The 71,762-nt window shown below is 44.8% G+C and overlaps 3 protein-coding genes across 5 annotated transcripts in view; 2 read left to right on the top strand and 1 right to left on the bottom strand.

Moving 5' to 3' along the window:
- Positions 1 to 13,436, top strand: part of METTL3 (methyltransferase like 3) — a 15,653-nt gene extending 2,217 nt beyond the window's left edge. The window contains exons 4-11 of the mRNA XM_040416831.1: positions 426 to 601; positions 1,794 to 2,010; positions 6,094 to 6,281; positions 9,933 to 9,971; positions 10,060 to 10,168; positions 10,264 to 10,329; positions 11,685 to 11,797; positions 13,155 to 13,436. Of these exons, the coding sequence (XP_040272765.1) occupies positions 426 to 601; positions 1,794 to 2,010; positions 6,094 to 6,281; positions 9,933 to 9,971; positions 10,060 to 10,168; positions 10,264 to 10,329; positions 11,685 to 11,797; positions 13,155 to 13,266 (1,020 nt within the window). The 3' untranslated portion in view covers positions 13,267 to 13,436. The remainder of the gene's footprint in view (positions 1 to 425; positions 602 to 1,793; positions 2,011 to 6,093; positions 6,282 to 9,932; positions 9,972 to 10,059; positions 10,169 to 10,263; positions 10,330 to 11,684; positions 11,798 to 13,154) is intronic.
- A 4,894-nt stretch (positions 13,437 to 18,330) lies between these two features.
- Positions 18,331 to 56,170, bottom strand: TOX4 (TOX high mobility group box family member 4). Of its 3 annotated transcripts, XM_040416828.1 has the most exons (10): positions 56,049 to 56,170; positions 53,800 to 53,883; positions 28,443 to 28,511; positions 26,585 to 26,827; positions 26,217 to 26,477; positions 25,356 to 25,583; positions 25,078 to 25,158; positions 22,940 to 23,644; positions 19,423 to 19,589; positions 18,331 to 19,233 (listed from the first exon to the last, which is right to left on the bottom strand). In XM_040416828.1, the coding sequence occupies exons 2-10, from the start codon at positions 53,809 to 53,811 to the stop codon at positions 19,173 to 19,175; spliced, it is 1,827 nt and encodes a 608-aa protein (XP_040272762.1). In that variant the 5' UTR covers positions 53,812 to 53,883; positions 56,049 to 56,170; the 3' UTR covers positions 18,331 to 19,172. The 3 variants fall into 3 exon arrangements, with proteins under 3 accessions (XP_040272762.1, XP_040272763.1, XP_040272761.1); XM_040416829.1 differs by lacking the exons at positions 53,800 to 53,883; positions 56,049 to 56,170 and adding an exon at positions 51,259 to 51,363; XM_040416827.1 differs by lacking the exons at positions 53,800 to 53,883; positions 56,049 to 56,170 and adding an exon at positions 35,011 to 35,367.
- Positions 51,359 to 70,113, top strand: RAB2B (RAB2B, member RAS oncogene family). The gene is made up of 8 exons (XM_040416833.1): positions 51,359 to 51,654; positions 65,131 to 65,202; positions 66,326 to 66,393; positions 66,675 to 66,757; positions 67,385 to 67,477; positions 69,417 to 69,528; positions 69,600 to 69,668; positions 69,760 to 70,113. Exons 1-8 carry the CDS (start codon positions 51,609 to 51,611, stop codon positions 69,859 to 69,861), a joined length of 645 nt encoding a protein of 214 aa, XP_040272767.1. The 5' UTR covers positions 51,359 to 51,608; the 3' UTR covers positions 69,862 to 70,113.
- The last annotated feature ends 1,649 nt before the right edge of the window (positions 70,114 to 71,762 follow it).

Here is a 71,762-nt window from a genome sequence, read left to right as displayed (position 1 = left end):
CTACTGGGACTATGGAGCCTATACGTCGCACATATTATAAATCACTCCCTACTACTTTGATGGTCTGACCACCTACATCTCAGTAAGTGGGGCTTATGTATCCATGATCTCATTACTATGATCTTTGCTGGAAATAACTAGCTCTAGGATTTAAACACCAATGTAATAATTCAGTTTTCTAGCTGTAAAAATGTAACTTTGCTGTGATGTATGGCAATAATATTGTGTTGGGGCACAGTTAATGTTCAGGTCAAGTGGCTCCAAGTTTTATTCCTGGCGTTAGTGGCATACTATAGTATTAGTCCTGTCCGCATCTGGGGAACCAAGGCACTGGATGAAAGACAGCAGAGTCTGGTAAAACATTGCGGTTATAAGGTCTATTCTTTACTTTAGATTTTAATACCGTTCTTATTGTGAAATCTTAGGTTAGTCGGGAGATCCTTGAACTTCTGAACACCAGCACAGCAAAAGAACAGTCTATTGTGGAGAAGTTCCGCTCTCGTGGGAGGGCTCAGGTCCAGGAGTTTTGCGACTATGGAACTAAGGAAGAGTGCATGAAGGCGTCTGGGGTGGACACTCCTTGTAAGAAGCTGCACTTCAGGTAATAGATTTTAGCAGTGTACCCCTGGTGCTCTGTTTGTCTTCTTGTAATGAAGAATTTCTGATTGCATTTTTGTTACATGTAGTCAGTTTGCTACTTTTCTAAAGGGGTATTCCCATATCATAATGAGCCATTCCCGACCACCTCCCATCAGGATGAGGTGGTCAGGACTATGGAAAAGGCAGGATTTGCTACACTGTTTGAGTAACTCTCATCCACTTGTATAAGAGCTATGTAAACAGTGGAACATGGCCACCTTGTCTGGGCTGCAGGGGCTCGGCGGTATGGCTTTCTAGAGATAGGTGCAGGACCATTTGCTATAAATGTTTGAGATTAGAATACCTCTTTAGGTGAAAAACAGTCCTTTTAATAGATCCCCATGCTAGTGAGCTAAAGGATGATGGTCCAGTGCAACTTGTGGCTGGTCCTAATAGTTAATTAATCTTCTCCAATGTCTATGCAGCCTATAGAGTTTTATAGCATGGAGATCTAGGCCCCGAAGTGTGGTACATAGTGGGGAGCTTTAATTGTCAGGGATATGTTATACATCACTGAACAGCTTCTCGCCAGTAGACCCTTCAAGGACACGCAGAACTCCGTTGGTGTCTGTAAGATTTATGATACAGATGAGCCTTGTCTTAGGCTACTTTCACACTAGCGTTTTTTGCGGATCCTTCATGGATCTGCAAAAAACCGCTTCCGTTACAATAATGCAACCGCATTCATCAGTCATGAACGGAGCCGGTTGTATTAGGTCTTCTATAGCCATGACGGATCTGTCATGAACACCATTGAAAGTCAATGGGGGACGGATCCGTTTTCTATTGTCAGAGAAAACCGATCCGTCCCCATTGACTTACAGTGTGTGCCAGGATGGATCTGTCTTGCTCCGCACCACAGCGCGGACAGAAAAACGCTGCATTCAGCGTTTTGGTGTCCGCCTCCAGAGCGGAATGGTGACTGAACGGAGGCAAACTGATGCAGTCTAAACGGATCCTTTTCCATTCAGAATGCATTAGGACAAAACTGATCCGTTTTGGACCGCTTGTGAGAGCCCTGAACGAATCTCAGAAACGGAAAGCCGAAACGCCAGTGTGAATGTAGCTTTATTTATATGCAGTTTTTCAGCAATGACAGAACCTAGAAATTATTTAAATTTTTTTTATTTTTTTTTTATTTTTGTTTACTACAGGCGTATCATAAACATTCACACAGATGAATCACTTGGTGACTGCTCTTTTCTCAATACCTGCTTTCACATGGACACTTGTAAATATGTTCACTATGAGATTGATGCATACGTGGAGCCTGCAGGAACCACACCAGGATCTGAGTCTGTTCCAAACCAAGATATGCCTTTGGCTAAAGGAGTGGGAGACTCAAGCGTAGGAAGCCTGTTTCCTTCACAGGTAAGATCAGCATTCTAGGCCACAGGGAAGAGATGAAAATGGGGAATTATCCAAGATCTAGCTGGTAATTGTGATTCCTCTCTGTTTAGCGCTTACACAAGGTCGTTGAGTCTCCGAGAATGTCTCGCTTATTTGTTTGGTGTGGTTTGATGTTTCTGCAGAGTTACAAGTGTAATGGCTTCAGAGTGTAGAACTAATGTTATATTGTTCAGCCCCTGGTAAATCTAATTTGAAAGGGAGTTTTCTAAAGACTATAATTATAAGATGATAGCCATGCTCCTCCTTTAATGGCCTGGACTGGGAGAGGTGATGGTCCAGGCTGTTTAACCTCTTTGATGCTGCTGGCAATAGCGACCGCAGCATCTAAACAGTTCAGAGGGAGGGGGTTCTCTCTGTCAGGCATCGACACCCTCGCTAATGAGATTGTGCGGTGCCGATGTCTTAGCAAACAGTCTTCACAAGTGATGACATAAACGGCATACTCCGTGTTACAATTCACGTATTGTCGTATCCTAGAACTGCTGCCATTTGCGGTAGAGGGAACAGTCTGGCAGACGTTCATGTAATTACAGCATCTATTGCTGCCACATTTCAAACTTCCCTTGTAAGTCAGCCCCGGGGGTTTATTCTCCATCCGATTATGGACTAAACTAGGGCTGACTCTCTGGCCTGTGGTAGGGGCCTCTTCGCAACAAATTTCCCTTCCCGCTGAAAGAATATTGGCCCATTCTTTGTCATAGTTGAGCACAGGTAAATGTCGCCGAATAATGTTACAGACCTGTGTATATTCCCTGCTATAACCTGTAACACAAGTAATGGGTGTGTTCTTTTCATTATTCGCTTTATTGGATTTACTTCTCCTTTTGCCACCCATCTTTTCTCCATCCGCATATGGAAATAATAGAGCCTTTCTATCCCGCACGGGCGCCCATTGTTTTGCATGTGTGATACTCTGCTCCGTGTACTGTCTCGTCGATAATCTCCTGGCCACCTTGTCTGCTTCAAGTTCAAAAATGTTAATAGTTGAACAATTCCGCCTAGTCCTAATCATTTCCTCTTTCGGAATATTTTTGATAACTTGTGGTAGATGACAAGACGTGGCCAAGAGACTAGTATTCCCTGCAGTGTGTTTTCTGAACGTACATGTTGTCACTTGTCATGGTCGTGTCCACTTGAAGACACAGATCCGAAAACACAATGTGTGATGGATCACTGTGTATGTCAAGTTTAACTGAGGGAGTACATGGATTCAGATATTCCACAAAAGGTGGAATGTCACATGTCTCCCCCTGCCACACTAGTAACATATCATCTATATAATGGCCATGCCATTTTATACCTTGAAAAAAAGGATTAACGTCAAAACAAAAAAATTCTTCACCCACCGCGCCCCGGGGCTGACTTACAAGGGAAGTTTGAAATGTGGCAGCAATAGATGCTGTAATTACATGAACGTCTGCCAGACTGTTCCCTCTACCGCAAATGGCAGCAGTTCTAGGATACGACAATACGTGAATTGTAATACGGAGTATGCCGTTTATGTCATCACTTGTGAAGACTGTTTGCTGCAGTATGTGGGTTGCACGACTGAACAGAATTAGGAAACGCTTGTCGGACATCCCACATTACAAGACACGGAATGTTTCAGCGGCCGCCGTTCACAAGGGCAGTATTACTGCGTTTGTAGTGCAGGGGGTGGAAGTGTTTCTTTACCTGTTAGAGGAGGCAACCGCAGGCAGACGCTCCTGAGCAGGGAAGTTAGGGACTTGTGTTCCAGGCGGTCTGAATAGAAAACATGATCCAGTTCTTCAGTACAAATGAAAGTTTTTATGAAATTTGGAACCTTCCTGGATCATCACAATCCTCTTCCTTGCTTTATTCCACCCCTGGTTGCTTGAGGAACAAATGATGGAAATTATTTGATTGTATGTGATCACACCCTGGTCTATAAGGAGCGGATTCATTTTAGTTTTTATATGTCACAATAAAGGACCGACATGTCTAAGGTCTGAAACGTGTAGACTGCATTGATGCTTGGATGTTATCTGTTATGAATAAATAGCTTCTTTTTATGGGAAGCTTTGATTTGCTGCTTTTTGGGATTTGTTTGACCCCGTCCAGGTCTTTCGTCCGTCCCTCCCACAGGTGAGCCCTGCAGTATTTTGCTTTTGTTCTTGAAGTAAGTTATGTGTACACCAAAATGGGGCCATTAAAAACCAGAACTTGGCTTCATCAATGGCAAAATAAATGAAGAATGATTGAAAAAAATGCTTGGTCGCTAAAGCCCAAAATTGGCTTGTTACTAAGGGGTTAAGTTCATGAGATTCCTTACAAAAAAAAAAACATTCTGCAGTGTAAAGTTTCCAAGCAGGCACATCTGTTCACATTGTACTGCCTTATTTTGTATGAGCTGGCATGTGTGTGTGCCCTCTCCTGCGGGGCAATGCCTACGGTGAGGGTGCTGTCACCTGCAGGTCTGGGGCAGTTTTTGAAGCTAAAACCACGTGTGGATTATAAAAGGAGATTAAGTATAAGACAAAGATGCTGCTGCTCCTCCTTCTTTCTTTTCTTTTTTTTTATTTTTTTTTCTAAATCCCACCAAAAACCACAATGAAAAGCCTGAACAAAACCTGCATGTGTGACCGCATCCTCAGTGTGTATGGGCTCATAGGAGACAATGGATAGTCTGAAGACATGCACACAGTGCCACCATAATGCTGGAAGATATGCCAGCTACTAGAAATAAATCTGCCTGTTTGGAAAGTGGATCTAAAGTACCTTGTGGTATATTGATTAACGAACAGAGGCTTGGTGAGGCTCCGCAGAAAATAGTGTGTCCTGTCCGTGGATACAGATTGGGAATGTCTAATGGGAGCGGCACACATTGAAATTTAAGAGATGAAAACCTTTTATATGTCTGTGATGGTTCTCATTTATCCAGGTCATGGTATATCTGTAAAGAATAAATCAAGGCAACTGGACTTACTGTAGATTTCTTGGAAACGTTTCACTAGTTCTTCCAACGAGCTTTCTCAATTCTGAGTGACTGTACAAGAATTCTCTGGGAATAAATATGTAACTGAATCAACATCTGGTAATTATACCCAGCATGGGGTCAGAGGTCATTATACCCAGCATGGGGTCAAAGGTGTTGATTCCATTATCCTAATTGGAGTCAGTAGGTGATAATGACCTCCCAGAAAAAGGTGTCAAAACAGCATTGTATGTGGCAGACAATAGATGTCTAACCCCCGATGCTGAGCCATACGCTGATGTAGTTGTTTTGTTTCGCCTATATACAGTTCTGAGCATTCCTCGTTGCACTGGACTGCGTACACAATGTTGTCCATCTTGTGTTTAGGCGTTGGGTCTTTTGGGTGAACCAGTTGTTGCCTCAGGTTTTAAAGCAGACAGGGATGTGATGTTTATTAAAAATCCTTTGAGTTTCTCAGAACAACTACATCAGCGTATGGCTCAGCATAGAAGAGCCAAAACCTCTGGTCAAGTTTCAGCCATGTACTTACATTTAAAAGAAACAGGTCACACCTTTTGAAGACAGTCAAGTACGTGTTTTGGATAAGGAGGCCGATTGGTACAAACGAGGTGTGAAGGAGGCCATTTACGTAAAAAATGGAGAAGCCAAGCTTGAATAGAGGGGGTTGGACATCTATTGTCTGCCACATACAATGCTGTCTTGACACCTTTTTCTGGGAGGTCATTATCACCTACTGACTCCAATTAGGATAATGGAATCAACACCTTTGACTCCATGCTGGGTATAATGACCTCTGACCCCATGCTGGGTATAATTACCAGATGTTGATTCAGTTACATATTTATTCCCAGAGAATTCTTGTACAGTCACTAAGAATTGAGAAAGCTCGTTGGAAGAACGAGTGAAACGTTTTCAAGAAATCTACAGTAAGTCCAGTTGCCTTGATTTATTGCCTGATGAGTGCAGATAATACAAAGCCACACGTGGCTGCAGTTTGGGTAGACAGCTGGTTTCAAAGATGTCCAGTCTAACGTGTTCATTGTACTACACTCATGCTAAGAGTAACGTCTGCCTCTCTTATGAATCAGTGGATCCGCTGTGACATTCGGTACTTGGACATGAGCATCTTGGGAAAATTCTCTGTGGTAATGGCTGACCCACCATGGGATATTCATATGGAGTTGCCTTATGGAACCTTGACTGATGATGAGATGAGGAAACTCCAGATCCCAGTACTGCAGGATGATGGATTCCTCTTCCTCTGGGTCACTGGCAGGTAAAGTCACTCTGCATTTGCAATGTATGTTAAGAGGCTTACCCAATGTATACTTCCGTCAGATAGCACTGTATAAGTAGCGTTCTTCCTTCCCATTTTTTTTATTTATTTAAAAAGGTATATTTAGCATTTCATTTTCCATTAAAGTAGGGGGATGCCTATTCCATACTGCTGGAACTTGGAGTCCATCAGGTGAACGGGGGCCTATGGATGTGTATTAGACACCCCAAGGCCGCAGACGACTTTCGGAAAGCAAGTGTTCCCTCCCTGTAGTCGTCACATAGCTATCGGACGTCACCGCTGCTGTTACATGCAGCAATGCCCTCTGTGGCATAGGGAGGAGAGATTGCTATGCCAACGCTCGTCCTCTTGCAGGACAGCAGTGTGCCGGCAGCAGATTGCTACTACACTGCACAATCTGCAGCCGGCACTATTGTTTTGTTTTGTTTTTTAAGCATGCTTATTGTGTACATCGGGCATTTGGAGGCAGTATTACACTGGCAGATAATCGATGAGCGTTCATCTGCCAGAAAAACTGCCAATCTAATACACCCTTTAGAATGAAGAGACCTCATGGACAGTTACCAACTAATAGTAACAGAACCGATATTTAGATTTCACTTATTGCATAATGTACTATAATTCATACAGTAATGTCTATAATAGAGTTGATACCAAAATTTTTATTCGGTTTCGATGCCATAAAAAAAGTATTGCGATACTCGATACCACGCAAAAAAAAAAAAAAACGCAGAAAAAAGCTGCGTGCAGTCCGCATTTTTTGGCACGTCCGGCCCATAATCGAATAGTCCTATCTTAATTTTGGGGGGGGGACAAGGTGACTAAAATAAATTGCGAATCGCGCAGTTTTTATTTATTTTTCTGTTAAGGCATTCACCACATAGGAGATTTTTATATTTTAATAGTTTGGACTTTGCAGATGTGGCGATATGTAATATGTTTATTTATTGTTTATATAGTATATATGTAAAATTGGGAAAGGAGGCGATTTATACTTAATTTTTATTTATTTTTTTATTTAATAACCATTTCCCCCTTAGGGGTAGAACCTGGATCTTTTAATCCCTTGTCCTATTCACCCTAATAGAAATCTATTAGGGTGAATAGGAGCTCACACTGTCCCTGTGCATAGTGCACACAGCAGCAGGGAGCTGACCATGGCAGCCAGGGCTTCAGTAGTGTCCTGGCTGCCATGGTAACCGATAGGAGCTCCAGGATTACACTGCTGGGGTTCCAATCACAACTACCACTGTACCACCAATGAGGAGGGGAGGGGACCCTGTGGCCACTGCCACCAATGTTTTTAATACTGGGGGGCGGGGGGTGCACTGCGCCACCAATGATTAACCTTTAATACAGATACAGGAGGCGGGTGCTGGCCTCTGACAGGGCGCTGCCATCAGCGGCAATTAACCCCCCTCAGGTGCCGGCTATGTGATTCTGCCACCGGGATCCGCCTCCTGTATCTGTATTAAAGGTTAATTATCGTTGGTGACCAGGCCGGGTACCTGCTATGCTGGCGGCTTGACTCTGGGGCTCGGGCTGATGTTGGGGAGGACACAAAACACTCAGGAGAAGGAGGCTGCCGCTGCCGTTTGCCGAGCTCACTAGCTCAGACGGCGCAGCAGTTTACCTCCCCATCCCGCCTCCTGCTTTGATTAGCCACACATTAATTGGTGGCAGTGTTGTGGGCAGCTTCAGAGCCCGTTCACTTCATTGGGCTCAGCGGCGGCCGCGTCCATAGTAGGGAGAGATTCCCTACCTCCGTCCGTCCCTCCCTTCCTTCTTCACTACGTCCGTCCCTCCTTCTCCACTGTCTGGCCTGAGAGAACATAGAGCGCGCCGAGCGCCATGTTCTCTCGTAAGAGGAGATACTAGACTGAATCGATACTGGCATAAGTATCGATTGGGTATCGAAATTTCGATACCCGAAACAACCCTAGTCTAAGTGTTTGAAACTTAAACCTGAAAATTGTAATGTATTGGCTAGGGTTGTTGCGGGTATCGAAATTTCGATACCCAATCGATACTTTTGTCCTGGTTTCGATACGATACCGGGATTTCCATTTTTTTCGATACTGGGCTGTGCTGCTACACAGTCTAGTATCTCAGAACATGATTGTGCTGCTGTCAGCGTGCTTATGTTCCCTCAGCAGCACAGGGGAGAAGGAAGCAGTCTCTCCCTCTCCCTGTGCTGCGCTGCCAATGAGGAGAGACGGGAGGAGGGGCGGGCGCACTGTGCCACCAATGATAGGAGGAGCTTTCATGGGTCCGGACTTTAAGTAGCAGGCTACATAGAGCGGCGCCCAGGGATCGCCCTGCACTTACTATTATTCCTGGGTGCCGTTACCATGTCCTGCTCCGTATGCTAGATACTACTATTGGAGCAATGGGGAGGAGACATCAGCTTCTCTCCTGGGCGTTCCTTCTCCCTGGCTGTAGCGCTGTCCAATCGCAGCGCCGAACGTCCCAATATTAAAAACATTGGTTGCAGTGGCCACAGTGTCCCCTCACCTCCTCTCATTGGCGGCAGTGACAGCTTCTGATCGGGGCCCCAGCAGTGTAATCCTGGGGCTCCGATCGATTACCATGGCAGCCAGAATGCTACTGAAGCCCTGGCTTCCATGGTAATCTCCCCGCTGCTGTGTGTACTATGCACAGAGCAGCAGGGAGAGTGTGAAGTACTAGTCACCCTGATAGAGCTCTATTAGGGTGAATAGGACAAGGGATGAAAGATCCCAGGTTCTGGCCCCTAAGGGGGGAAATAGTTATTAAATAAAAAGTAAAAAAAAAAACACCAAATTATTAAGTATAAATCACCCCCTTTCCCAATTTTACATATAAAATATATAAACCATAAATAAATAACATATTACATATCGCCACATCCGAAAAGTCCAAACTATTAAAATATTTAAAAAAATCTATGCGGTGAATGCCGGAACTGAATAAAAATAAAAACTGCGCAATTCGCCATTTTTTTTAAATGCGGAACGCACGCCCACATACAGTTATAATGTCTCCTTGTGTTTTTATTCTTTTTAACTGGTATTTATCGCGATAAATTTCTTTATCGTTATCGCCTGATTATTTTTGATATCGCCCAACCCTAGGATGTTGTCAAGATAGTCTGGTGGAGGGGGAATGATTTATCAAAGCTGGTGTATAGTAGAACTGGCTTAGTTGCCCATAGCAACCAATCAGATTCCACCTTTCATTTTCCAAAGGAGCTGTGAAAGGTGTAATCTTATTGGTCGCTATAGGAAACAGAGAGAGTTTTTATAAATCTCCCCCAAAGTCTATGGGACTGAGTACAGCCGTCGGCTATCTCCAGCAGTCCCATAGAGTCTGAATAAAGCCGCAGTGCGCATGTTTGACCATCACTCCATTGAAACGGGGGACACAGGGCTCCTGTTTTCCTGATCCGCTGTGGTCCCAGCAGTCTGACCACCACTGATCAGACACTTATCACCTATCCTTTTGATAGGTGACATGCGGTCATTGGGGAACAACCCCTTTAATTAACCATCTCCTGTTGGCCTGGTCACTTTCTGATCCAACCAGGAACTCTGTATGCCCCTTGTGTTACGGTTGTTCATAGATTTGCTGAAATTCTATCTCTGATTGCAGGGCTATGGAACTAGGTCGGGAATGCTTGAAGTTGTGGGGGTGAGTGACGTCTGTTTCTTTAATAATTAAATATTGGTTATTGACTGTATTAACTAATGCATTTCTTTCTGAATTGCACATTACACAGATATGAGCGAGTGGATGAAATAATTTGGGTGAAAACCAACCAGTTACAGCGAATTATTCGAACTGGAAGAACTGGCCATTGGCTTAATCATGGCAAGGAGCACTGTCTGGTAATGATCGTCAGCAGTATCACTGGTCATAGAAATGTGCATTCTGCTAATCTGTGTGGCATCTGCCTGATACATGCACACTGTTCATTTTGTAGGTTGGTGTGAAGGGGAACCCTCAAGGATTTAACCGAGGTCTAGACTGTGATGTTATTGTGGCTGAGGTGAGATGTTTATCACAATCTATCTTCTTTACAAAAATAATTGCTCAGACAATGGGGGCATAGCCCATATGCTCCCATTGTCCAATAGGTGCGGGTTCCACCTCTGGGACCAGCATCTACACCGAGAATGGAGCCCTGAAAGTGGTGGAGAGCGCACTGTGCATGCGCAGCCACCCTCCGGTTCTATGAGGTCGCCGAAAATAGCGCTGGCTCAACTATTTCCATTGGGCCCGTAGAAGTGAATGGGAGCAGTGGCTGCGCATGCGCAGTGAGCACCCATTCACTTCTATGGGGAGAGCGCTTGGTAGAGGCCGGGGAAACCCAGGATCCTCCAGCCACCACTTTCCCTGCTCCCTTCTCCGTGTAGGTGAGGGTCCCAGAGGTGGGACCCGCACCATCAGATCATGGGGATATATCCTAGCGTTATGCCCCCATTGTCTCAGATGGGAATACCTCTTTTTAAAAGGGTAGTCCCACTGTAGACAAATATGGAATATTCGTAGTATCTGCCATAAATTATAGGGTCCCACACCTATGTCCAGAACCTGTCGGTGAGAGGGCCACTGCATGCAGACAGAGAATGAATGCCTCTTTGACCTTGCTGACTGAAGCATGACTTACCAGTATTTAATGAAGAATATTTCTTGTACAAGTTATTCTAATTCCATTTAGATGACTTGCAAAACATCTTCAAGGAAAAATACAAGCCCATTTGCTTTATTTTATTTATTTATTTATTTATTTTTTACTACGGCTATACCATGAGATGGATGAATGGGCACCTTTACAAACACCCCTTTGAGAATACCTCTTTAAAGCTTGCCTCCAGTTTCAGTAAACTTCTAGTGTCAGAGACATACCTCAAGTTTTATGAAACTGGAAGTTATGCTGAGACAAATCACTGTATACTGTGGTTCCGTCATACTAACCCGCACAAGTGTCAGATACTTATTCCCTATCCTGTGGATATGAAATACGTACTGTTAGAGGCATAATGGAGGGGGCGACATATAAGACAAGTTTCACATCTCTGGCAGAGGCTACGAGATGCAACCGAAATGCCTGCTGCCCCCATGAACTCTAATGGGGTCCGGCAGAGATTTGGCCGCTATCCAGAGAATCAGCCAGACAGAAATGGCTGCGATTGTGTTGGGCTGATGCCCAGCATTCTCTGCCGGATCACCGTGCTGGAGACTTGAAACTAGCCTAAGCATTCTTGGTCTGGTGGATTTTAAATATGAAAAAAAAAATGCAATTTGGTTACTTTCTTTTACCATTTGCTCCCTTGTCTCCTGCATGATGTGAAGATGGCATTTGCTTCTTTTCTTACCTTGTAAGTGTGCTCTTTCGTCTAGGTCCGTTCTACCAGTCACAAGCCTGATGAGATCTATGGAATGATTGAACGTCTTTCTCCGGGCACTCGTAAGATTGAGCTGTTTGGACGTCCACATAATGTGCAGCCAAACTGGTGAGTGCTTTGGGTTCTTGTCATACTTGCTCACCAGTACGGAGCGACTTAGTTTTTCTGTGATATTTCCACAAGATAAAATACGAGTAATATCATTCCCGGGTGTTCTTCACACTGCAGTATTTCAGCAAAGTCTGTGTCGGTAACCACTGATGCTTTCTGTGCTTTCATGTTCAGGCAGAGAGGCTCAGTCATTATCAATCTAATGATTGAATTCTTTTTGTTTTTTTTTGTTTTTTTTCTGCCAAAATGAGATATGAAGAACATGCAGCAATTTGGACGCCACAAGAAAAAAACACAAGGCAACCATTTGGGCCTACACTGCACAATCGTCAGACCGCTTATCAGTATGAATGCTCGTTCTTGATAATTGGCCCATGGAACGTTGTGCTCCTGACCACCCAATGAATGAGCAAAACACTTGCTCGTTGGGTGAAATCATCACATTAAATCATTGTTTCTGGGCAGCAGAACCTGGCAGTAGTCGTCACTTGTCCCCATACAGTGGAGGGGATTGCAGCAGGTAAATGCAGTTCTTGCCTCCACTGACAAGTAGGCAGTTATCAGGAAGGAATGGTTCAGACATCATATAGTACATGACAGTATCCTTCCAACATGGATAGAACCAGCCTTGTACCTCACATGGATCCAGAGATCTCCAATTGCTCTGACAGATTATCTCCAGTGTGTCCTTTCTGCTGCAGCTTCTAACAGAACATATGGCTGGTGGCAGTTGAAGATTTAAACGGAGCACGTTCAACCAGTTCAGTGAGACGGACAACAAAGAAGAAAAAAAATAAACAGCAGGTGGCGCTATGCGGATACATTTTATTGAATAACTCACTGGCTGTACAAAATGTTTAATTACATACAATTACAAAAGTATTCAGATCCAGGTGCTGGTTTGAATGTATAATAGTTTGTAATAAAACCCCTTTAAGATATTAAAAGGGCTGGCCATTTTACTATGGCTATTTCAAACTGCCATAAACGGTCAGTATTGTATGTACTGGGGCCCCAGCTGCCCTGAGTAAACATGTTCCCCACTCATACGCCCATGGGCTGCAAGATGGTGGCAGTCACATGACTTGTTCACGTGACCGTTTCCTCAGGCTGTTCCCGGGTACCAGTACTTCTGCAAGGCGCTGAACAGCCAAGGGCCACATGTGTAAATACAGGGGATTCTGCATTTGCCAATATATAGGATGAAATCAGTGGCAAATCACAGCTTTTCTGCAAATTGTGACATTTTTATTATCTTTTTCCTATTTTTGCTACATTTTCTTAATTGCATTTGTCCCCCCAGAGAGGTGTGCGTGTTAATTTATCTCGCTATTTCTTCTTCTTCCTTTTGTAGGATCACTTTAGGAAATCAGCTGGATGGAATCCACTTGTTAGATCCAGATGTGGTAGCTCGATTTAAGCAACAATATCCAGATGGAGTGATTTCCAAACCCAAAAATATGTGAACACGCCGGCTCTACTAGGATGAGCGATGAATAAGAACTGTTTTTTATACTGTTTAGGCCTCGTGGCTGACATTGGATTTTGTATAAATAGGGGTTTATGTTATTATTCCTCTTCAGCAATGCATTGACAAAATAAACCAGAAATCTGTGATGTCATCCTCGCTTACTTGATAAAGAAAACCTTCAATCTTTTAGCCCGGGAGATGCAATGAAATATTCCTTACAAACCACTACGGGTACATTCGCAACTGCGGCTTGCCTAATCGGGCACGAATGCGGCCGTCAGTTGGGCAAAATTTTTTTTGTTTTTAGTTTTTTGTTGTCTGTCTGACTGAAACCTGGCATTTATGCTGAACAGTGGTCGGATCACCGCCAGACCCAATTATAGTCAATGGGGATCCGATGATGAGTCCAGCAGGCTTTCCTCTTTCAGAACAGCCTGCCGGATCTTCTGTTGCCGATGCAAACATACCGTAAGTGCAGGTTCACATCATGTTTTTGCCATCCGTTTAACATCTACGTTGGGGGAGGGGATACAAAAGTGTGGTGTGCAGAGTCCAGTAAAAAAGGTATGTGTTAACATATACGTTGTTTTATTTTTTACAATGGAAGACTATGGTGAACGGATGCCACCGTATGGCTTCAGTCTGTGCAAAATCATGATGTAGATCCCTAACAAACACTCACAGATAAAAACATTGGGGCAGATTTCCTGAGCTGAATGCACCATAATTCTGGCTTTATTTGTGTAAAAAAAAAAAACAGCTGTACATTAGAGATGAGCGAATTCCTTTGTCTATGAGGGGCTGATCCCGCAGGTGAAGTGCCCGCCTGCTTCAAGATTGACAAGGACGGACATTTAGCCCGCCTGTGACAATTTCCTGCCTGCAGCGCTGCTCTGATTAGCCGATGGGGCTTCAATGTACCTCGCTGCTCCAACACTTAGGCCCCTTTCACACGGGCGTGACGGATTTGGGCCGGATGCGTTCAGGGAAAATGATGCGATTTTGACACTAAAACAAGTCAGTTTTCAATGCGATTGCGTTACATGTTTGTGTTTTTTCCACGTGGGTGCAGAACATTGTAATGCGTGAGAAAAATCGTCATGTCTGGTACCCAGACCCGAACCCGGACTTCTTCACTGAAGTTCAGGTTTGGGTTCGGTGTTGTGTAGATTGTATTATTTTCCCTTATAACATGGTTATAAAGGAAAATAATAGCATTCTGAATACAGAATGCTTAGTAAAATAGGGCTGGAGGGGTTAAAAAAAAAAAACAACAAATAATATAACTCTCCTTAATTCACTTGATCGCGCAGCCCGGCTTCTCTTCTGTCTTCTTTGCTGTGCACAGGAATAGGACCTTTGATGTCACTGCGCTCATCACATGGTCCATCACATGATTTTTTTACCATGGTGATGGATCATGTGATGAAAGCAGTGACGTCATCAAAGGTCCTATTCCTGTGCACAGCAAAGACAGAAGAGAAGCCGGGCTGCGCGATCAAGTGGATTAAGGTAAATTATATTATTTTTTTTAACCCCTCCAGCCCTATTGTACTATGCATTCTGTATTAAGAATGCTATTTTCCCTTATAACCATGTTATAAGGGAAAATAATAATGATCGGGGCTCCATCCCGGGCGTGAAAATCGCTCCGCATCCGCACTTGCTTGCGATTTTCACGCAACCCCATTCACTTCTATGAGGCCTGCGTTGCGTGAAAAAAGCAGAATATAGAACATGCTGCGATTTTCACGCAACGCACAAGTGATGCGTGAAAATCACTGCTCGTGTGCACAGCCCCATAGAAATGAATGAATAGGTGCGGGTGCATTGCGTTCACGTCACGCATTGCACCCGCGTGGAAAAATCGCTCGTATGAAAGGGGCCTTAGGGGAAACAAGTGGTCTGAGGTGACAGCGGCTCTAAAAGGTGCACTAGATTTATCATGCAGCATGAACCGTGGTACATTTGGGCCCCTTTCACACGAGCGAGCTCATTCATTTCAATGGGTCTGTGTACATGAGCGTTTTTTTTCACTCATCAGTTCTTCGTTGTGTGAAAAAGCAGCATGTTCTATATTCTGCGTTTTTCACGCAGCCCTGGCCCCATAGAAGTGAATGGGGCTTCAGTGAAAAACGCATCGCATCCGGAAGCAGGTGCAGATACAATACGTTTTTCACTGATGGTTGTTAGGAGATGTTTGTAAACCTTCAGTTTTTTTTAATCACGCGTATGAAAAACAGAATCAGACAAAACTGACTTAATTTGCTTGCAAAACGGTGGGAGTTTTACTGAACGCATCCGGACCTAATCCGTCACGCTCCTGTGAAAGAGGCCTTAGTGTATTCCATCTACCTGAAAGGTGGCTATATGCAAGACTGTATTAATAAAGCTGCCACATTGCCTTTAAGAATAGAAAGCAGTTTTCCACAAGCCAATGGTACAGTTGCAAGAAACGGTAAGTGAACAGTTCCTAATAGAACTTGATAGAAAACCCCAGTCTAACTAGACGTCAAACATATAGTTGTACCTTTTCATGTTTTTATTGAGCACATCGAGTAAAATCCACAGAGCATTAAAAAAGTGAACCCTTGAATTTTAAAGGGAACCTGTCCCCTGGATTTTGGGTATAGAGCTGAGGACATGGGTTGCTAGATGGCCGCTAGCACATCCAGTCCCCATAGCTCTGTGTGCTTTTATTGTGTCCAAAAAGATCTATTATATATATATATATATATATATATGTAAATGAGGCTACTAATGTTTCTAGAGCCCAGCACTGCCCCGCATCCTCCGAATCTTCTTGCTCCCAGACGTCACAAAGCTAGAGCGCTGTAATCTCACGAGCTAGCGCATGCGCAGTTCGTTCCCTTATGGAACATCTAAAATACTGTATACGCCATGAATGTCTAATAGGTGGAGAATAGGCTTTCCCTTGCACTTTATAAAGGAAGATACCATGCATGAGACCCTCCAGTCCTTACGGTGGATAAGGCGACCTCCTTCATTGTAGTACAATGAAGATGGCTGCACACATGCAATGCCACCACAGCTGCTGCTTTCTGAAGTGCCACACAGAAGGTTCAGGAGACCCCCATTTTGCCAATATCCTTTGTGTGACACTCCTATCTCTGACGTGAGCACCACCAGACATGCATGCCCATAATCAGATGGCTGTGTCCTAGATAAGTGTCACATAAACAAGAAGTTTGTTTTACCTAAAATACAGAACTGATCCCTCTGTCAATGTAAAATGAACACCCATGAATGTCTGTACAGATGCACTGAGTTAGGGCTCATGCACACAACCATCATTTCTGTCCGCATCGGATCCACATTTTTTTGCTGGTCGGATGTGGACCCGTTCACTTCAAAGGGGCTGCAAAAGATGACAGCACACCGTGTGCTTTTCGCATCCATGTGTCCGTTCTGCGGCACCCACCAAAGCTCCGTGGTTTTTCCGCCTTGGGGATGGAAAGTGTGCTGCAGTGTCCCCATGACGGCTCTTCTTTTGTTCCGGCAGTTTTGTACCATCCCATGGACACTTACCTACTTCCTTTAATATTTTTATTAAAGTAAAAAACACTTACCATACAGAAAGAAATGTTTTCCAAAATAATTTATTATAGCCCAAACATTGGATGGCTGGTTTGTCCCTCTAATACCCCATAAACCAAGAAGAGCTCTCCATCTCTACAAGGCAGACCAGCTCCGTGCTGCAGGTAGAACATAGTAGCAACTACACAGAGCCTTATGTATGGAATCAGATCTCAAAATCCAAAATGGCTTGTTAATTGAGAAAAAGAGATGAATATTTACCAGGGAGAATTTTTGAAGTCAGTTTTCCCTTGCGTTGCAGTCATTTACCAAATGTCACACAGTTTTGGATAGAGGATAACTGTTAGATTGTTGAGACCCCCACCAATCACAAGAACAGGTACACCGTACCCCTCAGAGCCCCCTGAAAGCAATGCAAGCTGCCTCTCAATCTCTATGCAGGTTCCAGAAATAGGCGAGCACTGTACATGGTGGTCTCCAGAACTGCCAGAGAGATGAATGAAGCAGGGAGAGGAGGCGCTCCAAGGGGGGGGGGGGTCCCAGCTTTATGTAGAGCTTTGTTACCATGGTTACAAACTCCAAACAAGCCTTGCATAGTCTGATTCTGCAATCATAAGCCCTTCCATCTTTACCCCGGTGAATGTAAATGACTGAGCGTTAGCTGACAGATAGAGGGACGCATGACTGTAGGATCAGGGTTTATCATCTGTAACTATGGAAACACACAAATCTGCATGGACACAAAACACTCAAACTGGGGTCATTTACAAATGTATTTAGTGTACGGTTTGTCCATAACTGCATGAACCAAGTTATTTCTTGCTGATCGCTTCTGATAGGGACATCTTATGGTTACCGAACATCTTCCAGTCAATTCAGAAGGCATACAAAAACAGTTTATACTGGTGGTAATGGTTGGAAAAATTACATACTTACATACTTGATACTGGCAAAGCATCTGTGTGCTTCCTGTTTCCACCACTAGAGGGCAACGTGTGTGTATTCAGTATTGTGGCCTTATGGTGACAAACCATGTATGCTTCTCATTTCTGAAGCACTTTCAGCTATAAAATTATTCTATAACAAAGGCTATTAACAAATATACATTTTTCTTCTCACTATAAAACCGGACATGACCACTACAAAGATGTGTGAGCTCAGTAATAAAAGCTGCCTTGTAGAGATGTGAAAAGCTCCCTGCCCCTTTAATACACAGTATTGTCATCAGCACTCCCGTGATGGCTGGATGTGCCAGTGACAGAACGTCTACCTGTGGAAATGATGCAGTCTCACATTAAACCACACTCCATAATACTGAGCCCCTCACCCATACCCCAATGTACATATCAACAGAAAAGTATGACGCTCACCAGGCTTCTTGTGAATCGGGCAGTAAGAAGGCTAAAGACGTGAGGACAACAATGCCACGTCTCCAGAAGATCGGAAACAAACATTCAATACTATACAAAGGCTATGGACGCCTTCAGGGGCAATTTTTTTTAAATTTCATTTTACTCAATTTGGGCTAAAAAATATATTTTTTTTCAATTGGTCTTTATTGAAAATGTTCAACTGTTTTTGCCCCTAAGTTTCAGCCTATCTGCAGAGTGTCTTACTTTCAGTTTCACACTGACGGCCGGATGTGTAGCCCTCATCTCTGAACTACTGGCAGCTCATAAACAAGCACTTATAGCTCAATTCTTATCAAACTGACAAGGCTATGGCTTAAATGAGAGTGTAGGAGCTGTCAGGAGTTCAGAGATGAGGGCTACACATCCGGCCGTCAGTGTGAAACTGAAAGTAAGACACTCTGCAGACAGCCTGAAACTTAACCCTGTAGGACAAAAACTGTTAAAATTAAAAGAATGATTATCATCCCAAAATGAGTCAAATGCAATCATTAAAAAAAACTGCCCCCAAGGTGTTTGTAAACTGTTTAGTCTGAGACTGCATTATATACCAAAGCGAGACAACACTAAAGATCGGTGGGGTACATCCTCTTCTCATGATTCCTGCACTGATGTCTTGAAGTCATAAAACAATTTACATGCTTCCTCACAGAGAGGCAACACAATGTTTAGGCAGTTGTACATATCCATAGAACTGAGGGGTGACAACTGAATTTGTATCCAACGAGTAAGAAGCACAGGGACCCATCTGTTTTGTTGTCTAGTTGCCCCATGGCACAGTTTCCTCCGCACAATGAAGTCCTTGCCTTGCTCAGATCATATATACACAACAGTCACTAAAAAAGCTGTTTTTTCAGGTTGGCATTATTCTTCAGAGTTTGGAACATCTTTCCTCAGGCTCCCACATAATAATCCTACCAAGGGGTAACCAGTGTTATTTCACAGAAGCAAGTGTCCCTTGATTTCGGGCTGCAATCCAAGCCGTAAAGGTGTCTCTGTAAGACATAAAAAAACATTAATGGCATATACATAAACTAAAAACAAGAATGCCAAAATGAATCTAGCCCAGAGGTAAAAGCTTACAAGGCTAGACTAAAAATTCCATATATTCTGTACTGGCTGGTAAATCCAGGCACATTTAGTTGTCTTCGAATCCAGTGGTACACAGCCTGTGCCTTACTCACCTACAATGTTTCACCACGCACTCGTTGCTGCAGTACTCATTATCCCAATCCTTACTCTCTATAGGGGGATTCTCACATCCAGAACGTATGCACCGTGGCTGGGGAGATGGGCTGTGAGGGGGAGAACCCCTGACTATTTCAACATCCATCTGCGAAGGGGGAGACTCCTACAGAAAGCAATTAGAAATCACAGACAATTAGAAAACACATCACCAAAATCTTTGAAGGGATTGTCTGGGAATACATCTTTTCACCGATGTCGGCAGCCTGGCTCCGCTATGTAAAGATTCATACATACCTGCCCTGGTCCCTGCATGTCCATCTTCCGGACTGCCTCCGCTGAAGATAGTCGCTGGCTGCAGCTCAGCAAGTAGCTATGCCCATGCCCAGGAGGAAGTAAACAAGTTGCGGACCAGAAGATGGAGATGCTGGAACCAGTGTGCAGGACCACAGAGCTAGGGAGCAGACGAGTACAAATCTTTCAATAGCGGAGGAAGGCTGTGGGCATCAGTTAAAAGTTAGGTGTTTCCGGACAAACTCTTTAAAGGAACACTACATTTTCTATGTGTATTGCATTTCTACAAAATGTTCATTAAGAGTGATCTAATTAGAAAAAAAGAATAAGCACTAAATACAGAAAATGCACAAAACATTAAAAAAAATACCCCAGCAATCCTCCTCCATCATCTCCTATATTCCCATTTTGTCTCATATTACAATTTACGCTGAGATATATAAAAAGAAATCTGTGTCTCCCAGGAAATCAGCAATGTCCCCCTCTTCTCCTGTGACAAGTGGCTGGTCCCTTTCTGCTGTGTCTTGCCTGGGGGCTACATGGCAATCTTGGCCACGACACCTGGTGTGCAACCAAGGATCGCTGTGTAGTCCTGCAGCCATTAAAGGGTTTCTGTCACCCCACAAAACTCTTTTTTTTTTTTTTGGATAGTTAGATTCCTTATAGGGCGATATAGGAGAATATAATAGTCTTACTTACTTTCATGTGGCCGATTCTTTATAAAACGAAGTTTTATAATATGTAAATGAGGGCTCTACCAGCAAGTAGGGCTGGTAGCCGCAGCAGCAATCCACCCCCTCGCCGTGTTGATTGACAGGGCCAGCCGGGATCTCCTCCTCCGGCCGGCCCTGTCAGTAATTCAAAAATCGCGCGCCTCTGGTCATTCGGCGCAGGCGCTCTGAGATGAGGAGGCTCGTCTCCTCAGCACTCCCTCAGTGCGCCTGCGCCGATGACGTCTTCTCTTTCGGTGATGTCATCGGCGCAGGCGCACTGAGGAGACGAGCCTCCTCATCTCAGAGCGCCTGCGCCAAATGACCAGAGGCGCGCGATTTTTGAATTACTGACAGGGCCGGCCGGAGGAGGAGATCATGGCTGGCCCTGTCAATCAACACGGCGAGGGGGCGGATTGCTGCTGCGGCTACCAGCAAGTAGACACCCTACTTGCTGGTAGAGCCCTCATTTACATATTATAAAACTTCGTTTTATAAAGAATCGGCCGCATGAAAGTAAGTAAGACTATTATATTCTCCTGTATCGCCCTATAAGGAATCTAACTATCCCAAAAAAAAAAAATTCGTTTTGTGGGGTGACAGAAACCCTTTAAACTGAGTGTGACTCGCACGCTGCCGAGATGGTGACCCCAGAATCATAAAACATCCTGCGATTCTGGGATTTGTGATGCGCAGTCAGCGCCTGGAGCAATCGGTGTACCTTGTGGGTAGTAGCCAGCCCTGGATCACGTGCACAATGCATGACAAGTGATCCAGAAAGTGGTAGAAGCCTAATTACACTGGGGAGTGCGGCGCTGGCCTGGTAGGGACATTGTCATTATCATCAATGTGGTGTATCACTAGCAGTAAGCCACATGAAGGGGGGCATATTAGTTTTAAAAAAAAATGCTGGAAAACCCCTTTAAAGGGAACCTGTCACCGGGATTTTGTGTATAGAGCTGAGGACATGGGTTGCTAGATCGCAGCTAGCACATCCGCAATATCCAGTCCCCATAGCTCTGTGTGCTTTTATTGTGGAAAAAAAAAACGATTTGATACAATGGGTGTGTCTCACTCTATCCAATCTGTGCCGCTGGTCAGACTGTGCAGAGACAACCCCCAAACTGGTAACACCCATCTGTACCTTTACTGCAAGCTGCTAGCAATTCATTCATAACTTCTAGCAGGAACAATATAGAGCCATAGGAATAGATGCTCCTGAATTGTTATTACATGGGGAATGCACATACTTACTAAAACAGACATGTCTGGAACGGGAACAGGTCTTCTCCAAATACATTTTCATGATAAACATTTATTTTTATATAAATTTTGGCGATTGTTTTAATTTCACAAATGTATTTTTTTCTTTCATTTCACTCATCTCTATGTACTGTCCTCAGTCCCGCTAAAAAGATAGAACATGTCCTATTCTTGTCTGTTTTGCGGACAAGAATAGGTAGTGTTACAATGGGTCCGCAAAATACATACAGACGCATGAATGCACCCTAAATCTGCACAGGTCACAGAGAGTGCCTAGAAAAATCTACAGTAGAAGTCAATGGGGTCAGCTCCTGTCCATTGTGACTATAGACCAAGTGGCTGCTCTCGAAAAACAGGAAGCTTGACAAATTTTAGGTCTAAAAATTTTATTTAAATAATATTTTCTGATGAAAAATTCCCTTTAAATGAATAGATTTGTTTCAGGTGTCTCCCTTTCACATTTTAAAGCATGTATGAGCAAAACTTTAGATTATACACATATCTCCCCTGGCTTCCCCATAAACATGCATGTTGACCTCATTATAACCCCATCATAAAACTGGAAAACGATCCCAAAAAGGTAGCTTTTTTTATTGTAGCTTTTATCCCAATAGTGCCCTAACTAATTTTAGCTTTAACAACCAGCAACATTTTCCCGACCAGTTATGACCATCGGCCATAACTTTATTTTATTCTTCAATTGAGCAAACCAATTTGTTTTAGTGTCGCTGAATTCCAAGAGCATTTAAATGTTTCCTTTTCCGACGACATAACTGTGTGAGGGCAATTAGTAGTTTTCATTGGTACCATTTTGGCTTTTCGACCTCTACATTCGTCAGTAGGGGTTGTCTTCTCCCTGGCTGTGACGCTGTCCAATCCCTGCGAACCGCTTTACAGCCAGGAAGAAGACATGCTGTTCTCACGACATCTTGCATAAACTGCATATGTGAGCAAGTAATTCCCGACTGACGCCATTGCGGCCAGAGATGATGCAACAGGCAGAAGAGAAATGGAGGCAAAGACACTGCGCATGTCTTCTTACTGGCTGTGAAGCATAGATTGTCAGCTCTAAAAACAAGACACTGATCGTGGCTCTAGCTTAATTATAGCCTAAGAAAAAGCCCTCAAAAGGGTCCCCCCACCCGCCTCCTGCGGCAGCCACATAGCCGTTCGTTTAAAACCGTAAAATACTTTTCTGCCTGAATGATCAGTGAAACATAGATTAGCTGATAGGGCAACTGAAACTTACTTCTTGAACAACTTCTGTTACTACTTCTAAATGTTCTGGTGACACGGAGACCTCCGGTGAGGTGGGTACGTTGATAATTGGGATGGTTTTTGCTTGGACTTGAACAGTCTGTGGTTGCGGTTGTAGAGGAGGGGGTATGATCTTGATCTGCAATGGAGGTGGCTGATGCATACTGAGCCGCACTTTCTGCATAGGCTGCAATGGTGGGGGTGACTGAAGTATAGTAATGGATGGCTGCTGTGACGGGGCCATCTGCTGTAGACGTGGGGGCTGCTGCATCTGCTGTAACGGTGGAGGATGTAAGCGTGGGGGTAACTGTCTCGCTGCTTGAAGTACAGAACGTGTAATTCGCGCTTGTGGGCTGGGCTGTAACTGATGAAGAGGAAGGCCTCTGGAAGTTACCACAGTGGCCGGGATTACGGTCACCATGCCTTGAGACATTGCAATAGATGTGGGAATTTGTCCTGCCTGCAGCATTTGCTTTGAAATGATTATTTTAGCAATGCTGGGCTGAGGAGGGGCAGCTAACTGGGGTGGTGGTGGTGTAGGGGCAGGGGGTGGAGTTGGTGCTTGGGTATTAGTAGGTGGCGGTGAAGCACACGGTGGAGCACTAGAAGCTGTCACAACAGAAGGGGATGGAACTGGTGATTCCGAAAGTACAGCCGGTGCAGCAGAAGGTTCCAGTTCCAGGGTCTCAACAACAACCTATTTAAAATTAAATAGAAAAGCATTAAACAGCATCCAATAGGTACAATAATGAATTACACATGGCTGTCTGAGGTGCTTAAATGAGGTGTGGTTACAACAATATAGTTAAAAATTACTTCTTTCCAAAAGCTTTTAGAATTCTATAATTATCAAATCCAGGTGTCAATTTGTGTTTAAATGAGAAAACAAAATTATTATTATTATTTTTTTTTTTAAAGTTGCATATTTCAACTATACAACATATGCCCCAAAATGTGTATACATGAAATCACTTACTACAGCTATTTTATGTGTGGTACATCATTATGCATAGGCTGGGCAATAACAGGTCCTATAATATTTCAAAGCTCTTTTACACTAATATTACAAGTTTCTAGAGGCTGAATAAACCCATTACCTACCAGATAATAACTCTGGAAAATAGATGGATATGTAAATCTGTGCTATCTACACAGTTTTTGCTACTGTCACACTAATTGCTTCCAAATTGAAACTATTATTACCAAAATGCACCCTTTACTCAATGGTAGCCTGAAAGAAGGACCAGTCACAAGAAATGCGATGTAATCACAAGGCAGCATATTATAGAGCAGGAGGAGCTGAGCAGATTGATATACAGTTTATGGGAAAAGATTCAGTAAAACTTGGCATTTATATTTCTGACTTCATTGTTCACGAGGTGTTATCAGTGACAGCTATCTATGTATACACACTTACACAGAGAATGCTATCAATCACTGATAACACCTCCCCTGTGTACATCTATCAGTGACTGACAGCTATCTCTGTATACACATTTACACAGAGAATGCTATCACCGATAACATCTACCCTGTGTACATCTATCAGTGACTGACATCTATCTCTGTATACACACTTACACAGAGAATGCTATCACCGATAACATCTACCCTGTGTACATCTATCAGTGACTGACATCTATCTCTGTATACACACTTACACAGAGAATGCTATCACCGATAACATCTTCCCTGTGTACATCAGTGACCGACAAATATCTTTGTATACACACTTACACAGAGAATGTTATCAATCACTGATAACACCTCACACGTGAACAACGAAGTCAGAAAATGGAGAGACTGAAATATATAAATTACAAGTTTTACTGAATCTTTTTCCACAAAACTATACATCAATCTACTCCGCTCCTCCTGCCCTATAACATGCTGCCTTGTTATTGCATTGCAATTTGTGGTGATAGGTCAAATTTAAACTTTAATCTACTTTACAGCATGCAGTGTACTGTGGCTTCATGACATGGAACTGCAGTCTACACACTCCCAATTTACAGCCCGAGGAGATATACAGTGTGTGCAAATGCCTTCAAAGAGCAGTCCACCTAAAACACGTAAAAATACATTTCTGCTGCTCTCACAGATAGATTCTGCATTACAGATTATTTTTACCTGTGACATCTGGTTTTCCTTGTACAATGCCAAAGCCTTCAAATATTCCTTTTTTGCAGCTTCTGTTTTCCGTTTGTAAACCTTAGAAAAAAAATAAAAAATACTAAGAAAGAATCTTTTCTGATCAAATTGGAACCGGTGCCTTCTCAAACAGCTGATTGGCGGGGGGCCCAGGTTTCAGACACCTACTGATCAGATACTGACGACCTATCCCGAGGACTGCTCATCAGTATCAAAATCTCGGAAAACCCCTTTAATAGGCAACCTGCCACAGTTACCTGCTTCTGCTCTTCTCCAAGGCTGTCCCACATCGAAGCCACAATTTTGGATACTTCCCCAAAAGTGGCATTGGGGTTTTGTCCCTTGATGGCCGCTTGGGTGTCCCGGAAAAACAGAGCATATGCAGAAAGTGGTTTTTGAGGCTCATTGGGATTTTTCTTCTTCCGTTTTTTGGAGGCTTTCTGTTTCTTTGCTTGTTCAACAACAATATTCTTAGGGGCAGTTATCTGTAAGTGAAACAGCAATGTGAAAACAGAGTCAGGTCTGCAGATAACCGAAGAGAGACAATGTCAAGGTAGAATGATGCAATGTCAAGGTAGAATGATGCAAAATCATGAGGGCAACACAAAAGTGGTATGAAACAAATACTACGTGCGGGTTCATATTAGGCTACTTTCACACTGGCGTTTTGGTTTCCGTTTGTGAGATCCGTTTCAGGGATCTCACAAGCGGTCCAAAATGGATCAGTTTTGCCCTAAGGCATTCTGAATGGAAAAGGATCCGCTCAGAATGCATCAGTTTGCCTCCGTTCCGCACTGGCACACAATGTAAGTCAATGGGGACAGATCCATTTTCTATGACACAATCTGGCACAATAGAAAACGGATCCGTCCCCCATTGACTTTCAATGGTGTTCAAGACGGATCCGTCTTGGCTATGTTAAAGATAATACAAACTGATCCGTTCTGAACGGATGCATGCGATTGTATTATCGGTGCGGATCCGTCTGTGCAGATCAATGACGGATCTGCAACAAACGCGAGTGTAAAAGTAGCCTTAGTTGAAAATGGTGTACATTACTTGATGCCAAATCAAGAAAATCCCATGTAACTTACTTGTAATACAATAAATAAACTCACCCTTCTAAAGTCTTCCATGTCCTCATCATGCAGAGAGCTGGTTGGAGAAGGGGTAGGAGAAAGATGATCCTCAGGAGACTGAACTGGAGGTAAAATAGTACCACCGCCAAGGCTCAGGCCTAGCTGGGAGCTCAGCTCGGACTGATCAATAGTAGTTAGCTGATTATGAGCCAGAAGACCAGATGATATGTCGGTCATTGAAACATCTATGGTGACTGGGGGATTGGCACTGTAAGCGGTGACAATAGGGTGGTCCAAATCCTGTATTAACAATTAGTAACACTAATTATCAGTGCAGTACTCCACAGACATGGCAAAACACCACTTTTTACACAGCCACTGCTCTGTAAAGACAAAAAATCCTTTACCATCGTTAATCCAGACCCAAGCAGTCCTCCAGTTTGCTCCATAACCTCGTGAGTCATCTCCACTGGCATGTCCAGAGTCTGAACTCCATATTGTGCCGCAAAACCTGCATCTTGGACTCCAGTAGGATCCTCAAGGTCATCAAAGTGTCCAACCACATCAGAGACTGCCAAAGAAGGGTCAGAATCTAGAGAAATAGGTGGGATCTCAAATTCCTCATCCCCTAGGCTTGGTGTATGAAACGTCTGTATGGAAGAATTAAGAACATTACCATACATTCACCAGTATTGGAATATATATATATATAAATATATATATATATATATATATATATATATATATATATATATACACACACAGCAGAGACTAAGTGACAGCAAAGCATTTACCATATATAGAATCCAATAGAAAAGGTTTTTGAAAAGCTCATTTCTTCCCACTGCCTTTTCCAGAAGTGACTACTACTACACAATATATAGTAGACCTTACATCGCTATGTGATGTGGTCTCCTAATAGTTCTGAAGTGGAGTGAGCCAGCTGGAGGTCCGGACACATACAAGATGAGCAGTACCAGTGTCCCAGGGCGGACAAGCTGCCAGTTACTAGGGTTAGTTTGAGATAAGATAATGAATGATCAGTATGGGGGGGGGCACTGTGGAATTTGTACTCCTTCCTTCCAAGGATAAATCCCCCTCCTATCTAGGTGCAGGTTATACACAGAATGGATGCGTTTATGCTTTCCCTCACATAGGTAAGTGGTAATTATTATTTTAAGGGATTCTTTCATCAGTTTTTAAGAGGGACAATTATACTTAGGACAGGGTGCCATGGAGACTCAAGATAGGCTTAGGGTACTTTCACACTTGCGGCAGAGGATTCCGGCAGGCAGTTCCGTCGCAAAATGTATGCAAACTGATGGCATTTGTCAGACGGATCAGGATCCTGATCTGTCTGACAAATGCATTGAAATGCCGGATCCATCTCTCCGGTGTCATCCGGAAAAACGGATCCGGCATTTATTTTTTTCCCATTTTATGCGGTCTGAGCATGCGCAGACTGCAATGCCAGATCAGTTTTGCCGTTTTCTGGGGCCAGATCCGGCATTAATTCGTATCAATGGGAAAAAATGCCGGATCCGACATTCCGGCAAGTGTTCCGTATTATCTCCGTCCTGAAAAGTCAAAAAGACTGAACTGAAGACATCCTGAACGGAATGCTCTCCATTCAGAATGCATGGGGATATACCTGATAAGTTCTTTTCCGGTATTGAGCCCCTAGGACGGAACTCTATGCCAGAAAAGAAATCCCGCGCCTGCGCCGTCCACTTCTGTATTCGGCGCAGTGAGTGAAGGACGCGCTCCTGGCTTCCTCACTGCGCCTGCGCCGACTATGTCACAGTGAGGAAGCTGGCACCAGAAACGCGTCCTTCACTCACTGCGCCTGATACAGAAGTGGACGGTGCAGGCGCGGGATTTCGTCAGCAATGCTGCGAACTTGGATATCAATCAAGAGGAGCGGGGCGGGCTAGACAAAGGACCTGGGCGGGATAAATGGTTAGTAGACGGAGCCTCTAGGTGCTGAATCTACGCCCACATAGCACCTAGAGGCTCATTCGCATATTGTAAAAGTGTGTTTTTTAGGAGAACGGCGGCAGAGACAAATGTAAAAGAACACTGTTATGTAGTGCTGATATTAGAACATCGCTAGTGTCAGTCAGCTACATTACAGTAATTCTGATGGTAGAAACCCTTTAATGCTGGTCTCTATTGAGGATATTTGTCATGTATGCATAGACTGATTTACTGGTGTAATAGTGAATAAAAAAATAAGCCCTGAAATGTTCTGCTTTTTGCACTCACCTCTGTCCCAGTCAAGAAGGGGTGTCCAGATCCTGTGATGGTCAGGTAACTGTCATTCCCCCCAGGAAACTGCAGATTAGAAATTCACAATCACATACAAGCATTGTAAGGGAAATCTTCAGCTACAGAAATGTACACTTTAGCTCTGTAGAGAAATGACGTCTAGTGTTAAGAGGTAATCTAGGCATCCTACATGTTACCAATTAACTGGAAGCAAATAAGTGGAATTAGATAAGCTTCCAATGAGTCATGCCGACCCGGCCATACTGTAATGATTAATGTCCATCTATACGCTAAGTACCACCCATGTGCCCCTTATGGGACGGAGTTGGTTCCAACCTGAACTGTTCAGAAGTCAGTAGCTACAAATAAATCTTCTTTCATACAAGGAGCTGTGAGTTCAGAGGGTGAGGAGTCAGTGTTTCTGCCCGGTTATCTCAGGCGTCCGGATCCAGAGACTGCACTGTCTGCCTGATGTCACTCAGCAGAGTGGGCAGTGCCATTGCCCATGTCAGCTGGCACCCTGCTCTCAATGCCAGGATCAGAGATTATTGTCTCGGCAGTTTAACCCCTCAGATGGCGTGATCAATAGCAACTGCAGCATCTCAGTGATTAGGGAGGGAGAGATCGTATAAGCGATCAATCACATGTCCAAGTCACGTAAAGGGGATTTAAAAAAAAAATAAATAGATTAAAACTTCAATCTCTCTCTCTCTATATATCTATCTATCTATAAACAAATGAAGGGAAGCAGCGCTGCAGTGCTACAAGGATGGTCCTTCACCCAGTGTCAGACAGCAGTCATTCTACATTTCTATGGGATCGTGGCCACAAGCAGTGTCACCGGGTACCCTACCCTAAGGCTCCTTTAACACGAGTGAGTTTTTTTGCGCAGGTGCAATACGTGACATGAACGCACAGCACCCGCACTGAATCCTGACCCATTCATTTCAATGGGTCTGTGCACATGAGCATCTTTTTCACTCAGCAGTTCTATATTCTGCGTTTTTCACGCAGCCCCGGCCCCAAAGAAGTGAATGGGGCTTCAGTGAAAAATGGATTGCATCTGGAAGCAGGTGCAGATGCAGTGCGTTTTTCACTGATGGTTGTTAGGCTACTTTCACACTGGCGTTTCTGGGTCCGCTTGTGAGATCCGTTTCAGGGCTCTCACAAGCGGCCCAAAACGGATCCGTTTAGCCCCAATGCATTCTGCATGGATAAGGATCCGTTCAGAATGCATCACATTGCCTCCGTTCAGCCTCCATTCCGCTCTAAAGGCCGGACACCAAATCACTGCTTGCAGCGTTTTGGTGTCCGCCTGACGATGCGGAGCCAAACTGATCAATGGGGACGGATCCGTTTTTCACTGACACAATATGGTTCAATTGAAAAAAGATCTGTCCCCCATTGACTTTCAATGCAAGTCAGGACGGATCCGTTTTAGATTTATTTATTTGTTTTTTAAGAATAATACAAACGGATCCGTTCTGAACAGATACAAGCGTTTGCATTATCGGTGCGGATCCATCTGTGCAGATACCAGACGGATCAGCACCTAACGCAGGTGTGAAAGTAGCCTTAAGAGATGTTTGTAAGCCTTCAGTTTTTTATCACGCGCGTGAAAAACGCATTGCACCCGCGCGGAAAAAACTGACCGCAATCGCAGACAAAACTGACTGAACTTGCTTGCAAAAGTGCGAGTTTCCCTCAACGCATCCGTATCGTTCATGTAAAAGAGGCCTAAAGGGGTTGTCCATCCTTGTGACAATTTATAAAACCCCAACCTGTGGGACCCCGCCTGTGACACACACTTACTTGCTCCCAGATGATCGTTCTAGCTTCTTGGGTCCACTGCTGTCTTCACCAGACTTTCAGTGCCGCAGGTAAACAACCGGCTGCTGCAGCCAATGACTGGTCACAGCAGTGACTTATTCCCCAAGCAGCACATGACTAGATAATTGGCGCCTGGAGGATACGTAACTTCTTCAGCAGCGCATGTGACCCCTGTACACTTATCTGCGGAACGGGAAGTCTGCAGAAAACAGTAGTGGACCCAAGAAGGCGAACAGGTAAGTATGCTTCACCCAGCAGGGTGTGAGGTTTCTTAAAAATTGATATGGGGCTGGACAACCACTTTAAAGGAGTATTCCGGTTTTGCAATTTTCAGCATCACCAGATATGAAATAATACGCTATCACTTACTAATAGTGATTGTTTATCTGTAATGCCCCGTTTTCCTGCACTCCATCGCAGTCACATGACTGTGTTGGTTCCCGATGACATCACGTCTACGTCTGAGGAGTGGCAAGGCTTGCATGGCTCTGCCCCGTCAACACATCAATGACCTAGCCTTAAGTTTTACGGACAAGGGTAGGACATTTCTACTGAAGAATAAATTGCGGCATGCACTCAGCTGGAATCCGCAATTTGTGGGCCGCAAAACACTTACGGCCGTGTACATGAGCCCATAGGGCGGGTTTTTGTCCAGCAGGGCTTCAAGCAGGCTTGGATGTGTGATGTTCAAGCTGGGAGGAGCGGCAGAGACCTGATGCTACAGACGCTCCCCGTGATGTGAACTCAGAACTTCATCATCTGGCTTAGGCTACACTCATACGTCCGTTGATCTGGGTCCGCATCCGTTCCGCAATTTTGCAAAACAGGTGTGGGCCCATTCATTACAATGGGGGTGCAAAAGATGCTGTCCGCATCCATAGTTCTGTTCCACAGCCCTGCAAAAAATATAGAGCATGTCCTAATCTTGCCCGCAGACAAGAATAGGCATTTCTATCGCAGGGCCGGCCATGTGCGGTCCGCAAAAACACTTGTGGGCGTCTGAATGGACCCTTATATAATGAAGTAAGGTTCAATGCTGGTGGGGTTTTTTCTTCTGCCAAACCAGAACACCCATTTAACTGCCAAACTAGGCAATCGGTGAAATGAGTATCTGGTGCCTGTATAATCCCTGTAGCATACAGGCAATCACATCCACAGCAGATATTTATCACACTGATTGCTTGCCCTTTAAGAAACTCCCCCCATCTCTCCCTGAATATGATACGAGCATTAGAGGGGGCAATGGCAGGAACTACATAGATATATGGACAATTCAGGTTGGTATACAGGTCCTTCTCAAAAAATTAGCATATTGTGATAAAGTTCATTATTTTCTGAAATGTACTGATAAACATTAGACTTTCATATATTTTAGATTCATTACACACAACTGAAGTAGTTCAAGCCTTTTCTTGTTTTAATATTGATGATTTTGGCATACAGCTCATGAAAACCCCAAATTCCTATCTCCAAAAATTAGCATATCATGAAATGGTTCTCTAAACGAGCCATTAACCTAATCATCTGAATCAACTAATTAACTCTAAACACCTGCAAAAGATTCCTGAGGCTTTTAAAAACTCCCAGCCTGGTTCATTACTCAAAACCACAATCATGGGTAAGACTGCCGACCTGACTGCTGTCCAGAAGGCCATCATTGACACCCTCAAGCAAGAGGGTAAGACACAGAAAGAAATTTCTGAACGAATAGGCTGTTCCCAGAGTGCTGTATCAAGGCACCTCAGTGGGAAGTCTGTGGAGAGGAAAAAGTGTGGCATAAAACGCTGCACAACGAGAAGAGGTGACCGGACCCTGAGGCAGATTGTGGAGAAGGACCGATTCCAGACCTTGGGGGACCTGCGGAAGCAGTGGACTGAGTCTGGAGTAGAAACATTCAGAGCCACCGTGTACAGGCGTGTGCAGGAAATGGGCTACAGGTGCCGCATTCCCCAGGTCAAGCCACTTTTGAACCAGAAACAGTGGTAGAAGCGCCTGACCTGGGCTACAGAGAAGCAGCACTGGACTGTTGCTCAGTGGTCCAAAGTACTTTTTTCGGATGAAAGCAAATTTTGCATGTCATTCGGAAATCAAGGTGCCAGAGTCTGGAGGAAGACTGTGGAGAGGGAAATGCCAAAATGCCTGAAGTCCAGTGTCAAGTACCCACAGTCAGTGATGGTCTGGGGTGCCATGTCAGCTGCTGGTGTTGGTCCACTGTGTTTTATCAAGGGCAGGGTCAATGCCGCTAGCTATCAGGAGATTTTGGAGCACTTCATGCTTCCATCTGCTGAAAAGCTTTATGGAGATGAAGATTTCATTTTTCAGCACGACCTGGCACCTGCTCACAGTGCCAAAACCACTGGTAAATGGTTTACTGACCATGGTATTACTGTGCTCAATTGGCCTGCCAACTCTCCTGACCTGAACCCCATAGAGAATCTGTGGGATATTGGGAAGAGAAAGTTGAGAGACGCAAGACCCAACACTCTGGATGAGCTTAAGGCCTCCATAACACCTCAGCAGTGCCACAGGCTGATTGCCTCCATGCCACGCCGCATTGAAGCAGTCATTTCTGCAAAAGGATTCCCGACCAAGTATTGAGTGCATAACTGAACTTAATTATTTGAAGGTTGACTTTTTTTGTATTAAAAAACACACTTTTCTTTTATTGGTCGGATGAAATATGCTAATTTTTGGAGATAGGAATTTGGGGTTTTCATGAGCTGTATGCCAAAATCATCAATATTAAAACAAGAAAAGGCTTGAACTACTTCAGTTGTGTGTAATGAATCTAAAATATATGAAAGTCTAATGTTTATCAGTACATTACAGAAAATAATGAACTTTATCACAATATGCTAATTTTTTTAGAAGGACCTGTATATCATTTATTAAGTGTGAGATTGAGTACACAGATGGTGATTATCATAGCTCTGCCCACTTTGGCTTAAATACGGACCACTTGTTTTCTCCTGCCGCTCCCCCCCCCCCCTCCCCTATTAGGGTGTCCTTTGTGCTCCTGTTACAGTCAGTGCTTTTATTCTATTTCTCGCTTCAATAACTATATTGTTGTGTTGGTTGACATATTTAGGAGTGCCCTGTCATGTGGTTTAGTACATGAGGGTCTATATTATAATGGAGGCTTGTGCCATCTCTTGAGGATGCCAGCTGTATTATACTCTCACTGCCAAGATAAGAATTCATTCCGATGCAGTCTAACCCTTCAGATGCCACAATCAATAGTGACAGAGGCATCTGAGCCGTTAGAGGGGATCAAACACGACTGCCCTCAGGCCTGCCACGTCCCAGGCGCTGTTCCATATCGCCTCTGGCAGGATGGAACAGAATACATATGGGAAGTCATACAATATCCCTATAAAGAATGGAATAAAAAGTTAAACACAGCTCTGTTCAAATTAAAAACCCCATTTTTTTTTACAGTTGCACAATATAGTAGAGGTAACCCAAAGGAGGGAATTCAAAATGACAACTTCCCCGCATACGGCTATGCTGAAACACAAACAAAAAAGGTATGGCTTTAGAAATGTGGAGATCAAAAAAGAAACTTGCCAAGCCCTAATACCACACGGGCCGGCAGCCATAAAGGGGTTTTCTGGGATTGTAATATTGATGACTTCTCCTCAGGATAGTTAAAGGGGTTCTGCAATCCTCTGGATAGATTGGCGGGGGTCCAACACCCGGGACCCCCGCCAATCAGCTGTTCGAGAAGGCAGCAGCGCCGCGGCCTTCTCAATGTTTACCGCTGGCCCAGTGACATCACGACTAGTATCAACTTGCCTGGGTTGGGCTAAGCTCCATTCAGGTGAACAGAGCTTAGCCCTGCCCAGGCCAGTGATACTAGTCGTGATGTCACTGGGCCAGCGGTAAACATTGAGAAGGCCGCGGTGCTACTGCCAGCGCCGCTGCCTTCTCAAACAGCTTATCAGCGAGGGTCCTGGGTGTCGGACCCCTGCCGATCAGATGCTGATGATTAAACAAAGTCCAGAACCCCTTTAATCAATATCAGATCTGCGGCGGTCCTGATCAGCTGGTTGAAGAGTAGGCTGTGCTCTGTGCAAGTGCTGCCTTCCTATCATCCTATACCTGCTCGCTGGCAACCGGTAATTACAAGCCGTCCCATTGAATTTTACAGAAAATGCAGTGCAACCTGCAGGCCTCATGTAAGAGCAGGAGGAGCTGAGCAGTTTCATTCCTCTTATGCGTTTTATTATTTATTTTTACGTTAAAAAGCCACAAAACCCCGGTTTTGCAACTTTTTAAAGGCCATTGTGACTTCAGGTCGCTACTGCCATTTTTATGCCGGCCTCACCAGTATCTGAATAGGGGATTGGCGAGGTGGGGGCCATCAGCCCCAGCACATAATTTACGCCAGAAAGTGGTGTATAAAAGAACTGAAATCTAAGGCAGCTCTGACTGCGTCTAGGTGTACGCAGATGCGTAATATCAGGAGACAGCCCTTGTGCACGCCGGATTGTGCTCACGTGCAGTGAGGGTCAGCCACAAGGATATGGGAAAATATAAACGGATGTGAGCACAGCACTTGGGATGAGGCCTGCATCACATGCTGTCCATACAATATATTTGGGTTCACTGTTGGGGTCTACCAGCTAGGACCTCCTCCAATGCTGAGAATAAGAGAAGCAGGTCCCCCTGCACATTGGCTCTGGGGGTGCCAGGTCTGAAGCCCCCTCCCATCACCACTGTAGAGCTTCCTCACCTTGCTTTGCCCATACATGTCAAGCATAAGCTGAAGCGCCGCAGCGTCCAGAGAAGAAGGAGCCTCCTCCCCCGCCGACAACAAATGCCGGCCAGAAAACGCAGCGCCCCCATCGGCACTGTCACAATCCGCGCTCGTAAAGAAATGGAGGTCCATTCATTAACAACTCGTCCCACACTCTGCTGGAACATGTAGGGTTAAGTGCAAAGCCTAACTCCAGCCACAAGCAGCGAGCGATACGGTGTGCTTCTGAGGCGCCACGTGCGCTCCACGCCGAAGAATCACCTCACAAACACACGTATCCACAACACTGCGGCCCGCGCCCCGGGACGTCACCAGCCGCCGGCCCAATGAGAGGCCGCACCCGCATCACGTGACAGTCCCCGCCACAACTGCACATATCGAGCAAGGAAGCAAGAGTTTGAAGCTCCTCTTGGCAACAGTGTAATCCCAGACACCACTAGCAGCGCATGCGCCTCACACCCTTCAGTAGCAGAGGGGTTGAAATGACACCCCAATCAGAAAAACCTCCACTGCAGCAATGCATCCTGGGCCTCATTCAGACAGCCATGTATTGTCGGATGTAAAACCCCATCATTCTCAGCTTATGGCAGCTCGCCTTTATTTACTTCAATGGGCGTAAGCTGCAATACCAGCCATGGCCTGTGGGCAAGTGTGGCACTGTTTCTGTGAATTTTTTTTTTTTTCATATCTTGGACAACCTCTTAATAAGCACCACGACAATATATAAGCATTAAAGGGGTATTCCGGTAGCATCATTACTCACCTTACCAACCCCCCACTACTCTCTCCATGGTGGAGGAGGCTTGGACAGCCCCTTGGCAAGTCACCAGTCCAAGCCACTTCCACTGTGTGGAGCCTGAAAGTGCAGAGGAATGGGGACTGGAGCAGCGGCGGGGGATCAGTAAGGTACTGGTGGTTTATTTCATCCCACTCCGTCCCCGTTGGTCAGGAAAATGATACAACAGGAATATCCCTTTAGGTGGCCACAGACACCATATGGAATCTCCTGATAATCCGAGGAGAAGTCATCAGGTATGGCCATGTCTTCTCGTGCCTGGTCTGCCGGCCTCCAAGTGCTGAGACCTGTTATCGGTGCCTGCGCTGTATCTCCTGGTCTTGGAGCAGCATGTGTTTCTGTTAATGGAGTTCTGCATAGTTTTTTTTTAATCAATACTTTTTTCCCCATACAGCATACCACAGAAAAGTGACCTCAGATAGGGGCCTCAGTACAGACATCACCAGCTGATCGATGGGGGTCCGGCACCCTGCAACCCAGCCCATCAGCTGGAAGTTGGCACCGGAACTGCAAATCAATAGTTGCAGCGCACCCCCGACAATCTCGCTGCTTTCCCTAGGTCATGTGATGATATGTTCATTGGTCACGTGACCTAGGCGCAGCTCAGCCCCTTTGAAGTGAAAGGGGCTGAGCACGATACCAAGCACAGCCACTGTTCAATGTACGGCACTGTGCGTGGTGAGCTCAGAGAAGGCCGCGACTTTCTCAAACAGCTGATTGATGGGGGTCCCGGGTGTCAGACCCCCACTGATCAGATACTGATGACCCATCCAGAGGCCAGGTTATCAGTTAGAAAGCCCTCATGTGCCGAATACTGTGCAGATTTTCTCCACTAAAACCCTTCCACATGCATTGTACGGTAAGGCCTCTTTCACACTTGCGTTGTCCGGATCCGGCGTGTACTCCATTTGCCGGAATTACACGCCGGATCCGGAAAAACGCAAGTGAACTGAAAGCATTTGAAGACGGATCCGTCTTCAAAATGCGTTCAGTGTTACTATGGCAGCCAGGGCGCTATTAAAGTCCTGGTTGCCATAGTAGTAGTGGGGAGCGAGGGAGCAGTATACTTACCGTCCGTGCGGCTCCCGGGGCGCTCCAGAATGACGTCAGAGCGCCCCATGCGCATGGATGACGTGATCCATGCGACACGTCATCCATGAGCGTGGGGCGCCCTGACGTCACTCTGGAGCGCCCGGGGAGCAGCACGGACGGTAAGTATACTGCTCCCCCGCTCCCCACTACACTTTACCATGGCTGCCAGGACTTTAGCGTCCCGGTAGCCATGGTAACCATTCAGAAAAAGATAAACACCGGATCCGGCAATGCGCCGAAACAACGTTTAGCTTAAGGCCGGATCCGGATTAATGCCTTTCAATGGGCATTAATTCCGGATCCGGCCTTGCAGCAAGTGTTCAGGATTTTTGGCCGGAGCAAAAAGCGCAGCATGCTGCGGTATTTTCTCCGGCCAAAAAACGTTCCGGTCCGGAACTGAAGACATCCTGATGCATCCTGAACGGATTTCTCTCCATTCAGAATGCATTAGGATAAAACTGATCAGGATTCTTCCGGCATAGAGCCCCGACGACGGAACTCTATGCCGGAAGAAAAGAACGCAGGTGTGAAAGAGCCCTTAGTTGTCACCGATTCTCAGTATGGAATCTGCACTGAAAATCAGCAACAAATCCTTCATGTGTGAATTCACCCCTAGAGGTCTTTCCCATTACATGGTTTTTAAATGTCCTACTTATGTCCCCCACTGAGTGCCGCTCCCTGTGACCTAGCCGGAAAGCATCTGCCACGGCTATAAGCCACTTTTTATTTTTATTTTTTATTAAGCAATAATAATTCCATACAAAATAATACATCAAGATTATAGTTTCTATCCCCTTAACCCACCCCTTTGCGATGCGTCTCCCATCCCTGCAACAGGGTAAGAGCGGAACGGGAATAGTGAGAAAGTAGAAGTAGAAAAGAATGAAGCATTCCATTCTCCCCATACCTTAAAGCATTTATCCTCGTTTGTATGAGATCTATTCATAGCTTGTTATCTAGAGCTAACCATCTCCTCATAATCGGAGCACTAGATGAACACCAAGCCCGTGCAATCAGTAGCCTTTAAGAAGACTCAGTTTATACTTATGGCACCCCACCTTGGAGAGATCACTCAAAATCCAAAACTCTACCGGAAACGGAATCAGAACTTTCAACTTTTGGATAATATAACTATGTATTGCCTCCAATATTCTTTTTAGTTCTATACAAGTCCAGAGATTACTGTATGTAAATGATCGGCCTCAGGTAAATCACATTAGAAGTGTTTCTCAGACCCCATTTATTAAAGGGCATCTGTCAGCAGATCTGTACCTATGACACCGGCTGACCTGTTACATGTGCACTTGGCAGCTGAAGGAATCTGTGTTGGTCCCATCTTAATATGTGCCCGCATTGCTGAGAAATAGGAGGTTTTAATATATGCAAATCAGCCTCTAGGAGCAACGGGCTCAGCAACCTTCGGTACTCCAGCTGTATGTGCACACTTGCTTAGCTGTTTTCAGAGCTCCCATAAAAGTGAATGGAGCATGATGGGAGTTGTCGTTTCACCACATCTGAAATACTGAAGGTTGCTGACCCCTTCTCTAGGAGCAACGGGGGTGTTGCCATTACTCCTAGAGGCTCCGCTCTCTCTGCAACAGCTGCTCCCTCTCCACTTTCACTGACAGGACGAGGCAGTGATAACATTATCACACCTGGCCCTGTCAATCAAAGTGAAAAGACTGCAGGAGCTGCAGAGAGCGGAGCCTTTAGGTGTAAAGGCAACGCCCCCATTGCTCCTAGAGGCTCGTTTGCATATATTAAAACAATATATTTCTCAGTAATGCAGGACATATGAACATGGGACCAACACAGATGCCTTCAGCTGCCAAATGCACATGTAACAGGTCAGCCAGTGTCATAGGTACAAATCTGCTGACAGATGCCCTTAAAGCCTTAAGGGTGTAACATAAATTCTGTGTAAAATATTAAATTGAACCAATATATGAATAAAATTGTGAGAAACTAGTCCCATAGATATTACCCAATATCTTATCCCAATCATCCGGTTGAACCATTGGGCACTCCCTTCTCCAGGCCTTTTGTTCAGGATACTGTAGATTAAACCCTTCAGGACCCTGCAATTTTTCACCTTAAGGACCCTGCCATTTTTCACCTTCCTGCCCAGGCCATTTTTTAGCAAATCTGATGTGTCACTTTATGCGGTGATAACTTTAAAACGATTTTACTTATCCAGGCCATTCTGAGATTGTTTTCTTGTCACATATTGTACTTCATGACAGTGGTAAAATTGAGTAAAAAAGATTTTTATTTCTAAAAAAAATACCAAATTAACCCAAAATTTGGAAAAATTAGCAAATTTCTATTTCTCTACTTTTAAAATAGATAGTAATACCTCCAAAAATAGTTATTACTTTACATTCCCCATATATTTATTTCATGTTTGGATCATTTTGAAAATGACATTTTATTTTTTGGGGACGTTAGAAGATTAGAAGCAAATTTTTAAGAACATTTCCAAACCCCAATTTTTTCAGTACCAGTTCAGTTATGAAGTCACTTTCTGGGGCTTACATATTAGAAACCAGGGCTGTGGAGTCGGTAGATAAATGTTCCGACTCCTCAGTTTTATGTACTTCCGACTCCGACTCCTCTGTATTAATATGCGAATGTATTTTATACATTCCTTGAGGGAAAGAAACGCAACCTACCACAGGACTACTGGCTGGGAAGCCAACAGTCTACTGTATTGCACAGTTTAAGCAAAAGACAAACACAATGAAAACAAAGGAACATGATTTTCCTAGGAGAATTCCATAGTCATGTTTAAAGTTTAAGCTAACAATCGGAGTTTACAAGTTTTTATAGCCTTAGGCTACTTTCACACCTGCGTTCAGGTGTCCGCTCGTGAGCTCCGTTTGAAGGGGCTCACGAGCGGTCATGAACGCAGCCGTCCAGCCCTGATGCATTCTCAATGGAGGCGGATCCACTGAGAATGCATCCGCTTGCCAGCGCTCAGTGAGCGGACACCTGAACGCTGGCCGTGCGGAGGCGAGCGGATCCGTCCAGACTTACAATGTAAGTCAATGGGGACGGATCCGCTTGAAGATGACACCATATGGCTCAATCTTCAAGCGGATCCGTTCCCCATTGACTTTCAATGTAAAGTCTGAACGGATCCGCTCAGGCTACTTTCAGACTTAGAAAATTTTCTAAGTTATAATGCAGACGGATCCGTTCTGAACGCTAGTGTGAAAGTAGCCTTAGCTAAATGACAGCAGTTTTTCCAATGGTTTACAGCTTCAGTCTTGAACTATTGGCCCTCCATTCCCTTCACTTATACAAGTGTCTCACTCTCTAGTCCTGCAAAAAACATATTTATTTAATCCCTTATCAGTGAGAGGCGAGGTTACACATGGACGCTGCGTTCCCTGTAAAAGCAGAACACAACACTATGGAAAGTATAAGTATTGCAGCTCCTAACTGTGCGTTGCGTGCCATATAGTGAAGCACATGAAAACCATGCTTCTTCACGGTTACGTGAGGCACTGCATGCATTGGTCTTTATTCTTACAGTAGAGAAGTCATTAATTATAACTTTTTGTGAATTGGGACATTTAAACTTGCTTTTTTTTTTTTATTCCAATCTAAATTTAGTAGGAGTCGGTGCATTGTTTGCCGACTCCGACTCCAGGTACCCAAAATTTCCCCCGACTCCGACTCCTCGACTCCGACTCCACAGCCCTGTTAGAAACCACCCATAAATCACCCCATTTTAGAAACTACACCGCTCAGGGTATTCAAAACTGATTTTACAAACTTGGTTAACCCTTTAGGTGCCCCACGAGAATTAAATGAAAATTCAAAATTTCCCCAATTTTTTTTGCTGATTTTAAATCTATTTTTTCTGTAACACATCAAGGGTTAACAGCCAAACAAAATTCAAAATCTATTAGCCTGAATAAGGAGCTTACAGAAACACCCCTTGTGCGCTCAAAAACTGATGTATGGGCGCACAGAAGGCTTCAGAGTGGAAGGAGCACCATGTGGCTTTTGGAGAGCGGATTTAGCTGGAATGGTAATTGGGAGCTATGTCGCATATGAAGACACCCTGAGGTGGCCCTACAGTGGAAACCCCCAAAAAGTGACCCCATTCAGGAAACAGCACCCCTCAAGAAATATTTCTAAGTGTGTAGTGAGCACTTTGACGCATTAGGTGTTTCACAGAATTAGGAAACGCTTGGCTGTGAAAGTTAAAAATTAAAATTTTTTCCAGAAAAAGTTGCTTTACCCCCATATTTTTCACTTTCACAAAGGGTAACAGGACAAAATGCACCCCACATTTTGTTCCCCATTTCCCCCCGAATACACCGACACCCAATATGTGCTCAAAAAATGATGTATGGTTGCATGGCAGGGTTCAAAAGGGAAGTAGCACCATACGGCTTTTGGAGGACAGATTTTGCAGGATTGGCTTTTGGGAGCTATGACGCAGAGTGGAAATCCCCAAAAAGTGACCCCATTCCGGAAACTACAACCCTCAAGGAATATTTCAAGATGTCTAGTGAGAACTTTGTCCTCTAAGGCCTCTTTCACACGGGCGTTGCGGGAAAAGGTGCGGGTGCATTGCGGGAACATGCACGATTTTTCCGTGTGAGTGAAAAACATTGTAATGCGTTTTGTACTCGCGTGAGAAAAATCGCGCATGTTTGGTACCCAAACCCGAACTTCTTCACAGAAGTTCGGGCTTGGGATCGGTGTTCTGTAGATTGCATAGTAAAATAGCGCTGGAGGGGTTAAAAAAATAAAATTTAATTTAACTCCCCTTAGTCCACTTGATCGCGCAGCCGGCATCTCTTCGGTCTCCTTCTTTGCTGATTGCAGGAAAAGGACCTGTGGTGACGTCACTCCGGTCATCACATGATCCATCACCATGGTAAAAGATCATGTGATGACCGGAGTGACGTCACCACAGGTCCTTTTCCTGCAATCAGCAAAGAAGGAGACAGAAGAGATGCCGGCTGCGCGATCAAGTGGACTAAGGTGAGTTTACTTATTTTTTAACCCCTTCAGCGCTATTTTACTATGCATTCTGTATTCAGAATGCTATTATTTTCCCTTATAACCATGTTATAAGGGAAAATAATAATGATCGGGTTTCCATCCTGATCGTCTCCTAGCAACCGTGCGTGAAAATCGCACCGCATCCGCACTTGCTTGCGATTTTCACGCAACCCCATTCATTTCTATGGGGCCTGCGTTACGTGAAAAATGCACAAAGAGGAGCATGCTGCGATTTTCACGCAACGCACAAGTGATGCGTGAAAATCACAGCTCGTGTGCACAGCCCCATAGAAATGAATGGGTCATGATTCAGTGCAGGTGCAATGCGTTCAACTCACGCATCGCATCCGTGCGGAATACTCGCCCGTGTGAAAGGGGCTTAAGATGATTCATGGAGTTGGCTGTGAAAAGGAAAAATTACACTTTTTTCCTGAAAAATTGACCTTAGGCCCAAATTTTTCACTTTCATAAGGGGGAACTGGAGAAAATGTACCCCCTAATTTATTGCCCATTTTCTCCTGATTACAGCAATACCCCATATGTGCTTATATACCGCTATATGGCTGTACCACAGGGGTCAGGAGGAAAGGAGCACCAAATGGCTTCTGGAAGGCAAATTTCACCAGAATAATTGACAGTCGCCATCTTGCAATTGAACACACCCTGAGGTACCCCTAGAGTGGAGACCCCCAAAAAGTGACCCCATTCCGGAAACTACACCCCTCAAGGAATATTTCAAGGCGTGTAGTGAATACTTTGACCCATCGGGCGTTTCACAGAAGTAGGAAACGCTTGGCTGTGAAAATGAAAAATTACTATTTTTTTCCAGAAAAAGTTGCTTTACACCCACATTTTTCACTTTTACAAGGGGTAACAGGACAAAATGCACCCCACATTTTGTTCCCCATTTCCCCCTGAATACGCCAACACCCCATATGTCCTCTAAAAATGATGTATGGGCGCATGGCAGGGCTCTAGATACAAACAGCTAAATATGCATTTTGCTGACCTGAATTGGCAGACGTGTATTTTAGGTGCCATGTAGCATTAAATAAATTCCTGAGGTCCCCAGAAATGAAAAACCCCAACAGGTGACCCCATTTTAGAAAGAGCACCCCTGTACGAACATTTTAAGTGGTAGAAAGGGTACTTTTCAGCAAACAGGTGTCTCACAGAAATACTTGGAAACCATTCCAAAGCACCTATTTGTGAAAAAAAATATATATACTAGAAGACCCCAATTTTTTCCCCCACAAGTGGTTACAGGAGAAAATGCACCCCAATATGTGTTCCCCATTTTATCCCCATTCAGGAAACACCCCATATGTGCTGTAGCCTGCTGTATGGGCTCACAGCAGGCAAATGGCAAAATATGAATTTTGCTGACAGGCCTGAATTGGCAGACATGGATTTTAGGTGCCATGTCGCATTAAATAAATTTCCTGAGGTGCCCAGAAATGAAAAACCCCAAAAAGTGACCCCATTTTGGAAAGAGCACCCCCGTACGAAAATTTTAAGTGGTGGAAAGGGTACTTTTCAGCAAACGGGTGTCTCACAGAAGGCAGAAATACTAGAGAAATTATTTCAAAGCACACATTTGTAAAAATGAAAAATAACTAGCAGACCCCAATTTTTCACTTTCACAAGGGGTTAAAGGAGAAAATGCACCCCAGTATGTGTTCCCCATTTTCTCCCCATTCAGGAAACACCCCATATGTGCCCGTAACCTGCTGTATGGGCGCACAGCAGGCAAATGGCAAAATATGGATTTTGCAGGCCTGAATAAACTGATTTTAGGTGCCATGTTGCATTTAAAAAATTCCTGGAGGTCCCAAGAAATTAAAAACCCTAAGAAGTGACCCCATTTTGGAAAGAGCACCCCCTTATTACGAACATTTCGAGGGGTGGAAAGGGTACTTTTGACGTAACAGGTGTTTCACAGAAATGAATATGTAGTGGTTGGTGAAAAGTGGATCTGTAAGCTATGCGGACTAAATCCAAGATATAGAGTGGAAGTATTACAGGGTACATCAAGGATGAAATTAATACTCCATGGATGAGTGGTACATTCTGAAACACTCATGCACAGGCCAGGTTTTTCAGGGCAGGTTTGACAGTGGTAAATGGTGTCTTTCCTTATCCCCTTTTGGAACACAACACACCCTGCATCTTTTTGGGTCCTTTCCTTCCTTGCTGTCTGGGGGACTTGACCTGGTAAAAGTTGCCCTGGTACAACACGTGCACCATGACTTCCTGAAGTACTGGGAACCTCCCCGGCCTGGGTTTGAAAAATCAGGTCCTTGATAACCACCTCTTGGAACTGGAGCAAAGTTCCTTTGTGGCCTACAGATTGAAATAGCACGTACGCATTGCACATTGCCATCTGTACAATGTGTACGGCCAGCTTTTTGTACCACACTTTCGTTTTTCGTGTGGCACTGCAGGGCTTCAGAAGTTGATCTGAAAGATCCACCCCTCCCATGTGCCTGTTGTAGTACAGGATACAAACTGGTTTGGGGGTAGTGGTTGTGGTACCTCGTACAGGAGCAGGGGAGCTGGTGTTAGTGGGAATGGTGGTCAGTACAAGGACGTCCCTCTTGTCCTTGTACTTAATGCCAGCATGTTATCATGGAGGAGAGCCTTACTTTCACCCATTCTCAGTGGTTGCCCTACCAGGGTTCTAGGGAGGCCTCTCTGATATTTGTGCACTGTGCCGCAAGCCACAATACCTCTGGCAGTTAGGGACCTGAATAGGGGGATACTGGTATAATAGTTATCCACATAGAGGTGGTAAGCCTTATCCAGCAGTTTTTGTTTTTTTACTACGCCCATATGAAGCACGAGTCCCCAAAACTTCACCATCTCAGCTGCACTTACTGGGGTCCAACCTAGGGGTCTAGCGTATGCCGATGTAGGGTTCTGATCAATGAATTGTTGGGCATACAAATTGGTTTGGGCCACCATTAAATTTACAAAATCTTTAGAGAAGATTTTCAAAAAAATCTAGTTCTGTGAAGCCCGCACAGTCTATCTGTATTCCGGAGTTGCCCACAAAATCTGGAATTTGGGGCTGATAATCATCAGGGGGTGGGGTCCATATGGGGTCACTCTGGGGGGCTACCTCCTCTGCTACCCTGGGGTGCCTTCTAGAGGGTCCCTCATCAGCGGATGATGATGAGGGGGTAGAGGAGTAGAGGAAAGTGGCATCCTCTTCTCCCTCACTGGCAGACTCAGTATCGGAGGCAAGCATGGCGTTCAGCTGAGTAAACTCATTGGGATGAACGGGCCATATTTATTTTAATGGGGTGTAACGTGTGAAATGTGTAAAACTTTATTTAGTATGGGATGTGTATGTAGTGTTTTCACACGTGAAGGGGCTTGTAATAAATTTGAAATATAGAGAAAAGGAGTAAAGTAAAATTGCTGGATGCACGCACAAACTAACACTACCTAACTAAAATTGATATATATATTATATACACACACACACACACACACACACACAAACTATATAAAAAACGTGCACAGTAAACTGAGCAGACCGGTCAGAAAAATGGATGTTTCTGATCAGCGCTCAGCAGGTGCAGCACGCACGCAGATATTATGTGCGTACAAAAATCTACACTAACACTACCTAACTAAAATTGATTTCTATCCAACACTAAAAGTACTTTTTACACCAAAAAAAAAACGGAGCAAGCGACCAGGAAAAAAATTGTACTTATTGGTGCTCAGGGCTGCAGAACGCACGCAAGCAGACGTTTGGTGCATCCGTGCAGACACTGCAGTATAAAGATTTACTGCAGATCCAAAAAAAGAACACTAGCTAAAAATGTACTTATATATTACTTCTTTATAAAAAATAAAAATAAAAAAGGGGGGACAGATGAAAAAAATATATATATCTGCGCCAAAAAAAAAGAGCCCAGGTGCTGAGCAGTGAAGTACGGACTGATCAGCACTTGGCGTTCACAGCTCACATACTGAAAAAGGGGTGCAGAGCAGGAATTTTTTTTTTAAATGTGATAAGTGACAAAAAAATGCAAAATTTCTTCACCGCAGGCAAAATCAGACGGTGGGGATAGGGACAGGGATTAGGGATCTGGAACTTCTGCTGCAGATGTTCCAAATGTTCTTCTTCGTCTTCTTCTATACAGGAGCGGGTACTTTCACACTAGCCGTTCACCCTGTCGGAGCCGTCCTGACGCTATTTCGCCGTACCGCCGCTCCGTCCCCATTGACTATAATGGGGGCGGCGCAGCACGGCAGTGCACGGGGAAAGACCGTCGGACTAAAAGTACTGCATGTCCGACTTTTTAGCACGGCCGTGCTGCGCCAGGGCTCCGTCCTCGTCCCCATTATAGTAAATGGGGACAGAGCGGCAGTCCGGCGGCACAGCAAAATAGCGTCAGGACGGATCCGACAGGGTGAACAGCCTGTCGGATCCGTCCTGCCGCTAGTGTGAAAGTAGCCTAAGGCAGTGAAAGCTGTGGTAGAACCACAAATCCCAGCAGATCGAGTACAGAACCTCTCTGCATGCAGTCACCGGCTAGAATGGCTGCATGCAGGGAGGTTCTGCCCTTTCCTGTGCAGCTATAGTGCTGCCATTGGCTGGAGCGTTGTTCCAGCCAATCGCAGCGCTGGCAGGGGACCCAAAAACACTGGTGTCCCCTGCCTCACCTCGGAGGTGACCCGGCTGACCAGTTTAGCATCTGCCACCTCCCCCCTGACCCGCCCCGCAGCTTACATGTGCTTCTGGCACTGCGATGTGCCGGTCTTCACTGATCGGCCACTGGGCACTCAATGGGGGTGTTCCTGGGCGCCTTTGAACAAAAATAACGCCCCTCTGGGCACCTTACTGCCTCATTTGCATAAGGAATAAAGTGGATTTTTTCCGAGATAGAAACCAAGCAGCAAGGAAAGAAAAGCACGTCTGGAAAGGAGGTAATAAGTGCTACAAGACAATAGTTTTAGTTTAAGGCCTCATGCACACGACCGTTCCGCAATTTGCGGAACAGAACGGTCGGCCCATTGTAGAAATGCCTATTCTTGTCCGCAAAACGGACAGGAATAGGACATGTTCTATTTATTTTTTTTGCGGGGCCACGGAACGGAGCAACGGATGCGGACAGCACACGGAGTGCTGTCCGCATCTTTTGCGGCCCCATTGAAGTGAATGGGTCCGCATCCGAGCCGCAGTTTTTGTGGCTCGGATGCGGACCAAAACAACGGTCGTGTGCATGAGGCCTAATGGTGGTGATTCTGGTGACAATTCCCTTTAAGTAAATATTTATAACCCTGTGAAATCTTAACCCTCTGCTGACTTTATTATTAAATTGTGCAAAAAAGTAGAAGTATCTACAGTACAGACCAAAAGTTTGGACACACCTTCTGATTCAAAGAGTTTTCTTTATTTTCATGACTATGAAGGCATCAAAACTATGAATTAACACATGTGGAATTATATTCATAACAAACAAGTGTTAAATAACTGAAAATATGTCATATTCTAGGTTCTTCAAAGTAGCCACCTTTTGCTTTGATTACTGCTTTGCACACTCTTGGCATTCTCTTGATGAGCTTCAAGAGGTAGTCCCCTGAAATGGTTTTCACTTCACAGGTGTGCCCTGTCAGGTTTAATAAGTGGGATTTCTTGCCTTATAAATGGGGTTGGGACCATCAGTTGTGTTGAGGAGAAGTCAGGTGGATACACAGCTGATAGTCCTACTGAATAGACTGTTAGAATTTGTATTATGGCAAGAAAAAAGCAGCTAAGTAAAGAAAAACGAGTGGCCATCATTACTTTAAGAAATGAAGGTCAGTCAGTCAGCTGAAAAATTGGGAAAACTTTGAAAGTAAGGGCTATTTGACCATGAAGGAGAGTGATGGGGTGCTGCGCCAGATGACCTGGCCTCCACAGTCACCGGACCTGAACCCAATCGAGATGGTTTGGGGTGAGCTGGACCGCAGAGTGAAGGCAAAAGGGCCAACAAGTGCTAAGCATCTCTGGGAACGCCTTCAAGACTGTTGGAAGACCATTTCAGGGGACTACCTCTTGAAGCTCATCAAGAGAATGCCAAGAGTGTGCAAAGCAGTAATCAAAGCAAAAGGTGGCTACTTTGAAGAACCTAGAATATGACATATTTTCAGTTGTTTCACACTTGTTTGTTATGTATATAATTCCACATGTGTTAATTCATAGTTTTGATGCCTTCATAGTCATGAAAATAAAGAAAACTCTTTGAATGAGAAGGTGTGTCCAAACTTTTGGTCTGTACTATATATGAAAGTGATTTTTCTTTTATACTGAAGTGCTGAACGTAACAGAAAATAGCGAAACAAAGATAAATTGTATATATTTTCTCAACATAGTGAAAATATGCCCATTCTCAACCACCTGAGCAAGATAGCGAATATTATTATTTTGCCAATACTGATCTCCACCTACCGTAACTCATCTAACGCCTATAGAGAATAATTATGCCAAAGAGGCGTACAAAAAAGGGATCCCTCTATTCCAAACCAGTCTCTAATGATGCTCCAGGACTTAGTAAATAAATTCACAACAGCCGTATATATTTCTGCTGGGAATTAATTAATTGACCGCATTCCAATAAAACAAAAATATTATTGTGTGAGGAATTCTTGACCAAATTTCTACAAAGTGGGCTCTTCTCCCATTCATGATACAGCCATAGCTGCGATGCCAAGAAATAACCCTTGAAACAGGGAAGATTTAATCCTCCCCGTTTCAACGGTTTGTAAAAGTTCTCCAATTTAAGCCTTACTCGCTTCCTCCCCCAGAGTAAGGCTACTTTCACACTTGCGTTTGGTGCGGATCCGTTCAGATAATACAACCGTCTGCATCCGTTCAGAACGGATCCGTTTGTATTATCTTTAATATAGCCAAGACGGATCTGTCGTAAACACCATTGAAAGTCAATAGAGGACGGATCTGTTTTTCTATTGTGCCAGTGAAAACTGATCCGTCCCCATCGACTTAGGCCTCATGCACACGACCGGTCCGTTTTTTTGCGGTCCGCAAACCGTGGATCCGCAAAAAAATGGAAGCCGCCCATGTGCCTTCCGCAATTTGCTGAACGGGCGGCCCATTGTAGACATGTCTATTCTTGTCTACAAAACGGACAAGAATAGGACATGCTATTTTTTTTTTTTGCGGGGCCTCGGAACAGAGCAACGGATGCGGACAGCACACGGACTGCTGTCTGCATCTTTTGCGGCCCCATTGAAGCCTTACATTGTGTGCCAGGACGGATCCGTTTGGCTCAGTTTCATCAGACGGACACCAAAACGCTGCAAGCAGCATTCGGTGTCCGGCTCCAAAGCGGAATGGAGACTGAACTGAGGCAAACTGATCCGTTTTGAACCGCTTGTGAAAGCCCTGAACGGATCTCAGAAACGGAAAGCCAAAACGCCAGTGTGAAAGTAGCCTTAATCATTAATAATTCTCTCAATCAATTTAAAGAATCCATCATCAATCCACGCTGGGGAGTTCCTGAGGACATACAATAGTTGGGGCAGAATCACCATCTTCACCAAAGATATTTTATCAGCTCTAGACAAGGGGAGTCGGAGCCATATCTTTATTTTGTGATTAGTGGGATCAAATTGAGTTGTAAAAAGTCTTCAATCTTAGAAGAAATAGTGATCCCCAAGTCAGAGATCCTCAGATTACTACCCAACTCCTCAGTGAAAGGTTTGATACTGTCTAATAAAGGAAAGAGAAAGGTTTTGGACCAATGGATGTCGAAGCCTGAGACTCGAATACCCCTCAGCAGTGTGGTACTAGTATGTGGTATAGAAAGGAAAACCTCATCAGAAGCCACTTCCATCACCTTAATAGCCTAGATGTCAATATTCTAGGGATATTATTTTATAATGTAAAAAAAATGGTGTTTTTTTTTTTTTTTTTTGTCTACTTTCACACTGGCGTTTTGGCTTTCCGTTTGTGAGATCCGTTCAGGGCTCTCACAAGCGGTCCAAAAACGGATCAGTTTTGCCCTAATGCATTCTGAATGGAAAAGGATCCGCTCAGGATGCATCAGTTTGCCTCCATTCCATCTCCATTTCGCTCTGGAGGGAGACACCAAAACGCTGCCTGCAACAGTGTCCGTTTGATGAAACTGAGCCAAACGGATCCGCCCCGACACACAATGTAAGTCAATGGGGACGGATCCGTTTTCTATGACACAATATGGCACAATAGAAAACGGATCCGTCCTCCATTGACTTTTAATGGTGTTCAAGACGGATCTGTCTTGGCTATGTTACAGATAATATAACCGGATCAGTTCTGAACGGATGCAGATGGTTGCATTATCTGAACGGATGCGCACCAAATGCGAGTGTGACAGTAGCTATATATATATATATATATACACACACAGTAATTTTTGGAAGTCGGTTCATGTGTTCTACTTTCTGTCCTGGCTCTTTACACTGCCCGATGCAGCAGGCGATTGTCAGGAGGGAAGCGTTCCTTCCCAACAATCGTCTGCTCATGAGTGGAGAGAACCTCTGTATTTACATGCCGCGATCTCCTCCACAGTATGGGGAGGAGCGATCACTAATACCATTGCTCTTCCCCATACAGACTTGTTGTTTGCCAGCAGCAATGTGATTAGAGGGCACGGTCTGCTGCTGACAACCAGTGATTTAGGCGTCCACACAAACGATCTTATACCCGGTAATCCGCAGCGCCTTTACAACGCCAGATCATCGCTAACTAGCGATACGGTGCCGGAACAGCGGGGCCTTTACTCCTTTATTTAGACTTTTAGCACAGCAAAGGCCGCACACTGCAATCACACGGATAAGCACAAGGCTCTCCTGTGGACATCTTCATCTCTAGGCCTGTCAGGAGAACAGAGCTGTCATTCTGTTACATCTCCCCTCACAGCAGCAGCAAACTGACCATGGGTTACCCATCTCTATAGACAGAAGGGCAGGATTTCATTTCCAATGGTATAGCACTGCCAAAATAACCATTCGCTGACAAATTGAGTGCCCCATTCTTTTTGATCACTGGGTCCCCCAGCGATCCAGAGGAGAAGCTGCACTGTTTACAAGACGAGAGGAGGGAACTTTTTGGAAAGCTGTAATAGCTGACTGAGGAGTTGACCCGGTACAGAATACGTGCTGAGAGACGAGCACCCCAAAGACTACAGGCACAATGCTTCACACTGCCCTACATGGCCGCCCCAATGCTGAGTCCACGCTAACTAGCACCAGCAGGACGGGAGCTCTCCTCCCTCCACACCTCTCTACCACCGAACAATAAGCTGCCTCACCTCCATCTTCAGGGCCGAGGACTCCCCGTCTTTTTTTTTATAACTACACTTCTCCTCCGCCTCCACCAAGATGGCGGCACATCCGGTTCCGGTAAGGACACCGGATGTCACCTTACATTGACGAGGGGGTAGTTTACCTCCTGTAATCGAATGTGAAAAGTGCCGTGCAGCGTCAGAATAGAGGGACGTGTCTGTAATGGAGCTGCGTCTGTCCCCGCTCAACCGTCCAATGGGATGGCACTTCCGGGAGCAATAGAGACGCAGCTGCGGACAGAGCGCTCGCCCCTGCAGCATAGAGCAGACATCCCGCGCTAGAAGGTCCGTCATCATCTCTTCGCCTGGCTGCAGCCATGTCCTACGCCTATCTGTTCAAATACATCATCATCGGCGACACAGGTGCGTGACGCGGGGTACTGCGGGGGCATACGGTTTACTTCCGTCCTTGACATGTCCTCCTGTGTTGTCACCCAGCTTTCCCAGGCTCCTGCAGCACTGCATTGAAGGGCATACAGATGGGAAGCTTTGGGGCACTTCCTGTAGACACCCAGCTCATGTTTCACGTATAAAGCTCTATCCTGCTGTCAGGGTGGGTGCGGTATTAAGAGCATGTTCACACGCTGCAGGTTTTCTGCAGAAAATCCCCAGTATTGTACACTAGTGCCAGCAGGGAATGACCAGTTCTCATCTACACGCTGCAGCGCTTCAGTTTACGCCGTGGAATTTCCGCAAAAAGAGCGAAATCGACGTCTACACCTAAATCGGCATTAGTTACTGAGCGGTTTATTTCTGCTGTGGATTTCTAGTAAAAACACTGCAGATCTTCTGGCTTTAGCTGAAAACCTTGCGGGAAATCTCTCAAAACGTGTTCTAAAAAAGTCAGTGTGAACCTAGCCCGAGAGCCCGCTCACAATTCCTCACTGCGGCCGCATGATGTTGTTTTTGGCCGTTTACGGCGTATAGGAACGTGTCCCTTCTCGGCGTGATGTCCGCTCAGAACTCACAGGGGACTAATCGCAGTATACCTCCATCCGTGAGCGACGCTGTGTGAACAGGCCCTAAGGCCAAGTTTACACTGATTCCTGCACCTAAACCGCGCCGGGATCCGTCTGAGGAGCAGTCAACTCCGCTTCTTTTCTCAGCGCACAAGAAAAAAAGCGTCCAACGCATCCAGTGCCGAGACTGCGGCGGGAGACCACACACTGATCATCTAACCCGTATGCAGGCCACAGGCAAGACGCTCTTCAGATTTTTGCACGTTCCCTCGCAGTCCTGTCAGGATTTACTCACTTTTAGGCCTCTTGCACACGAAAATATTTTCATTCCGTGTCCGTTGCGTTTTTTTTTTTTAGGTGGATGGTATACGGCTGAAGGAGCCACAGTGCCATACATCGGATAGGTCATCAATATTAGATGGGTGGGGGTCAACCACCCTTGTGCAGGGGCCAGAGCACCATACATTACTTAGTGGCTGTGACTGGTATTGCAGCTCATTCCGATTTACTTGAATGGGACTGAGCTGAAGAAAGACCATGTGAACAATGAAAGTGAGAGAGAAGAGGTGACCCCATTAAACAACAGGAGAGTCGGACCTCCACTAATCTTATATTGATGACCTGTCATAAAGGAGTTGTCCGGTTTCCGATATTGATGACCTATCCCATGTGAGCGCTGTATTTTCTTCTGTTTACCTGCGCGCCTTCCACATTGCATTGAAGAGCAGTGTAATGACAGCTCCGCCGTCCCATTCACTTGAGTGGGACGTAGTGTAATTACGACTGCTCCTTCCTATTGACGTGAATGGGAACGGAGAAGCTGTAATTACGCCTGCTCGCTACTCTCGACAGCGAGCAGGTAAACGGTGATGACAGCCCCGCGCATGCAGGAGCGCTGCATTCTCTTCATACAGCTGATTGGCGGGGGTGCTGGGAGTCGGACCCCCGCTGATCTAATATTGATAACCTATCCTAAGGATAGGTCATCTATATCGCTAACCGGACATCCCCTTTATTCCCGTCTTGGACATTGGGGGGGTATCACTAGGATATGCCCCCAATGTCTGATAGGTGCGGGTCCCAGAGGGGGAACAGAGCCCGCAAAGTGCAGGCGGGCGCACTCCATTCGCTGAACAATAAGCTGGTAAAGTTGGTTTGTAGGATTTTTCCCGCTGAAATTGGGGCCGTTGGTAAGTGCACATGTTGGAAAAAAAAATCTATTTTCAAAAATTGTGGTGTGAAAAAATTGCAAGGATTTCAAGGAAATGCAAAGCATGTTTGTATTGGTAGCAATTCTGTAGCCGTGCAGTCAGATAATGTCCTTTTACACGTCGGCTCGAGCGCCTATCGATGATCTATGAAGTCGGTCGGTACTCTATTAAAGGACCCTTCACATCGACCGATGCAAAATAAAGGGGACCCAGACCTTAGTACAGTAATAGTTCATCCAGTTTATATCCTATTGTTTTTATGGCAGGAGCCATATAGACATTGAATTATCTCGTGGTTGAGAACAAAGGAGACCGTACAGAACAAGAAGCAGTCTTACCTCCCGCTGCATTCCTTCCCCACATGGTAAAGTACTAGCAAGAAGCCTCCAACCGACTGAGCCCGGGCGGAAATGGTTAAACAGCTGGAATAAAGAGGAACCAAGTGAGGGAACAGGCACGTCAACACTTCCGTATATGGTGACATGTATCCATAGGGTTTTAACCCCTGCAAAACTTACCATGAAGGCACAGCTATACCAGATTATATAAAAGCACTCTGTGGCACCCTGTCAGTCAAGGAAGCGGGAGGAGCGAGGGTGCGTAGAGTGGCGTGAACCTGCCCTCTGTGCCGTTCAAGGGGTTATCCAAGACCTATATGCCCCTAGCACAGATTGTACTTGCCTCGCTCACCGACACCCACGTCACTTCTGATGCCCGCACGGCCGCCGCTGCATCTCGCCGTTGTGTGGATGAAAACACCTGAGGGGGGCAGCCAATAGCAGGCCGCGACAGTGACCAGCCTCCCTAGCATCGCGGGTGACACTAGGGAGGCTCATTCCCATCGTGGCCTGCTATTGGCTGCCCAGCTTTCCGACGCCGGATGTTTTGCTCCGCGCAACAGGGAGATGCAGCAGCGGGTGCTGGGGAGCAAGGTAAGTACCATCTGTGTGAGGGGCTGGGGCATATGGGGGGCATTATATGTCTTGGATAACCCCTTTAACTCCTCATTTACATATGGATTAAAAGTAACCTTCCATTGCACCCAATGACAGACCCTGTGAGAGACCATCCCCTCCTTCGGACAGGAAACGGGAACCTTCAAGATCGCTTTAAAAGGACTACTACTCTCTTCTTCCTCACTACCTGTTTCTCATCCATAGGACAGGGTGTATGGTGCCTCTCAGGATTGAAATGGGGCTGCAGGGTGCATCCTTTGCCCCATAATACTGATGGGTGGGGATCACCTGTTGGCGTAAGAGTCCACTAGGAACCACCCTATAGTCTGGATTTCTCCCAGTTGCCTCCTGCTGCAGTCCTTTACTGCGTGGTGCCACTGTGGGGTGAGCTCCTCTCTATCGGTCCTCCTGCATTTAGGTGGTGTTCAGGCACATCATGACCACAGACTTCTATTTGCAGGCTTCCGAGTCTTTGCTCAGGGAGTAGGAGACGTAGAGGGTTCTGGGACAGCAATTTTTCTCAGGAGTGGTGCAGTGGATGTAACATCAGCGTTCCACTGTGGACCATGGAAGTGGATGAGGGACCAGCTTGCAGGTGTGAAGTGTGCCCTACATGAGGTGTCGCCAGCCAGCCGTCAGGCCTGCTGTCTTAGGCATTTTTCTCTAAAACTACAGCTCCCCGGTAACCATACTTAAAGACTTGTCAGTGTGCTGGATACTAGCACGGTAGTCCAGGTGGGATATGAGCGGTTATATCCTGGCGTCTGTACTTCATTGTATGGGGGAGGATTTGGGGCCTGGTGGGAAAAGTTTCATAAGCTAGATGTTGGGAGATGTCTGATTCAATACCTTCTAGTCACAAAATATTGGATGAAGTCTCAGGGACCTAAAAAAGGAGAAAGGGTTTCTAGCTATACGATTGCTAGGGGGATAGTTAGAGCCACTGTGCTAGCATAGCCTTCAGTGGGGCTTGAAGTCCCTTCGGGGTTGTCCACCCACTCTACTAGGGCCATAGCTTCCACTTGGGCTGAAAGTGTTTGTTTCTAATGACCAAATTTGTAAGGTTGCCACTTAGAGTTAGGGTTACTGCACACGACCGTATCCATTTTTACAGCCCAAAAATCACAGATCAAGATGAATGGGCCCGCATCTGATCAGCGAAAAATACGGATCGGATGAGGACCAAAAGTACGCCCGTGTGCTTGAGCCCTTCTAATACATTATAGACTAGGTCCCTTGTCTAATACTGATCTCTCCTTCGGTAGGAAGGTTTATTCAAGCTGGGCTTCCACCCCAATCTATCTAGTTTATTCTCTCACAGATGAGGCGTAATGGAAACGCTAAGATTACACTTGCCAGTTCTCTATTTACTTTGAGCACCTGTTTTATTCCCGCCCAGGAAAAAAAAAGTTCTTTCTAATTCTAAGAATTAGTTCCTGTTAGGACTGTAGATCTTTCTACAGACTGAGGACGAAGGGAGTAGTAGTCCTTTTGAAGCCATCTTAGAGGTTTCCTGTCTGGGTGTGGGATGGTCTCTCACAGGTGCTGTCATGGGCCACCGGTAAGTGTAATCCGAGTGTTTCTCTCCAGGATAAAGCAATGGAAGAATTAGAACAATGTAATTGTCTTACCTTCCCATTCAAAACTCCACAGAATGGCTCCTTTTCATCCCAGCACAATTTCTTCTTGCGTAGGGCAGCGTGTCCTCAGGAAATTCCAGGTTAGCAGTCTTTCGTGTCCGGTAATTCCCTTTCACTGGAGCAGAGGCGTCTTGTGCTCGGGAGATCTGTGTGCGGCAGCCTTTCCGTGGCCTTGCTCTGGCCTGAAAGATACAGCCTGTATCAGCATGACCGCTTCCTTATCTGCCCTGGGTGCCTGCCACCTGATGTTTCACATTCCACAACCACCATCCTCCTCTTCCTCCACATTCTTACAGGAGGGGTTGTAGTACATGCATGTCTTCTATCCACTTCCATAGAATAGCATTATGCCAGTGATTTCTGAATTTAACGGGTTGTTATCGAAGTCACAATTCTAGGGGGATATTTATCATCTGATTGGTTGCTAGGGGCAACTAAGCCAGTTCTACTTTACACCAGTTTGATAGGGGGAGATTTATGTGTTTGCAACTTTTTAACTGCGACTTTTTAAAATAAAAATGGTCTCCTCTCACTTTTACACCGCCCTCGCCACCTTTAAGAAAGGGGACGCGATAAGAGGCAGGAAGGGGGTGTGGCCAGCAGCAGCGACAAACTTATCTGCATTTACACCAGTTTTTTTTTCTGTGCATTACATTTTGCTCTCGGGCAGCGCCCTCTGCTGTTTCAGTGGTGGACTAACATGGCCAGTAGCTTCTCTGCATCCTTCCCCTCCCCTCGGTGCTGGTGCCCAGACACATTTCATTCATCCCTACTTCTAATATCATAAAAATATAGCGCTACATCGCTCGCTAGACTGTGTAGAAGGACATTTTGTGGGCAATACATTTCTGAGGGACTGTTTTGTATGCAGAGGACAATGAGGTTATTAAATGATAATGGTGACCTATCCTCGGGGTAGCAATAAATATAAATAGAAGCAGCACTATACGATCCTTCGTCGATGTGTAAAAGGATGCAGCAGCCTCACCGTTGACCCTTGATCCAACAGGCCATAGAGTAAATGTAGAAAAAATGGCACCGGCAGCATCTCACATCTTCCAATCTTTTTATTGCGACCCCCAGACAAGTAAAAACAGCAACGTTTCGGCTGAAACTCAGCCTTTGTCAAGCCTAATGACATCCACATTGTTCTACATATATATACCCCACATATAAAAACACACCCCCTCCAATCACCAATGATAGTCACTGTTCATCTCATCTACCAATCACTATTAGGCATGTGTATATTTAATAGGTTATTACCGTACACCTGGTTGTAAACATAGTGAGACGCTGTTAGATTGCATCCATATCATGGCGATGTTGGTCATGTCGGCGTTGTCCCAAGTGTAATGCGCAGCCGCATGTAGTTACACTTGTCCAGTGAGATGCGTCAAACCGTATCCATGGCAACTGACGGCGCTCATTCATGCAGCCAATCGGCTGTCTCAAAAGCCACATGACGCACGTACCCACGTGTCATGTCCGTGGACGTCATCAGAGCGCACCCTCGTACGTCCAGTGAACACTCGCGTGCGGCGTCATCAGTGCCATGGTAACGGGAGACGCATCTGTAGGAATGAATCCAACATGTTTAGATCAAACTATTTGAGCAATCGCATGGGACAATGCCATAACACATGAGCAAAAGGACCGCATATATGACGTAGTCATACTGTCTACAATCCATCCATCAATAAATAAATCAGAATGCAGTAGATAGAGAGGCACATAGTAAAACATGTACCATGCATTATAGATACAAAAATATATAGAACACACATAAGTGAAATGATGGCACATGAGTATACTTAAAGGCAACTGGTTTACCCTAAAAAGTAAGGGGTGAATCGCCCGGGACAAGTCTACATATAACATAATAAAAACAAGACGTCTAAATACCTAGAGGACATACTAGCTACCCATCTTAGTCAATGGAAGTGACGTTAAATTCTATGTTAAGGCCAAACGGTTGAAGAGACCTAAGGGTGTGAATCCATTTAAGTTCCTTTCTTCGCAGGATTTTCTTTATCACCCCCCCTGTCTCAGGTATCCTACACTGTCAATAGCACGAAATCGTAATTGGTTTATGGAATGGTTATGTTCAATGAAATGTTTAGCAACTGGTTTGTCTAATGCCCCTTTTCTTATTGTACTTTTATGTTTATTAATTCTCTCTCTCATCTCCATCGTGGTCTCCCCCACGTAAATCAAACTGCAAGGGCACTGTATCATGTATACCACATCAGTGGATCTACATGTATAGTGTCCTCTAAGTTTGAACAACTTGCCGCTGTAGGGATGTGCAAAACCGTCGCCTTTCATGATGCCACTACAGCTGCAGCATGAAAGGCAAGGGAAATTGCCATTCCTCAGTGGTGCCAGTCTCATCTGTCTCTCCATATCCTTACCCCCTATGTCTGCTTTTACGATTTTATCTCGCAAATTCGGGCTTCTCTTATAGGCCATCATTGGGGGGGGGACTGTAAATTCAATGACATTGGGTAATCCTTTGTGCAAAATTTGCCATTCTTGTCTCAGGATGGCAGCAATATTGCCACCATCTCCCCCATAGATTGACACAAAGGGAATACGTGCAATGTCTTGTTTCTGGGACTTCCTTATAAAGGTGGAGCTACGTTCAGTGGTCGCAATTTTGTGTCTAGTGCGTTTTTAATAAATTTTTTAGGATCTCCTCTATCCCTAAATTTACAGCACATTTCATCCACCCTATGTTCAAACTGAGTATCATCAGATACAATACGTCGTACTCTAAGCAGTTGACTCCATGGTAGGGAGTTCACCATGCTGGAAGGATGGCTACTATCATACATCAATAAGGTATTTTTATCCGTGGGTTTTTGGAACAGATCAGTTGTAATGATTCCCTCCCGCACCAGAATTCGGACGTCAAGGAACTGAAGCTCACTGACAGAATGTGTCACCGTGAACTGCAGGTCCCGGACTCCAGAATTCAGATGCGCATGGAACTCATCAAGTTCCAATGTAGTGCCCGTCCAAATTAAGAAAATGTCGTCTATGTAGCGCCACCAGCACAGAACCCTCTCAAAAAATCTGGAGCGATACACCAGCCGATCCTCGACCTCCGCCATGAAGATGTTTGCGTAGGTGGGGGCCACATTGGACCCCATCGCCACACCCCGCTTTCCTCGGGGTAGGTCATCATTATCGGATCGGTGGGGGCCCGAGTCCCAGGATCCCAACAGCTCTCGAAGCGCAGCACTGCACATTGGATAGCGGCGGTGCTCGGTATTACAGCTCGGCTCAGAGCGGTGACGTCACATGGCCTTGGAAGAGGGCGTGGCACTCGCTGAGCGCCCGACCATTTCTACCAGCGGATCATCAGGGGTCCTGGTCCTGAGGATATAAGTTACTGGATAACCCCTGTAATAAGCATTTTTAACTGCAACCTGGGATATGCAGGTGCTTGTTGAGCTTCTTCCTATCCACATAGGAAAGCGAGTCCTCCAGATAAGCAGATGTGAGTAATAAAGAGTTTTAAATTATTGTCCATCTGGGGACAAACGATCTGGCTTGCAATGAGGTTTCAAAGGTGAAAGAAGCTTTTCACACACTTATACGGGAGGTTGCATCAACTGTTTCATTCTCTGCAGTTTTGCCTGTGCATAACCTTCAGCATGACAGGAAGATGCGCATTAAGGAATTCAATGTATGGCTTGGTGAATGATGTCGGAACCAAGGGTTTGGCTTTGTGTCTTATGTTAGCTCTTGTTGGAATGGAAAAGAACTGTACAAGAAAGATGGTTTGCATCTTTCTCTCAAAGGAACGAATGTCCTCGGTGAACAGTTCCAAGTATTTGCTAAGGAGCATTTAAACTAGGAAAGGGGGGCAAAAGAGTGATAATCCAGCAGTCCGACTGCCCCCCGGAACGATGCCAGAAGATGCCAGTAGCACAAAGGTTAAGAAATGACAAGCTCAGATTCTTATCTACAAATGCTCGCAGTTTAGGGAATAAGATCAATGAACTTGAGGCTATAATGGCATCTGAGAATATAGATGTAGTGGCTGTTACTGAGACGTGGTTCAAGGGGAGTAATGACTGGGATATATCAATTCCAGGGTTCTCTCTATACGGGAAAGACAGAGAAGGCAAGAAGGGGGGAGGGGTGGCCCTGTATGTGAAAGACAGCATAAAATCTAATTTGATACAAGTTAGCGAGAACAATTTAGAGTCAGTTTGGGTTACCTTGCAGCTTGATAATCATAAGGTAACTCGTGTAGGTGTGATATATAGACCACCTAGCCAAGTCAAAGAATTAGATGATCTACTAGTTGAGGAAATAGCTAAAAGGACATTGAAGGGGGAAGTTATCATTATGGGAGACTTCAATCTTCCTGATGTAAACTGGAAAACCAAAATAGCTAGTTCTGCCAGGAGTACAGATATTCTAAATTCCCTACTGGGATTATCTCTACAGCAAGTAGTCGAGGAGCCAACCCGGAAGGAGGCCATTTTAGATTTAGAATACAGGGAGATGTAGATCATAATCAGGCGGCACTGCATACACTGATCACGCCGTATTTAGACCGGGCCACATGCAGTGGAAAACACTTCTCAACGTGGTGCTCAGCAGAAAATAATTTATAGTAGACAAATGGCAACTTGAAGAGAGGAATAGGAATAAAGTTGCGGCACTCACCGAAATGTATCAAAAGTGTCTTTTATTGTGGCTTCCTCAGCGGGTAGCAGAAAGGATCCGGGGCGGACACATAGTTGCAAGCAGCGACGGCCGTTTCGCGCGCTAAGACGCGCTTCCTCAGGCCTGAGGAAGCGCGTCTTAGCGCGTGAAACGGCCGTCGCTGCTTGCAACTATGTGTCCGCCCCGGATCCTTTCTGCTACCCGCTGAGGAAGCCACAATAAAAGACACTTTTGATACATTTCGGTGAGTGCCGCAACTTTATTCCTATTCCTCTCTTCAAGTTGCCATTTTAGATTTAGTATTCACAAATGGGAATTTGGTATATGATATTACTGTAGGGGAAAGCTTGGGATCTAGTGATCACCAGTCAGTGTGGTTTACTATAAGTACATTGACTGAGTCACACCACACAAAAACAAAAGTTTTAGATTTTAGAAAAACTGACTTTTTTCTAAAATTAGATTAGTGGTATATGAGTCCCTATCAGATTGGAACAGTTTCATTGGAGTCCAGGAGAAATGGGACTACTTAAGAGGCACTATTGAAGGCAACAGAAAATTGCATTAGGCTTGTCAGTAAAAGCAAAAAAAGGAAAAGACCACTGTGGTACTCAGCAGAAGTGGCCAAAATCATTAAAAACAAAAAGATAGCATTTAGGAATTATAAAAAAAAAGAAGATAAAGAACTAGCTGACTGCCTCAATGAATACTTCTGTTCAGTCTTTACGAAGGAAAATGAAGGAAAAGCACCTCAGTTAGGAAAAAAGACTAATGAATCTTTTGATGCATGTGTCTTTACAGAGGAAGAGGTTCTAAGTCAGCTGTCTAAAATCAATACAAATAAGTCACAGGGGCCTGATGGGATACACCCAAAGCTATTAAAAGAGCTCAGCGGCGGACTAGCAAAACCATTAACAGATTTATTTAACCAATCACTGGCAACAGGAGTCGTCCCAGAAGATTGGAAATTAGCAAATGTTGTGCCCATTCACAAGAAAGGTAGGGAGGAATCTGGCAACTATAGGCCAGTAAGCCTGACATCAATAGTGGGGAAATTAATGGAAACCATACTTAAGGAGAGGATTGTGGAACATCTAAAATCCCATGGATTGGAAGATGAAAAACAGCATGGGTTTACTTCAGGGAGATCATGTCATACTAATCTTATTGATTTTTTTTGATTGGGTGACTAAAACAATAGATGGCGGAGGTGCAGTAGACATCGCTTATCTAGACTTCAGTAAGGCTTTCGATACTGTCCCACACAGAAGGCTTATCAATAAATTGCAGTCTTTGGGCTTGGACTCCCATATTGTTGAATGGATTAGGCAGTGGCTGAGGGACAGGCAACAGAGGGTTGTAGTCAATGGAGTATATTCAGACCAAGGTCTTGTTACCAGTGGGGTACCTCAGGGATCTGTTCTGGGACCCATATTGTTTAATATCTTTATCAGCGAAATTGCAGAAGGCATCGATGGTAAGGTGTGTCTTTTTGCTGATGACACTAAGATTTGTAACAGGGTTGATGTTCCTGGAGGGATACACCGAATGGAAAAGGATTTAGGAAAACTAGAGGAATGGTCAAAAATCTGGCAACTAAAATTTAATGTGGATAAGTGCAAAATAATGCACCTGGGGCGTAAAAACCCAAGAGCAGAATATAAAATCAGTGATACAGTCCTAACCTCAGTATCTGAGGAAAGGGATTTAGGGGTCATTATTTGAGAAGACTTAAAGGTAGGCAGACAATGTCATAGAGCAGCAGGAAATGCTAGCAGAATGCTTGGGTGTATAGGGAGAGGCATTACCAGTAGAGAGAGGGAGGTGCTCGTGCCGCTCTACAGAGCACTAGTGAGACCTAATTTGGAGTATTGTGCTCAGTACTGGAGGCCATATCTCCAGAAGGATATTGATACTTTGGAGAGAGTTCAGAGAAGAGCTACTAAACTAGTACATGGATTGCAGGATAAAAGTTACCAGGAAAGATTAAAGGACCTTAAAGAGGACCTTTCACCGATTCTTACCCTATGAACTAACTATACAGATAGGTAGAGCGGCACCCGGGGATCTCACTGCACTTACTATTATCCCCGGGCGCCGCTCCGTTCTCCCGCTATGCCCTCCGGTATCTCCGCTCACTAAGTTATAGTAGGCGGAGATACCAGTCCCTAAGTTATGGTAGGCGGAGTCTGCCCTAGCGCTGGCCAATCGCAGCGCAGAGCTCACAGCCTGGGAGGTTATTTTCTCCCAGGCTGTGAGCTCTGCAGTGCGATTGGCCAGCGCTAGGGCAGACTCCGCCTACCATAACTTAGGGAACGGAGATACCGGAGGGCATAGCAGGAGAACGGAGCGGCGCCCGGGGATAATAGTAAGTGCAGAGAGATCCCCGGGTGCCGCTCTACCTATCTGTATAGTTAGTTCATAGGGTAAGAATCGGTGAAAGGTCCTCTTTAACATGTATAGCTTGGAAGAAAGACGAGACAGAGGGTATGTGATAGAAACTTTTAAATACATAAAGGGAATCAACAAGGTAAAAGAGGAGAGAATATTTAAAAGAAGAAAAACTGCTACAAGAGGACATAGTTTTAAATTAGAGGGGCAAAGGTTTAAAAGTAATATCAGGAAGTATTACTTTACTGAGAGAGTAGTGGATGCATGGAATAGCCTTCCTGCAGAAGTGGTAGCTGCAAATACAGTGGAGGAGTTTAAGCATGCATGGGATAGGCATAAGGCCATCCTTCATATAAGATGGGGCCAGGGGCTATTCATAGTATTCAGTATATTGGGCAGACTAGATGGGCCAAATGGTTCTTATCTGCCGACACATTCTATGTTTCTATAAATTAATGGGATAACCCCTTTAGGGGGCCGTTCTGGTCTCTGCTCACATGGGCCTTATTTAAACAAGTATGCATTGCAAAGCTTGTGCTGAAAGTGGAATACCCCATAGAGAATAATGCATGCCACAGCCGACTGGATGTTTAAATGGGTTTTCCAGGGAGAATAGAAAAAGGGGGGCCAGGATATGTTAAAAATAGGAATGGAGCATTACTCCCACCGATGCCCATGTCAATGCTGTTTTGTATTCCTTGTCCTGGCTCGGTGGAGAGGTGCGCTCAGCCAATTATTGACCTTTGTATTGAGCCGCCTCAGCCAGTGATCAGGCATTTACAGCATGTCAGGCAGGGATCGGAGCAGTGGAGATCAGTACATATCTTCTCTGTTGTTTTTAATATGTTCTGGCCCTTTAAAAAAAAAAAATAAGTCTTCTCCTTAAATTCCTTTAATCTGTAAGGTATACAAGTTTTTATAACTAAAGACCTAATTAAAGGGAGTCTCACCAAAATTTGACAATATGAACTGCTTACATGGCGCTCTAGCACAACTACACAAGATTCCAATGGTACCCTTGTATTCTTCTGACTTTCACCAGCTAAAAAACCGTAGTTTTATCTATATGCAAATGAGGGCTTGCAAGTGCCCAGGGGCGGGGTTCTTGTTGTAGGTGCCCAGGCTGCTCTGCCTTTTCATATTACCCCTCCCCAGCCTCTTGCTGGTCCCGCCCTGTAAGGCCATTTCATCCCGAGTACCGGCCGAGATCCGGCGCATGCCTAGTTCACCGCCGGCCCGGGCATGCGCACTGTGATGCCCATTGTGGGCAGCAGCAGCTCTTCATTTTGTGTGTATGCGCCGGATCTCGCGCGAAACCAGCGGCGAGGGGGCAGACTGGAAGCAAGCCGAGCGAGAGAGAGGTTAGTATATCCCCATCACAGTGCGCATGCCCGGGCTGGCGTTTAACTGCGCACACGCCGGATTTCGGCCGGTACTTGGGATTAGGCCTGCAGTAAACGATTATTTTAGTAATCGAGTAGTCTATTGATTTTTTTTTTTTTTACGATTAATCGAGTAATCTAATAAGAAAAAAATGAATTAATAGACTGTTTTCCTTTATTAAAATTTATCAGACCCCCTGCCATCAGTCCCCAACACCCTTCGTTCCCCCGTGTGCCTTCAGCTCTCCCCCACCACAGTGCCATCAGCCCCTCCATGCCATCCACGATATGTCAGGATCCAGTGCAGCGCAGTACGGGCCGGTGCGTGAACATGGAGCGGTAAGTAATAGCAAGCGCTTGTGTCACATGACGCAAACAAATCCTCCATGCAAAAAATTTGCATCAATGATTTTTTTTTGTGTCGAGTAATTGTTTCAGCCGGTACTTGGGATGATGAAACGGCCTTACAGGGGGCGGGACGGTTAATCTGAAAACAAGGCAGAGCAGCCTGGGCACCATCAGTGGGGACCCCGACTTCATTCTCTGTATATATGCTAGTGTATGAATTGTTCTCAAATGTACCAGCAACTGATGACTGTTAATATTTTTTCCAGGGGTGGGGAAATCCTGTCTACTGCTGCAGTTTACAGATAAGAGATTTCAGCCGGTCCACGATTTAACAATAGGTAAAACTTCTAAATGTTCTCATTTTTGGCTTTCTATGATTGCTGCACTTATTTTGAGTGACGTATATATGTGTGTCATAATTATGTAAAATACGGTCTTATCTAATATGCTTATATAGCTTTTAAGAAGGAGCGATGATGCACACAATGGCTTATGCTGGATGATAAGTCGGGTGCACCTTTAGACTGTCTAGTCTGAGACCCGGATTTATCAAGACCGCTGTGTGCGATGTGCCGAAAGAGGACGCAGGCCTTGTCTTAAATTACTGTAAATGTAGTCTTTGGCAGTCCGTGTGCCAGTCTGATATCTACTCCAATTTCTGGCATGATGATCAATGTGTTTTGTTTTTTTTGGAAACTGGCGGGGCGGCATGAAAACACCAGTTGCGAGTAGATTTGGTTGCATTTTTATTTATTTTTTTTGTTGGGCATACCGCTTATTAATGTATTGTTATTATTCATATTGCTTCCTTCACTGGCTGGATTCAAATTTCCATCACATTATACACTGCTCGTTTCCATGGTTATAACCACCCTACAATCCATCAGTGGTGGTCTTGCTTACACACTATAAGAAATAACGCCTGGCTCTCTGGTGGCCGGTACTGTGGGGGCACACATAGGCTGGTGCTTTTCTCCTATTATGCAAACATGACCGCTGCTGCGAGATTGCAGGGTGGTCCTAAAAATGGAAACGGAAATATAATGTGATGGAAAATGTGTCCCCCCCCCTTGATGAGCACCGCATAACCATCCTAAGGAGTGTGCTCCAGAATCCTGCCTCGATCTGAGCTAGAATTAAGATTCCTTTGCAATCCTACATCTACTCCAATGATGGTCCCTAGCATGGTTCTGGATACATACACACTCCAACACGTATCTTCTAGGGCCATTGTTAAAGCAGTGTTCCTATCACACAAGTTTATGGCATTTCAATTGGATAAGTACACTATATATCTGTTCTGATGAGGTCTGACCTCTGGGGCCCCCAACATCCCAAAATCTCCAGTAACCTATAGGAAAAGTGTATATGACAAGCGAGAGCAATCTTACTAATTTTGCCAGACCCTGTGACCTTCTCAGTCGCTACATCATCTAGTATATTGGTTCTTTCTCTTCCCAGGAGTTGAGTTTGGGGCCCGAATGATCAATATTGATGGGAAACCCATCAAACTGCAGATCTGGGACACGGTGAGATGTAGTGCATGTTGTGTAGGCTGTTAAATGAACTGAAAAATTTGTTATTGGTAGTTCCACCTATGGCGTGACTAGAGATTTTATTTAAATTTTTTATTTTTTCATGCTTGGTTTTCCGAACCTAAAATGAATGGGGAAAAATAAGATAGTAGTATACTACCTCAAGACCATGGCCACAGTGCAGCAATGCCGCCTTGTGCTGCATGATTTTCATATTTGGCTGGCGGGATGTTTGGCTCACTTCATTGATTATGGTTTTGTTTTTTTAATCCTAGGCAGGACAGGAAAGTTTCCGATCTATAACACGGTCTTATTACAGAGGCGCTGCCGGAGCACTGCTTGTGTATGATATCACCAGGTGAGTGCAACCATATCCTGGTCCTCTCTTCACTGAGCTGGGCCTAATGTTAGTTCTTGAAGTGTACGAATAGTTCATTTCAGCATCCAAATGATAAAACTATCGCTATATCAATAACGGTATACTGGAGAGAAACCGATGAGACAGATATGAAGTTTCACGCCTCCAGAATGTTCTCTGAGGGCTCTGGTTCTAGAAGTCTGTCTTTATATACTATGTCCTACAGAACCACCCACGCCTCCAGAATGTTCTCACGATGTGCTAGCGGGTTGCTAGATAGCCGCTAGCATATCCACAATACCCAGTCCCCATAACTCTGTGTGCTTTTATTATGTATAAAAACCGATTTGATACATATGTAAATTAACCTGAGATGAGTCATAGCTTGAAAATATGACTCTTCTCTGGTCACACAAGTAAGATATGACTCTTATGTTAATTTGCATATGTATCAAATCGGTTTTTATACACAATAAAAGCACACAGAGCTATGGGGACTGGGTATTGTGGATGTGCTAGCGGCCATCTAGCAACCCATGTCCTCAGCTCTATACACAAAATCCCGGTGACAGGTTCCCTTTTACAATGATAGACTTGTAATAATCACCAATTTTGTTTGACGTTTAGACGAGAAACATTTAGCCACCTCACCTCCTGGTTGGAAGATGCTCGACAGCACTCCAGTAGCAACATGGTCATCATACTGATTGGAAACAAAAGGTGCAGATTTTCTTTTCATTTGACTTAAAGGGAAGCTATCACTTCCAAAAACTATTCCAGGCCGCCAGCAGTACCTGACAGTAGCCAGCAGTGTGCTTCCGTCGATCGTTTTCTTCCTGAAGGCTGGTGCAGCTAAAGCTCAGAAAACCTTCTTTTATCCCCTGCCGGCGCGCTTCTCTGGTCATGCTTGAAGTCAAGGGGGCAGCGGCCTCCTAGTTTCTAGTCAAGATAACCACGACCCCTTCCCTGTGACTGACGGCGCTTATGCAGAGAGTTCGGCAAAGCCAGCCGAACTGCCGGCTGTCAGTCACAGCAAAGGGGCAGGGAAGTGGTCGTGGTTATCTTGACTTGAAACTAGGAGGCTGCTGCCCACTTGACTTCAAGCATGACTAGAGAAGCGCGCCGGCAGGGGATAAAAGAAGGTTTTCCGAGCTTTAGCTTCATCTGCCCTCAGGAAGAATACGATCGATGGAAGCACACTGTTGGCTACTTGGGATGGTTTTTGGAGGTGACAGGTTCCAAAGAAAAACAGAGTATCTGTTTTATTGCAAAAATCATAACCTTCCTCTATAATAATTATGTAAATAAATCATTTAAAAAAGGTAATAGTATTGAAAAAAATGTAATGCCCTGGAGTCTGGTTCGAACTTACTGTTTAGGAGATGCTTTCACACACAGTTTTATCAGGTATTTTCGACCTTGTACAAAGTCATTGTTTTTGGACATCATATCGCTGTTCACACACCATGATCTGCTGGCCAGAAATGATGGTGTCCACACCAAAGATCATTTCACCCGATGATCAAGCATTTCGATTGTTTGTCGGGTGATCTGTGGCATCTTTACATGGGCAGATTATCGGGAAGGAGCCTTCATACGACCCTTCATTCCCGATAACCTGTCCAACAATTGGGCCATGTAAATGAAGCAGAAGTTGTAGTTACAGACCACAGCTCTACTATAATGGAGCTGAGCTTAAAAAAAAAAGAGGCCAAGGAGCAAGATATGGAATTAAGTACAATGGTCTCTCAACTTACAATAGTAATTGGTTCCAGGATGACCATTCTAAATAAAAAATATTGTAACGTGAGTCCATAACACTATGGAAAACCGGTAATTGGTTCAAAAGTGTGAGAAAAATAAACAGATAGCTAGGACAGATAAAGGCAGGTTTACAGTTTCATTCAACAGATCCGGCAGAGTCATTCACCGGATCCAGCCTAGCCAGATGCTGCCGTTCACCACCGACACCCCCCCCCCCCCCCCCTCCTGTAATGGGCTCCGGCCACTTTCGATCATAAGTGGTGGTTCCCATTAGAGTCAGTGGGGGTCAGCCGTGGACAGCGCTATCCATTTAACGCAAATGTGAGCCTACCCAAAGTCCTTACATGTAACAGTCAGGAATAGGTGATACAAGCTGTCAATCACTTTAAGTGATGAGCACTGGAGCTTCTGCAGGGTCCTCTATAGCACACAGTGCACCAGAAAAATACATTGGAGCCGCCCCCACCTGACATGCCAAGGAGCAGCTCATCCTGGTACAGGACATGTAGTACCACTCTGTACTGTAAAAAGGAGACCACCCTTACATGTGGTTTACCAGAGAAATGGCCTGTTGATTGGTTTGATCGGAGTCTGAGGCATTGTATATTGCGTCTAGTTTCATCTTACGATGGACCAAGACAGACCATTGTATCTTGAGGGATAGATTTTATTTCCATTGCTATATATAACCGCATGTGAGTGCCTGGGCATCCAGTCAGATGGACCATAGATACCACCTTTTCAAACAGCTGATGGGCGTGGGTGCCAGGTGTTGGACCCGCGCCGATCAGATATTAATGACCTACCCTAAGGATTGGTCATCAGTATAACCCCTTTAAGACTCTCTTCAGTCAATCTTCTTCAGTACCGTGTATTCATCTTTGCATCTCCTTAGTGACCTTGAGGGCCGTAGAGATGTTACAAGAGAGGAAGGAGAAGCATTTGCCCGTGAACACGGATTGATATTTATGGAAACTTCTGCTAAAACTGCTGCCAATGTGGAAGAGGTAACATTTAGACAAAGTTGCTAAAAACAATCAATTTTATTTTCCATTCTAATATTTATTTTTCCCCCAAGGCCTTTATTGGTACTGCCAAAGAAATATACAAGAAAATTCAACTTGGACTCTTTGATGTAAATAATGAGGTAAAGGAAGTTAACAAAAATTGAAATGCTGAATTTTTTGCCTATTAGTTCCTAACTTTATATGTTTCTGGTTTTGTTTTTACCCGTAAAGGCTAATGGAATCAAGGTTGGACCGCAGCAATCGTTAACGGAGCCACTAGGGGGAGCGCGGCAAAGCCAGGCAGAAGGGAGAGGATCATCTGGATGCTGCTGAAGATAAATGGCCAACTCCGACAATGAAAGGGTCCAATTTCTGGCTCGTCCTATGTGTGCGCCTCTATCCTATTTCAGTGTCTTGTCTTTCTCTTCCTATTTAAAAATGGCCTCTCAGCCTATTTCTCCATGCACATGAGAGGTAGTGTTCTCTTCTGAAGTCCTAGTGTTATTTCATTCTCCTGCTCCATGTAGCAACTACCAATATTTGTTTCTATAAAAGCTAGCGGTATTAATACTGTTCTCTTACAAGCCACTTAAAGGAAAAAGTTTCAATGTTACGTGTGGAACCACAAAGGGAGACTAAAACCAAATATAGACCGGTCTGGCTTGGGGTTTATTTAGGAAGGCTAGTGGATGCTTAGTCCCCAGCTTATTGCCGATGACAATGCTAAGGGCAACACCTTCAGTTTTCATGGATGAGCCTCGAGATGTGGACATGGTACCTGACTTGTGTCTACTAGACACCAGACGGCCTTCATCTTATGGCACCTGTAGTACATATTCTGTAGGGTAAAGCTTTAGTTGCCTGATAAGTATCCAGAAATGTGCATTACTCTAGAACCTCTGTGGAGCAATGTGTATTAAGATTGAGGATCAAGTGCGGTTTTTGTTCCAGATGAAGATGCACTAAGTTAAAGGGAAGCTATCAGTAGATGCTTGTACCCTAAACCACCAGCATGTTAAACCCATGGGGTTAATGGCACTAAACCTGCCACTGTCAAGACTCTGATACAGCATTGTGTATGCAAAGAACCTTACAAACCATGCACAGGAGAGAATTCCGAAGAGAGTCTGGCAGCCTCCAGGGTATGCCTAAAGGAGCAAGGTGCGCTGGCTCTGCTTCATCGTGCTGTAGATGCCCCCGGCAGGTTCTTCTCATACATAATGCTGGAACCATAAACCCCAGCAGTGTATGGCATGCTGGTGATATAGGGTACAAAAAGATCTGAAGGTGGCCATAGGGGTAAACCTGACAATACTGTCCTTTTTGTTATAATTGTGTTACTAAAATGCTCTGTTTCAGTCTACGGAAATATGCACTATTAATTGTATCGGATTTGGGAATTGCATTAACTTTTGGTTTGGTCATTTAGTGATTAATACATTGGAAAAGTAGCATTGCAAAGTTGTCCGAAGAAATGATTCCCATTGCTATGTATATATCTTTCAGCGTATGCCTCTTTAACTGCCGACGTGTCGATTAGTTCCTAGATCTGAAAGCCAACCAGATTGGGATCAAGATGTCACATTTGGGGGCAGCATTACTTGAATCCTCCAGGGGTTTTTCCCGTCGCGTACATGCATATCGATAGGATTTGCAGTAAGTGGATGATTACCTCACTGATCGCTCAGAAAGGGGCTATGTGACTCTTTTGAGTGGCATGCTACTCTGGCCCCCATTAGCCGCCCCTTAAATTTTCTCTGGAGACACATCATCCCCTTTTTAGCAGTCCAGTGGGGGTCTCTGTAGTCAGACTGATCATACATTTAAGGGGTTATCATGGCAATTAGTTTTTTTATTTTAAAAAAGGCTCTCTGTGGCATAAAAAATAAAAAGTCATACTCTACTCCATCGATTCTCCAGCAATCCCATTCTGCTGTTCATGGTGCCTCTAGACATATTGGTGCCCACACTGGGGTGGGACCGTCTCAGCCAGGGATTGACGGAGACCCAGCAAGCTTTGGCGGAGGCGAGTAGGACATTCTTTTTTTTTTTTTATGCCACTCTGTGCCTTTCAAGAAATTAAAAATTGATCGGGCCTTCAACCTCCTCAGTGACATCTCCTATCGATGAATGGTGGAAAACCCTGTAGGTGGAAACTGTAGCAATTTCCTCGACAAACATAGCATGGTCGTCCAGATTGCCTTGACCTGTCTGTCTTATTTATTGGTTACTGT

The sequence above is a fragment of the Bufo bufo genome, chromosome 2 (genome assembly GCF_905171765.1).
Source record: "Bufo bufo chromosome 2, aBufBuf1.1, whole genome shotgun sequence".
Classification (NCBI taxonomy): domain Eukaryota; kingdom Metazoa; phylum Chordata; class Amphibia; order Anura; family Bufonidae; genus Bufo; species Bufo bufo.
Note: the sequence above shows the minus strand (reverse complement) of the source record. Positions and strands in the feature narration are given on the sequence as shown.

Excerpts from the sequence above, each read along its gene's own strand:
- TOX4 (XM_040416827.1), bottom strand. The coding sequence starts at position 35,166 with ATGGACCTCCATTTCTTTACGAGCGCGGATTGTGACAGTGCCGATGGG. Across the intron at positions 26,828-28,442 it reads CCTTCTTGACTGGGACAGAG|ACGTTTCATACACCAAGCCT; the intron begins GTGAGTGCAAAA and ends TCTTCCATACAG. Across the intron at positions 26,478-26,584 it reads TTGGGTCTGGATTAACGATG|GATTTGGACCACCCTATTGT; the intron begins GTAAAGGATTTT and ends TTGTTAATACAG.
- RAB2B (XM_040416833.1), top strand. The coding sequence starts at position 51,609 with ATGTCCTACGCCTATCTGTTCAAATACATCATCATCGGCGACACAG. Across the intron at positions 65,203-66,325 it reads GGTCCACGATTTAACAATAG|GAGTTGAGTTTGGGGCCCGA; the intron begins GTAAAACTTCTA and ends TTCTCTTCCCAG. Across the intron at positions 69,529-69,599 it reads CTGCTGCCAATGTGGAAGAG|GCCTTTATTGGTACTGCCAA; the intron begins GTAACATTTAGA and ends TTTTCCCCCAAG.